The 72089-nt window shown below is 43.5% G+C and overlaps 1 protein-coding gene across 1 annotated transcript; it reads left to right on the forward strand.

Annotated features, from left to right (window-relative positions):
- The first annotated feature begins 5752 nt into the window (after positions 1–5752).
- On the forward strand, positions 5753–46893 carry CCDC117 (coiled-coil domain containing 117). The gene is made up of 6 exons (XM_073625392.1): positions 5753–5919; positions 11153–11481; positions 15362–15412; positions 15979–16233; positions 25250–25396; positions 43721–46893. Exons 2-6 carry the CDS (start codon positions 11165–11167, stop codon positions 43953–43955), a joined length of 1005 nt encoding a protein of 334 aa, XP_073481493.1. The 5' UTR covers positions 5753–5919; positions 11153–11164; the 3' UTR covers positions 43956–46893.
- Positions 46894–72089: the final 25196 nt, after the last annotated feature.

Genomic DNA, 72089 nt, shown 5'->3' on the forward strand with positions numbered 1-72089 from the left:
CTAGCCAGTGTCCCCTTTAGCTCACACCCAGCAGCTGACTTCTAGCACCCAGAGGGGGATCTAACAGCACCAGTCCCCAGGATCCTCTGTGGGGGTTTGTACTCACAAGGCTCCTGAAGCACTCACGGCAGCCTTCCTCAGTAGTACCAGTCAGGATCCACGGACATCCTCCCACAGTCAGCTCTCACAAGAACCATGGGTTGCAGCTTTAATGTTTCAGGCCCTCAGGTCGACCACCTCAGCCACATGGCAGCCTGCGTGGAGGAGGGGCAACAGCCTCCCCCTCCTTACCTGGACCTCTCTCTCTGCAGAAGACCCAAAGCCCACATGCTCCTCAGATATAGTCACCCAGCATGCCTTGGGGCACATCCCCTTCTAATTGTCCAGGGCTTTATAGACATTCATGCTCTAATCTGCCAGGTTTCCTTCCACTGTCAAGTATACTCCATAGCTATTGGATCAGTGTGGAACTTTCAAGACAGCATGAGCAGTACAGAACACACTGAGCAGACTCTATCAATCAATCACCTCTCTGTTAAGCAGACAGCATATAAATTTGCTTAGCTGTCTTCCTATTAAGCAGGGAAACCTCAAACTATAAACACTCACTCTAGCACCTACCCAGGAGGGCGCTACATCCACCCCTGCCAAAAATAATGTCCTTAGTGGCTTGGGCAGCCACCCCTAAAAAATGTACAAAAATCTAGTGGAGTATCCCACAAACTTGCAAAAGGGGAAAAGGTAAGTAACAAATGAACAGGACCATGGGGCATACCCCATATGTGGCCAGTTTGTACAATAAGTTAAAGTGAAAAAATATAGAGCACCTGCTGTACAATATATGCACAGTTAAGGTAGAACTCTACCAAGTGCACTTTTGTTTGTGCACTCCCGCCACACAAAGAGTGGTTGGTAGGGTGAAATAGCCAAACCCAACCTGACTAACTATGCTACACAATATAGTACAGTCACATATTTACAGCATATCGCTATGGGATGCCTCCGCCGAGGAAGGAAGTAGGAACTCCTTGCAGTCCTGCAAAGGAAAATAGAAAAGTACACATATATATATATCATCTCTACACATCCTGAGCAACTTAAGCCTCATACACGCGCTTAGATTTTCGAATGTCTGTTTTTTGTGGCATGCTAGTCTCATGTCGAAAGTGAAGAGGTTACTCACAATACTAAAAGTATGACAGAGTACAACGTCAGAAGTGATGTAATGTATTGAATAGTTTTGCATGTATTCTTTCGTTTCTGAGTCTTGCTCCTACGATTTTTTTTGTACGAAAACCGCACTAATGAAATGAAAATCGGACGCTAAAAAAATGTTATAGCCTGCGCATCAAGCTTTTATCTGATGAAAATGCAAAATCGACTGTCGAAAACACCATACCAATGATCCGAAAATTGGCAGACAGAATTTTTCCATGGTGGTGGAAGGCTAGTGACAGGCTGTATCTGGTGGTTGTGGTGGCAGGCTAATGACACTCTGCATCTGGTGGTTGCAGTGGCAGGCTAGTGACAAGCTGTACCTGATGGCGGTGGCAGGCTAGTGACAAGCTATATCTGGTGGCTGCCATGGCAGGCTAATGACACTCTGCATCTGATGGCAGGCTTTAGTGGCAAGTGGCACACTGGATCTGCTGGCAGGCTAAAGTGACTAGTGACACGCTGCATCTGGTGCCAGGCTACAGTGGCAAGTGACAAAGCTGCATCCGGTGGCAGGCTACAATAACTAGTGGCATACTGTATCTGGTGGCAGGCTACAGTAACTAGTGGTAAGCTGTATCTGGTGGCAGGCTAGTAACAGGCTGCATCTGGTGCTGTGGTGGCAGGCTAGTGACACTCTGCATCTGGTGGCTGCAGTGGCAGGCTAGTGACAGACTGCATCTGGAAACTCTGGGGATAGAACAAAGGCGCCACTCCACCTCGGATGGTGGCAGCTCTGATGATGTAAAAATGAGTTTCCGGCTGTAGGTTTTGTGTAATTTTTAGCCAAAAATTTGCCTTCTTGATGGAATAATGTTAGATCTAAAAAAGCAAGTTGTGAGGGATCATATTCCGAGGTGAATGCGAGACCATAAGCATTGTTGTTGCAACGTTTCAAAACGAGGAAATAGAGGTGAGTAGCCTAATCTGACTGCTCTCCTCTTTATTAGCTTATGCTAACACTGTTCCACTATTTCCCAAGTTTTACCAACCCCCCCCCCCCCCCCCCTTTTTTCATTCAGGACTCTTCCCCAAGTCTACATCCATGTATTTTATATATTATATATTATATTTTTTACAAGACCCCAAGGGTCTTTTCTTTTTGTCGGCAGAAGCAAGCAATGCCATTTGAAGGTATACGTGTGCAGTACATACATTAAATTTCATTTAACATCATTTCAACTCCTTTTCACCTTTTTTACCTTTTTTCCTTCCTTGCCCTCCATATTTCCAACCGGATAGTGCCAAATCATCAGGCCCACTTGTCACCCCAAGTATTTGTCATATAAGGTGGTGTGGATCCCCAATTTAATTTCCTATCATTATTAATTTTATTTTATTAATTTTATTTTTACTTCATTTTTTTCATTTTTACTTCAAATTACATATTATTTTTTTTTTTTTTATTATTATCCTTTATTACCAGTACAATGTGCATTTTTCTGTTTTTTGTCCAGTTCATTGGTCCACACAACATCATTGGTTCATTGGTCCACACAGCTTCCAATATGCCCCCTAATCGGTTTCCCATTGGTTTTATCTATATATATATATATATATACATATTCTTTTGATCCCACTTGTTTTTAATGTAATTGTAATTTTAATGTATTATGGATTTTACAATTTGGTATCTGATGCATTTAAATCAGTCATCGTTTTTAATTGTAACGCTATGTTATGAGCGATCGCAGCGTCATCCAATGTATTGAGCGCCATTAGAACCTATCAGCGCTGCCCACTGGCTGTATAAGCTCTGTCCTATCACAGCCAGCACTAGGCCCGAGGAAGGAGCGTATCTCCGCAAACGCGTTGTCTATTTGCTCCAGATTCCGAAAGTGACCTCATCCCCCTGGTTGTCAGCCTGCGTTCCAACGACAGGAAGTGTCGGTGTCCATCGGCACAGCCTGATCACCGGAGACCACCGTCATCCAGTACCTGGATCTGACACACTTCTAGGATATCTGGCAAAATGACCCGTAGGCCGAGGCCGCTTCTTCGGAGAACATAGGTGCACCTATTTGGACGGCTGTCCATCCATCTCAGCAGTGCCTTTTGGAACACAGTGACCCTGCAAGTAATACTGCACGTTATCTTCTGCAGTCTGTGGAAGCAGATTACAGCATTGGTAACACTACACCTCGGTAATATCTGTTGATTTGTATACAGGACCCGGAAGTGGTAACGTACTTGACCACCTTTATTTTCTGTTTCTATTCACCAACTAGATGCAAGGTATTGCTCTATTCGACTGCATTAGTTTCCATCAAGATACATGTACAGAATCATCATGCATACTGAAGTACCTTGCCATATACACTGTTGGACTCTGTGCTCCCAGTAGGACTTCCAGCACTGTTCACGGTCTTATTAACCACAGGTTGTGGTGATCCGCCATTGTTCCATCTAGTGCCCTTCTCCACGGCCCCCATCCCTCTTCTTCCCTACCCCTTCCCCTTTTCCCTTCCCGGGCCCCCCTCCCCCCTTTCCCCTTCCCTGCCACCCCTGGCTCGAGCCGCCCCCTGGGGGATTGATGTCAGCTCATAACCTTACTCAGCATTGCTGAATACTTTACATTGCATCAGGTTGAGCAGACATCAATTGCCTTGACGTCCGGACGTTTGTTTGTTCGTCCTTGTCTACATGTTGTAGTGTCCCCCCAGTCCGTGTTTGTATTGGTCGACCCCATGTGACCGACCAATTTTTTACCCAGGGCAGTATAGCCACCGGTCTATACTCTTTTATCCACATGTATTATTATTTTTTGTACCACAATAAATACTTTTTGATACCATTTTCATATATATATTGTGTTGCCCTTTAATTGAGCCCCATCTTTTCTTGGTCCCCTCTCTGTCTGGGACAATTGTTGGTTTGATTACATCTCCTAGCAGAGGAGCCTGGGCACATCCCCCATTATAAATGATTCCCCAACAGCAGTCTCAGCCTAGAGAGCCAGACCAATAACAACTGGCTAAGCCCCCCTGGGGCCATGCTGTATATCCACTACAGTAAAGCCATCTTAGCATTGTGTAGAAAGGTAAAGTGGTCCCGGAACCCCCCATTATAGATGAGCTTCCCACGCATCAGCCCCCCTATGCCACACCTCTCATAACCGTTTGTCCTCTATAGCGGGTATCGAACATTCTCCACTTGCTCTCCTGACCCTCTGAGAGTGCCAGGGGAGGAAGGCGAGCCGCATGCTCTACCCACCTCCCCCTCCGTCTTCACCAAGATGGATGCTCCAAGACGTGAGGCGGTCTGGTTCTTCCCTTCCTCACTCACCTCTGCCCTGGTCAGCCACAGAAATAGGCCTGGTCTTGAAGTGGTGTCCAGCAACAAATTTGCTCAAAAGAAAAAAAAAAAAAAGAAAAAAAATGCAAAACGCAAAAAGCACTGCAGAAACTCTCAAAAGCAAACTGCATAGGTGTGAATGGAGCCTTAGGGGGTAATTTTTATCTGGTAAATCTACATCTTATCTATCATTCCTGGTAATGGTTGACACTAGTGATATTTGGCTATTTGGGGAAGAAGAGCTCCATTCGTTTGAAATATTTAAAGGGGACTTGTTTTAGGTTTATTTATTTTTTCACTAAGCACTATATTTTTGGGATTGTATTTGTGGTCACTATATCTGTCATTATTTTATATTGATTATTTATTAGTGCAACACTTATTATCTATAGCACTTTATTAGATCCTTTTTGTGTTTGCAGCCCACTGTTATTTTACTTTATGCACAATTTTGCACGGTTTCCAGTCTATATTAGGTGCATTTTATTGCATGTCTCTTCTGCAATATAAAGCCTTCTTGCTTGCTATTTGTGACAGAGGAACTTTAAGGCTTGATTCTCACCTATGCATTATTAGTGCTTTTTGCATTTTGCAGATTTGCACTACAGTACTTGTTCCATAGGAAACCATGTTAAATGGACTGTAGTGCAAACCTGAAAAATGCAAAAAGTACTAAAAATGCATAGGTGTGAATCATCCCTTATTCCTAATGGTAGCCAAACGTTTGGCAATACAAAAAAATAGCGCCTGCACTTTTTTTTGGGGGGGGGCGGGGGGGGGGGGGCATTAGGCAGCACATCCAAATGAACAGGATGCATGATAATGCTTGTTTGAGCAGAAAATGTATTAAATATTACACTGGCCTGCACACAATACACCTATACAATCTTTTTTTTTTATTTTCTTAATTAACAAACTAAATGACATCAGGGCCCATATTACTGGGTATAAATGAATTAGTCGGTGCTTCCCACCATAGAGCTGCTGGTCATTGAACAGATATTGTACATAGTTTATACATATGTGCCGATTTAGACTAAAACTAAGGTAACCAACAATATGTCAGCGCGCTGCTCGGAGACCTAGCTGTCAGTCTCCAGGCCCCGCCCCCTGCCCTTGCTGGCTGTCTCCTCTATGGAGGATATAGAAGCTCCCCGAGCCACGCCCCCACCATCCCTCGTCATCCCCCCCGTGGCCCTATCAGGAGCCTCCTCTATGGTGGCCGATTGGAAGGGTCCAGAGCGTTCTAGAAAAGCACAAGCTCCGCCCAGTAATGGATATGTACGTCTGAGGGAAGCAGTGCACGCCGTGGTGTGTACGGGAGAAGTGAGTTGAGCGCGCTCTGTGGGCCCCGGACCGGTTCGGACATGTGGTGACCTCTGAATGAGCAGGGGTGACGACTGGTGACGGGTGAGTGTCGCTGTGTGCACACACGTGGCCTCTTGTTATTGTTCTGTCATAGTAAACACAAACCTGACAGCAGGAGAGTGTCCCCGCTTCACCCTGCAGGGGAGACCACCTGTAGAGTCTCTGACATGGACCATGTGTCCATTCTACACACATATGCTCATTCCTAGAGGGATGGGGGATCTTCATATACACCACAACGTTATGGCCACCTACCTACTATTCAGTAGGTCCCACTGTGCTACCAGAACAGCCCTGGCCAGTCCTATAAAGAAGACCTACTGTACCCCCATTACCTGGAAGACTGGGGAGCGATAATCCTCAAATATAATGAGTCTGGCTACTCTGTAACATCCAATGAATCCGGTCTTTATTGGCTACTGGGCAGGATACAACCGTAACACGCTAACGCATTTCAGCCAAAGCGCTACTGATAATATTGTAGCATGTGATGAGTAAGACTTGGGCTGAAATGTGTTACTGTTCTATCCTGATCTGTAGCCAATAAAGAACCGATTCATTGGATGTTACTGAGTAGCTGGAAATATTAATGGACTCCACTGGAGCGCTGGCACCAAGCCATCAGATCATTTCACTTCAGGAAGTTGGGAGGTGGGGCCTCCATGGATTGGGCTTCGTCCACCACATCCCACACATGCTTTATGGCTTGAGATCTGGAGAATTTTTTCGGCCAAGTCAACGCCTCAAACTCATTGTGTTCCTCAAACTGTTCTTAAATGCATCAGTCCTGGTCGCTTTCTCCTTTGCTCTCTGGTCCAGTTCTGTTGCTCACATTACCATTGTAGATGCTTTTGGCTGTGGACATGGGTCATCATGGCTAGCTACACAGCCCCATACACAACAAACTGCGATGCACTGTGTGTTCTGACACCTTTCTATCTGAACCAGTGTGAACTTTTTCAGCAATTTGAACAGGTCTTCTATTGGATAGGACTGCACAGCTCAGTCATCGCTCCCCACATGCATCAACCTTGGCCATCCATGACTCTGTCGCTGGTTCACCTGTTTTCCTTAGGCCACTTTCGATTAGACCTGATCACTGCCGACCAGGACCATAAGGCTCCATGCACACCTAAGCGGTTTGGATCGCTGGCGTAATTGCGTTTCCAGAATTGTGACGGAATGCATTTGTGATGCCGTTACAATGGAACCTTGGTTAACAAGTAACGCGGTTAACGAGCGTTTTGAAAGATGAGCAACTTTTTTTTTTTTTTTTAAATTCTGACTCTGTTTGCGAGTGTTGTCTCGCAAAACGAGCAGAATTCAAGCTAATGGGGTGTGCGGTACCGCATTTGGCCAGAGGTGCGGGGATGCCGGTGACAGTCGGAGCCGTTCGGAAATACTACGTTCCCGAGTGTTTCCGAGTTCAGCCAAGCTGTCCCCGAGTATTTTCAAGACCACATGTGGTATTGCATGCAATAGAAGTCAATGCAGAATTAATTATCTTGGTTTCCATTGACTTCTATGGGGAAACTCTTTGATATGCCAGTGCTTTGGATTACAAGCATTCTCCTGAAACGGATTATGCTCATAATCCAAAGTTCCACTGTTTTTCTTAATGGCACCTCAAACAAGGGGGGATTTTGCTGCGACTGTCATGCTACATTCGCAGCAACAATTGCAAACACTCCTAGCTCTGTGCCAAGATTTAGTAGATGAGCTAATTGGAGCTATTTTGGAGCGGAGGGAGGCTCATTCAAATCAATGGTGCTGCTCTACCAAAAAAAAAAAAGACCTGTTGCTGCACTGAGCTACACTCAGGTGTGAATAGATCCTAGAGTTGCAGTTTCATAGTTGCTCTGACCAAGTCTTGTCATTACTATTTTGCCTTTGTCAAAGTCACTCAAATACTTATGCTTGCTCATTTTTTTTTTTTTTTTCTACTTTCAACACCAACTTCAGGGACAAAATGTTCACTTGCTTGCTAATATATCCTACCCACTTTCAGGTGCCATTGTAACAAGATGCTCAATTATTCGTGTTACCTGGCAGTGGTCATAATGTTAAGGCTGATTGGTGTACACTCCTGCATAGCACATCTGCGCTGTTTAGGAGTGCCCAGATTTCCCCGAGGGTGGCGTTGGGGCGCGGTGGCATTATTGGCAGGAAGTGGGTGAGAGCCAAGGATGAGTCAGTTGTGTGTTTTTATTTTTCATATACGAAAGCTGGCATCTTGTATCAGGGTTGGAGCATGTTAGTAAAGCGTACCTAGAATTTTGATGTGCAGTTTGCTTTAGGCTCACCACACGCTATACAATTTTTGATTGTACAATCTCCTTTTAGATCTGCCAACAATCATGTAGTCCAAGGGCAGTAGACAAGTGTAACAAAACTGTTAGCATTGATAGCATTTTCTATAATGTGCAGGTATGCTGGAGATGCTTGCACATTATGACGCCCTTACCTTTTGGGTGTGCTTTCCTTCAGTAATGTGAAGTCCAAGCATCCCACATCAACTTCATTCCTGCTGGCGCTGTCATCTTTTCAGCCATTGGGCTGACAATGGTTATGTAATTCCAACATGGATGCCTGAGCGTTCTATTATATCAGCACTTTCCTCCATATAGAGGATTGTGGGCTGTTCTGCACATGTGCCAGTCAATATACTAGTGGTGCACCGAAATGAAAATTTTGGAATGGAACCGTAAATTCAGGATGCACTTGGCTGAAAACCCAAATGGACAGTTTTTAACTTTTTAATCATTTTTGAAGTGCTTTTGCATTAAAAAAAGAACAAGAAAAGCTCAAGGAAAAATGCATCCCTTTAAATTCTATGTACAGTATCTCACAAAAGTGAGTACACCCCTCACATTTTTGTAAATATATTATATCTTTTCATGTGACAACACTGAAGAAATGACACTTTTCTACAATGTACAGTAGTGAGTGTACAGCTTGTATAACAGTGTAAATTTGCTGCCCCTCAAAATAACTCAACACACAGCCATTAATGTCTAAACTGCTGGCAATAAAAGTGAGTACACCCCTAAGTGAAAATGTCCAAATTGGGCCCAATTAGCCATTTTCCCTCCCCGGTGTCATGTGACTCGTTAGTGTTACAAGGTCTCAGGTGTGAATGGGGATCAGGTGTGTTAAATTTGGTGTTATCACTCTCACTTCTCTCATACTGGTTACTGGAAGTTCAACATGGCACCTCATGGCAAAGAACTCTCTGAGGATCTGAAAAAAAGAATTGTTGCTCTACATAAAGATGGTCTAGGCTATAAGAAGATTGCTAAGACCCTGAAACTGAGCTGCAGCATGGTGGCCAAGACCATACAGCGGTTTAACAGGACAGGTTCCACTGAAACGGAGCCAAAGACGCACAGCGTTTGTGTGCAGTGTGCTCCGCAGCCGCCCCGGAGATATGTGAACTGGCTCCATTGGGAGCCAGTCACATTCTCCTGCTATGCGAATTAGATGCAGGGAAACGCACATCTAATTCGCATAGGTATGAACGGGGCCTCAGAACAGGCCTCGCCATGGTCGACCAAAGAAGTTGAGTGCATGCGCTCAGCGTCATATCCAGAGGTTGTCTTTAGGAAATAGAGGTATGAGTGCTGCCAGCATTGCTGCAGAGGTTCTAGGGGTGTGGGGGGTCAGCCTGCATCAAATTGGTCTGCGTGGCTGTCATTCCAGAAGGAAGCCTCTTCTAAAGATGATGCACAAGAAAGCCTGCAAATAGTTTGCTGCAGACTAAGGACATGCCTTACTAGAACCATGTCCTGTGGTCTGTTGAGACCAAGATAAACTTATTTGTGCTGGAAAATGGTAACCACACAATTTTGACACTTTGGAGCCCCATTTGGACATTTTTACCTAGGGGTGTACTCACTTTTGTTGCAGTTTAGACATTAATGGCTGTGTGTTATTTTGAGGGGACAGCAAATTTTACACTTTTATACAAGCTGTACACTCACTACTTTACATTGTAGCAAAGTGTCATTTCTTCAGTGTCACATGAAAAGTTTTTATAATAAAATATTTACATAAATGATACTGTATGTCTTCACACTGGTCAGTTGCACTTCCATTGCAAAGCACCTCTCCATTGAAATGCACTGAAAACGCACCAAAAAATTCTTCAAAAACACACCTGTGTTGCATTTTTAATGCAGGTTTTTAAGTCCCTTAACCTATGCAAATCGTGTGCATTTTTCGGTGACCATTATCGCATATATATTTTTTTTTTTTTTCTATTGGTAAAACAGATAACCCTGTTCTCAGCCGATCATTTTTGTCAGGCCGATATATCTGTGCATCTCTACAATATGCTGTTAACTTCCGCTTTAAGGCCTAATAGACATTTTTAACATGGCTGCTAGGGGCGTCTGGTGTGTGAAATCGTGCAAGTTCAGCTGAACTTGCACGATTTCAAACCCACATTTCAGTGCGAGTTCAGGGGCGATTTGAAAGACATCTGTGCCAATTCATGCAAAGATGTCTATTGAAGTGGCCCCCGAAGTCGCCAAAAGTAGGGCAGGAACTACCTTTGGAAATCAGTGCGGCACCGCAAAGTCTGCATCGCACCGATTGGGACAGTGCCATTGCCGGCAATAGGCTTGCGATTTGGCATGCAATTTGACATGTTAAATCACGCAGATGTGAACGGAGGCTAAGGCCTGGTTCAAACCTGTGTTCAGTGTGAACGAGGGCTTTGAGGAGTTTAGAGGCAGAAAAAAACCCACAGCCAATGCGTGCAGGGGTGTTTTGGCAGGAAAATAATGCTTTACAGTTAAATGCTGGGGTTATAGCTGTAGCTAGATGTCACAACTATATATTATGTTATATTTTTTCTTCAGGCAGTCTGCTTTCTGATAAGTGATCCCAGTGGAGGATTTTCCACAGGATTAATTTTATAGGCAGAAGGACAGGTGGCCCCCCCTCCCCCCAGATCTCTCAATAAAGAGGACCTGACATGCTTATTTCTATAATAAGGGATGTTTACATTCCTTGTAATAGGAATAAAAGATTAATTTGTTTTTTTTAAAGGGACAGTGTAAAAATTAAAATAAATAATAAAAAAAAGAGAGCACCCCATCCCTCCCTGCTCATGCGCATTCGTAAGTCACGCCTGCAATAGTAAACCGTGTTCAAATCACACATATGAGATTTTACATCATCTTGAGCAACTGTTTTTTTCTTTTTGATGACAGATATTTAGTGCTTATCTTTGGAATGGATTTTGTTTGTAACATTTGTGTTTCTCTCACAGGGGAGAGTTGGAATGGCTGTCATTAACAGAGCTTTTAGTGCAATACCATTGTGCATGATGGAATACCACCAGCCAGACTCATTCCTTCAGAGGACCAACGCATCAGGGATTGTAGACTCTCCTTTCCATGATACATCTGGCAATGAACATAACCAAATGAACAGTATTCCCATTGGTAGTGGCCTCAGCAATAATGGTTCTTGCTTCAATATGTACAATCCTTTTACTGCAAACCCAACTGGAGGAGAAAATATGGGTGTGTTTTTGGGAAATGCATTATCTGTGCAGAATCCTGGGAGGACAAATCTTGTATCTCAGGCTTGTACCGGGTAAGTGTAAGGTGTATGTAAACCATAACAATATAGAATAGGGCGGAGTTTGGGACATTAAATGAAGCACACGGTGTGTGCCTCCATCCCTGATTCAGGTATCAGAAAAAGGAAGGTGGGACTTCAAATGAAGCTATTGATTTGTGGGGGTGAGATAATTAAAAAGTATATTTATTTGGCACATTGAGTCTGACGATGCATAACAATGATGCACATAGTACAAAAGGTTTAATATGTATACACACACTTACATGGTGTTGACCTCCATGAATACGTTACATATTCACATCAAAGGGACGACATATAAAATTGACAAGAGATTTAATATGGATAAAATTAATTCTTGCAGATTCATATATGTACACATCATCTAAATGGCACTATGCAGTGTAATCAATGGTAAGAAACACCGTATGATCATTTGGTTGTAGATAATGAGTCTTAAGCCCCATACACACTATCAGATTTTCTGCTGATTTTTTTTTTTTTTTTTTCCTTCAGATTTACCAAAACCATATAATATGAGGTCAAACCTTAGGAGTTTCAATTTGTATGCAATCAGGCAGGCCCTTGCACTACATGGTTTTGGTAAATCTGAAGACAAAAATCAGCAGAAAATCTGATAGTGTGTATGGGGCTTAAGTAGGCATGAGAATGCATCCCAATAGCCCACCGCGTTTCATGGATAATACCACTCTTCAGGGGCAAATGCATGCAACTCTATAAAAACCAACAAAACATGAGTAGACCAGTATGATCAAACGTTATACCCCTCAACGGGGAGGATGTGTACAAGAGAAAAGGGAGACAGTTACTTATCCTTCTCAGTATTTACAACATAAGTCTGGAAAATGGGGGACGAGGAATCGGAGGCTGTCCAAATTGTCTGTAATGGGAGCTGTGGAAGGAGCCCGCAGAAGAGGGACCAGGTGCACAAAACATCCCCAGGAAAAACGAAAGGTGGAAATCCAGGTAGTGGTATGAGTTGGTTTCATGTCTAAAAAGATATAGATATTGTACTATAATTACTCTACATTGTGGGAAGTAGCTAGAGCCCAATGCCAAAGTGCAGGTGGACAAGTGAATGTGAAAGAAGTGTTTGTGAAGAGAGAGAAAAAAAAACAGATTTGGTGGGGGGGGGGGGGGGGGGTGTGTATTTGGACAGCCTCTGATTCCTCGTCCCCCATTTTCCAGATTTTATCATGATGTAAGTACTCAGAGGGATAAGTAACTCTTTCCCTTTTCTCCTTTTCTCTTGTACACATCCTCCCTGTTGAGGGGTATAACATTTGATCATACTGGTCTACTCATGCTTTGTTAGTTTTTATAGCGTTGCATGCATCTGCCCCTGAAGAGTGGTATTAGCCATGAAACACGTCGGGCTTTTAGGATGCATTGTCATGCCTACTGATAGGAACCTACTTTAGACTCATTATCTCCAACCAAGTGATCATACTGTTTCTTACCATTGATTACACTGCATAGTTCTATTTACTGTAGATGACGTGTACATATATGAATCTGCAATAATTGATTTTATCCATATTAAATATCTTTATATATACTTTTTAATCATCTCACCCCCACAAATCAATAGCCTCATTTAAAGTCCCATCCTTTTTTTTTTTTTTTTTTTTTTTTTAAATTTATTAATAATTTTTTTTTCCATACGAAACCATAACAATGATCGTCTCTTATGTGTTCTTTTGCTCTCCAAAATATACATTGAAAGCATTTTGTTATATCTGATGATAAAAAAACTAAAACTTACTGTGTTCTCCTAACCACTTCAGCCCTGGAAGAATTTACTCCCTTCCTGACCAGGCCATTTTTTTTGCGATATGGCACTGTCACTTTAACTGACAATTGCACGACCCTGTACCCAAACAAAATTTACATTTTCCCCCCCACAAATAGAGTTTTCTTTTGGTGGTATTTGATCACCTCTGCAGTTTTTTAAATTTTTTTTGCGCTATAAACAAAAGAGCAACAATTTTGAAAAAAACACAATTTTTTACTTTTTGGTATAATAAATATCCCAAATTTGAAAAAAAAAAAAAAAAAAAATTGCCTCAGTTTAGGCTGATATGTATTCTTATATTGGGTGGTTTGCACAAAAGTTAGAGCGTCTACAAAATAGGGGATGGATTTATGGCATTTTCATTATACTTTTTTTTTTTTTTTTTGACCTTTTTATACAGCGATCAGAGCTAAAAATAGCCACTGATTACTGTGTAAGTGTCAGGAAAGGGGTTAACACTAGGGGGGGCGATAAAGGAGTTAAGTGTGTTCTAACTGAGGGGATTGGACTGACTGGGAGTGAAGACAGATCGTGTGCTTTTACAACTATCTGTTTCTCCTCCCCTGACAGGATAGGGATTTGTGTATTTACACACACAAATCCCCATTCCTGCTCTCGTGCCCGCTATCGCGATTCGCGCAGCAGAGCAATTCTGCCACTGTATATATAAAGCAGTCGGTCGGGAAGCGGTTAAAGTGGGGGTCCACCTATCTATCGTTTTTTTTTTTTTTGAGTTCATTCACAAACTTTTCTTCTCAGCATTACATACTCACATATTGTGTGTAATATGTCCGCCTGTGTCAGATTTCGTCGGAAAGAATAACTTATATTATTCACTGCAGGCGGTTTCCATCTTCATTGTGGGCATTTGAAGCCCACAAGCATTTATTTCCTGGATGTGGTGAATGCTGTGCTCCCAGCATTCACCGCTTGTTCCCGCACATGCTCAGTGGCATCCTGGGAAGCCTGAGACTAGCTCCCAGGAGTCTGGGAGAGGCTAGAAACACGCCTACTCCCACGGGAGGAGAACCAGGAAGTGCAAAGAAGAATAGAAAAATAAAAGGTAATTACGGTGATTTAAATTTTTTTTAAACAGCATGTCAATGCATCTAGGCAAGGAAGAGAATACATACAGATACTGTTCAAAATTTGGGTGGAACCCCGCTTTAAGGACCCTTTCCAGTTATGTTGAACTACAAAATAATTACTCTTTGTGAACAAGGAGAGGGATTGAGTAGTTTAAAAACAGTTGGGTGGGGCTGACACAATTTCTTCTGATTTCAGCCCAGAAAAAAGGCCTGTATTGAGCCAAATGAAGATAATTGGGATCTGAATTATTTGTGGAACTTTTGCAAATAGTTTCCTGTATTTGGAGGGTCTCCAAAGGGATAAATCATGGGGTATTGCAGAGGAGTACTGTATGGGGTTGGGGTGTTTTGTTTTTTTTGTTTTTTTTCCTGACCTGCAGGAGAGGTTGACTTCTTGAGATATGTAATCTGCAATCTAACATGCAAAATGTCACGTTTATCAGAGTAAATATAAAATCAAAACATTTTGAATTATTTTATTTTTTCCTGAACATAATAAACTGTATGCAAAGACGCCATACCTGGCAATGAAACTAACACTAATTTGCATGGTTTTAGGCTCCGTTCACATCTTGGCGTTTGGGATCATGGGCAGAATTGCCGCAATTCTGCCTGCAATCCCAAAGCGCTCTACGAAACTGCAAATCGTACCACACGTGTTCAGGTGCCATTTATTTTCAATGGCACATAAACCCAGGAGCTGTTCTGCTGCGAAAAGCTTGTTGCTCAAAAAGAAGCAGGAGCTTCCTTTGGGCGATGAGCTTCGCATGATGTGGTTTGCCATTATTGCTGCTCAAATCGCACCCGTGTTTTTGAAAATGAATGGTACCTGAAGAAGCGTGGTGCGACTTGTCAGTTTTGCAGAGCATTTTGGGTTAACGGGCAAAATTGCGGCAATTCTGCCCAATCGCAAACTCCCAGGTGTGAAAGGGGCCTTAGTGCTATTTTGTGATGGTGTTTATTTAAGTTTACTTTTTTCTTTGACATTTAGGCCCAGTAGCCGGATAAAGAAAAAGCACAGACAAGACCAAGATGGCTTTGAGTAAGTAACAGTTCATTGTTTCTAAAGTTGTGCATTTTAATTTTAAAAGTAATAGCTTATGCAGAACACACGCCCATTGTACCCCTCCTTTATTTATTTTCTCTTCGCCCTTTTGTTAGGTCTGTATTAGTAGGTGATCCTTCCAGAAATACATGCCGTACCTACCTTTTTCTACCATGCTGTACTGAGGGCTATGTAGCATATGAGCGAGCTGGTGCTAGGCTTTGTTGGTGATGGAAGTATATGGTGGCTTGACTCGAGCGCTCAAATTGTGGGTTCCTTCAAGTATATGGGGATTGTGGAGAAGGTTCATGAGTGCTATGCATAAATAGAATGTCTTAAACTCCAGCCAGTTTAGGGAATTGTGGCTCTCCCATTCTCCAAGACTTGGGTAGTGTTAGGCATAACAAGAAGGTTATCTGATAGTGTCGGCAATGGCAGCCCCTGGATTGCTCTGACAGGTTTATTTTAAACATTAGGACATCCATGAGCTCTTTTTTTTTTTTTTAAATCTAATAGGGTTTATTTGTTGATCGCTTTTTTTTTTTTTTTTTTTTTTCTTTTAGCTATCCATCGAAGAGAAGAAAGCTATGTGCATCCCCTGTTCTTGAAGGATGTCAAGCTCTAACCACTTATACTGAGGATGCATCACAGCCTTGCTGGAGACCTAGCCATTCACAAGTCATGCCAGCAGCTGTAGCTCCATCACTATGTATACCACCATCTGAGATGCAGACAGCTCCTTCTGAGGGCATGGATGAAACCACTGTAGAATCCCAATCTGATACTGCTCTTAGAAGAATTCAGGATATTGAAAACAGGTAACTGCATATTCTATAATTTCTGACATCTAGTTTCTTTACTGAAGAGCAAATCTTATATTGCCACTTACCAGTTCTTAGATGTGGTGGCGGCAGATTAACCAAGTGGGGGGAAAAAAAAAAAAAAATTAAAAATTTTGCAGTTAAGTTTGAGAAAATGCAACTAACAGAAAAAAGGTTGACCAACTAATTTAGGACAAAGAAGGCCGTGCCACGTCCAATAATCTGAAGACACAAAACAACGGGGTTCCCCTGGGTGGACTTTCCTGGCACTTACAACAAGTAAAAAGTATAGAGGTGTGTAGGAAATCAAGGGCAATATAAAACAAGTACAAATTTTATTCGTATTCACAAGTACATATGGATAAAAACAAGCAGTAAGTAATTTTGACTAACATAGTGCATAGTATATGATAGCCATGATAAGCAAATAAACAAAACCAATGATGATGAAAAAACTCTTCTCAAGCCCGACGCGTTTCGGGGTACTTAATAACTGTACAATCCTTCTTCAGGGGCATGATCTGAGAGAGAGGGGTTCATCTGAGTAGAAAGGGAAAGAGATGAGAGAAAGAGAGGGTAAGGTAAAGGATAAAGCTATGGGCAATATTTAATAGGGGGTATAGGGTGGTGAATTCATCACCTACCTGACCATGTGTGATTATTCACTTGTGAAAGTTAGTTTTTTCTCTAAAAACAAGGAGAACCATGGAGGAAGGGCAGGATATAGGAAGAAATATACGTATTATAGCTGGTATAAACGAGGATACTTAGGTGGTGAGAGGTGCAGGTTGGTGGGCTGCAGTCACCATGGAAGGATATGGCAGAAACTCCCGTCCCGCCCGTCCCGGGCGCGCACACACCAGAGCGGCGTGCTGAGGTCACAAAAGGCGTCCCTAGAAATAACAGAATATAGAAAGGACCTTAAGATAGGGTCCAACGTAGATGGATAGAAAGTACTAACCCAATGTGTAGATAAGTAGTTTGGTTCAAATAGGGTAATTAGTAAAGGGAAAATGTAAGGGATAGTGAGTGAATATTGGAGTACATCAAAGGCCGGTTGCATCAAAAAGAGCGGTAACAAGAAAGTGCGGCTCATAATATATCCTAGTGGCAGCATATACATGTATATAAATAAATTTGGGTTTGGAGTTTAAACAAAGTATAAAGAGTAAGTACATAGTTGTGCACATAGCGGGTAGTTGTGCTAAACATGTGTACTGGGGGTACCCATAATACATAATATGTAGCTAGTATATGGAATTTGAAAAGGATAAATTGATGCCAAGCCTATGTGGAAATGCTTGCAAAAATTTTTTTGCAGGGGCCAAAGTGAAAGATGACTCAGAACTAATAATGTATAATCAGTATGGAAAGTGTATGGAAGCAAACATATTGGAGTAGGAAAAAGCGACAAGCAATAATGAAGAGACATACCTTAAAAAAGCAAGTTAGCAGACTCAGCCAAGCGTCCGGTATGTGCAGCGGCTTGGTGTAGAGTGAGTGAGACTGGTATAAGTATTGTGGCTGTCACAATCAGCTGGCGTCAGTGATGAGGCACAGCTGTGTTGTGAACAGCGTACGCCGGGACGCACTGTATTGACCCCCTGAGGCGAGCGTGCGCGGCGCCGCCCCAACCGCACGTGCGCGAACGTCACGGCGTTTGGAGCAGCGTCACGCACACCCGCCCCACCGGCACGGAAGTGACACTCCGGCGAGAGCGCATGCTCGCCTGGAGTGCCAACATGGAGGCAGTGGGCGTGTGCTGGAAAAACGCCCAAATACCTCACTAGGCGCCGCCCAGGATTTCCTGTGGCGGCTTACCGTGCCGGGCAGCCGCTCCGGCCGGACGCGTCCCGAGGGAGGGGCGGGGAGAAGGAGAAACTGTCACAATAGGTGGCACAAAGGAGAGTATCAACAATACCAATAAATAATTAAAGAGGAATGGCTACTGTCCAATCACAGAACCTAATTATAGTGTATGCCTCCAAGTATGGGGAAAACAAAGGAAGGGGGAAGGGGATGAAAGAAGGGAAAAAAAGGAAAGGGAACATCAGAGAGGAATAAGGGATTAAACTGGGGGTAGTGAATTGCTGCACGAAACAGTAAGCATACTGGATTAATGCACAATAGGACAACCATGAGCAATAACCAAAATATTTCAATACACATGGGCAATGTACATGTGCAAGCATGTGCAACAGATATAAGCATATAATGTCAGAAAGTAAATAACAGACATAAATACATTTTATACATTGCCAAAAATACTCTAAGAGATAGATGGTGGACATGAATATGACATATTGCTACTAGAGACCAAAAGAACAGGAAATGTTATATATATATATATATATATATATATATATATATATATATATATATATATATATATATAATAGGAAAACAGAAATCATAAAAGGGGAAATAACCGAGCTGGCTGTGCGTCTAGACACGTGGTCCCCCAAAGGTGGGAGGGGGGGAGAAGGGGAGAGGGGGGGGGGGGGGGGAGAGACACGTATCAGACACACATACAGCCCGGTATACGGAAGTTCAGGAAAAAACCCAAGAGCTGTAGCAAAACAGTGAGATATCCTATGGGATGGCCATGGCCCTATTTTTCCATACCTCCAGAGTTAAAGCCTTGTAAAAAGGGCTTAAAACAGACCGCTTCATTAAGGCCTGGGGGTATGGTGGCCTTGAGGAGATGAATCCATTTCAATTCTCTCTGGAGTAAAATTTTATTCCAATCGCCCCCTCTGGGGCTAGGGTGTATGCGGTCTAGAATTAGAAATTTAATGGAGGGAAATTTACCACCGTGCACCAAGATTACATGTCGTCCAAGGGGTAAATCAGGGTCGGCTGATTTCATGGACAGGATATGCCTATAGGCTCGTCGCCAAAATTCAAGTTTGGTCTTTCCTATATAGAAACAGCCACAGTTGCATTGGAGTAGATAAACTACTCCGATGGTTCTGCAGTTTGCGAAGTGTTTGGGAAAAAAGGGTTTTCCATTGGGGAGAATGGGGTTTTTTTGGGTGAGCATGTAGCCACAATAGTGGCATGAGCCACAGGCAAAAGTGCCCCTATATTTGCAGTGGATTGTAGATGGTCTAAACTCACTATTGGTGATGTGATCACCAATGGAGATAGCTCTTTTGAAAGTAAAGTTGGGTTTTGCTGGGACCAAATGGCCTAGGTTGGGGTCCAAGGCCAGTAAGTGCCAGTATTTTTCGATTATTCTTTTGGTTTGGCGGTGTTGCTGGTGATATGTTGTAATGATACTGAGTGGGTAAGAATCATTATGTTGTTTGGTAGGGTGGAAAAGTGTTTGTCTGGGTTTTTTGTTGGCTTTTTGGAACGCTCTTTTAAGAGATTTGTGGGAGTAGCCACGTCGTAATAGTCTATCTCGAAGAGCAGCAGCTTCTGTGAGAAAGTTCTTGTTGTCTGTACAATTGCGCTTAATCCTAATGTATTGGGAGTAAGGTATGGAATCAATTAAAGGTTTAGGGTGGAAACTGGCAGCATGCAGTATGGTATTGCCGGCAGTACTTTTTCTGAATAATTTGGTGGAGAGTCTGCCCTGTCCATCCTTAAAGATCTTAATGTCCAGGAAAGTTACATGAGTGTTATCAAAGGACATGGTGAACATCAGATTGAAATCATTCTTATTCATCCGAAGTACGAACTGCTCGAGTACATCCGCAGGGCCCTCCCATAAGACAAAAATGTTGTCTATGTATCGATGCCACGCTTGGATATAGTTGGTGTAATGAGTGAGGTTGCCATCTGAGAAGAGGGCTTTCTCCCACTCCCCCAGGTACAGGTTAGCGTACGACGGGGCACAACATGTCCCCATCGCCACTCCCTGCACCTGGAGGTAGTGGGAGCCGAGAAAGGTGAAAACATTATGAGTGAGGATGTACTCGAGCAGCTCGATGATGAATTCGTTATAGCTGGGATCAGAGTGCATATCCCTCTGAAGTATATGCCTAATTGCTGCCAGGCCCAATACATGTGGAATAGAGCTATAGAGTGTCTCCACGTCAATGGTGACAAGGAGGGCTTTCTCCGAGACAGGAAGATGGTCCAGAATTTGTAAAAAATGGCTAGTGTCCTTTACATAGGATGCTAGAGATAGCACGAAAGGTCTAAGGTGTTCATCAATGAGTTTGCTGGCGTTCTCGCTTATTGAGCCTACACCGGAGATAATCGGCCTGCCGGGCGGATCTACGAGATTTTTATGCACTTTGGGGAGTGCGTAGAACGTGGGGATCTTAGGAAAATTGTTTCTCACAAAAGTCCAGGTAGTCTTACTAATGGTGTGATTGAGGAAAGCAGAGTCGACCAATGCGTAAAATTCTTTATTGTACTTCTCAACAATGGAGGCTGGCATACGACGGTACCAGTCTGCATTGTTGAGAATTTTCCTACACATCGTGATGTATTGGTGATTGTCTAACACCACAACATTGCCCCCCTTGTCCGAGCTTAATGGTGATGGTGTCATTGGCCTTTAGGGAATGCAATGCCTCTAGTTCTTTAGGGTTTAGGTTAGAGGGTTCCTGCTGTTTAATTCTGAGCTTGTCCAAATCGTTATTGACCAGTTTAAGAAAAATAGATGCATTTGGACATGTGCTTGGTGGTGGACAAAGGTCCGATTTCTTCTTTAATTTTGAGGCCCCCGGATGTGGGTAGACATCTGAGTCATCTATTTGTTGGAGGATACGTGGGAGGTCAATCTGATCAATAAGATCAGATGTATCACTCTCCTCTAATAACGCAACAAGTTGGTCCAAAGCTCGGTTTTCCTGTGGGGTAAAGGTAGTTTTGGCGTCCTGTTTCTGGTATAATTTCCTGAGAATACGTTTACGGATAAAAAGTTGGAGATCTTTATAAAGTTCAAATTTGTCTAGTTTATGATCTGGACAGAAATTCAATCCTTTCCTCAGGATAGCAATTTCGTGGGTGGTGAGAGAATGGGAGGATAAGTTGATAATGCTCAAATCAGTATCCGAATGTGTGTCAGTGTTAGAAGAAGAACTTATAGTGTCAATTGTGTGTAGGTGTTCAGATTCGGTGGGGGTGGCTTGAGACCAGCCAATACTAGGTCTAAAAAAGAAGAAGAATCATTGCGGTTGGGCTCATGTGTATTGTTGGTGTTTTGAGGGGGAAGGGGTGGGTGTGCCTGTGTAGAGTGATTGGGCGTCGGGTCATTCTTGATGTTTTCAAGATGTGCCAGGGGAAGGGAATTGGATTTCTTTTCTGCGCTAGATTTTTTTGACTTGTGATCTGAAATAGGATCGCCAGAAAGCTGGCGTTTAGTGCCGAGGGAGGATTTGGCTTTGGGAATGATAAGTGGGGGAATGTGTAACGAAGATTTGTTGGAAGGGGGATTTTGGGATGTGTGGGAATTCCTAGTTGTCCTGTTGTTTTGGTTCCATTTGTAGGCCTTGCCGGCCTCAAATGCGTTTTTGTCCCTGTGAAATTTAGAATTTTTCTTAGTCAAAATATTTTTATTAAAAGATTCAAGGTGAATTTTGAGTTTGTTCTCTTTAATAGAGACTGAGGGATGTGCCTGGAATTTTTTAAGCTGTTCACAAATTTTAGTAATTTCAATATCTAGTATTGAGGATCTTTTAGTGTATTCATCTATGAGTATCTGCATGAGAGTACGTGAGCATGTCTGTAGAGCATTCTCCCATGTGGATTTGAAAGCTGCGTCCAGATCTTCCAACGTGGGGAAGATCTGGATGCGGAGACCCAACGGGTTCAGGTTACTCTTTATATAGTCTTGGAAGGACCTGACGTGCCAGAAAAATGAGGATTTTTTTCTCTAAGTTTTTGGCAAGTTTGAAGAACAGGGAGGAAATCTCCGCTTCGGTTCGGTCATTGTCACCAAATTTATCTAGGTATTGTTGCATTAGAGTTTCCCAGTCTTGACCCAAGAATATATTTTCAAAATGAGGAGTTTCCGTTTCCGGGGTCATTTTGTATGAAGAAAGTTTGTGTAAACGTGATGGGGGAATAGGGGGTAAAGTAAGAAGGAGAAAGTAACGGGGTTTGAACCTAGGAGGGGATGCAGGGAGCAAAAGAGTAAAAAGTAAACAAGGGAGGGAGGGGAGAGAAGTGCACTCCCCTAGAAATAGTATAAAGATGATATATACATATCGTATAGTGGTCTTAAAGTGGGTTGGTCGAGTGGGGAATGGTATCTACTACCAAAAACACATTCAACAGAAAAAAGGTTGACCAACTAATTTAGGACCAAGAAGGCCGTGCCACGTCCAATAATCTGAAGACACAAAACAACGGGGTTCCCCTGGGTGGACTTTCCTGGCACTTGCAACAAGTAAAAAGTATAGGTGTGTAGGAAATCAAGGGCAATATAAAACAAGTACAAATTTTATTCGTATTCACAAGTACATATGGATAAAAACAAGCAGTAAGTAATTTTGACTAACATAGTGCATAGTATATGATAGCCATGATAAGCAAATAAACAAAACCAATGATGATGAAAAAACTCTTCTCAAGCCCGACGCGTTTCGGGGTACTTAATAACTGTACAATCCTTCTTCAGGGGCATGATCTGAGAGAGAGGGGTTCATCTGAGTAGAAAGGGAAAGAGATGAGAGAAAGAGAGGGTAAGGTAAAGGATAAAGCTATGGGCAATATTTAATAGGGGGTATAGGGTGGTGAATTCATCACCTACCTGACCATGTGTGATTATTCACTTGTGAAAGTTAGTTTTTTCTCTAAAAACAAGGAGAACCATGGAGGAAGGGCAGGATATAGGAAGAAGTATACGTATTATAGCTGGTATAAACGAGGATACTTAGGTGGTGAGAGGTGCAGGTTGGTGGGCTGCAGTCACCATGGAAGGATATGGCAGAAACTCCCGTCCCGCCCGTCCCGGGCGCGCACACACCAGAGCGGCGTGCTGAGGTCACAAAAGGCGTCCCTAGAAATAACAGAATATAGAAAGGACCTTAAGATAGGGTCCAACGTAGATGGATAGAAAGTACTAACCCAATGTGTAGATAAGTAGTTTGGTTCAAATAGGGTAATTAGTAAAGGGAAAATGTAAGGGATAGTGAGTGAATATTGGAGTACATCAAAGGCCGGTCACATCAAAAAGAGCGGTAACAAGAAAGTGCGGCTCATAATATATCCTAGTGGCAGCATATACATGTATATAAATAAATTTGGGTTTGGAGTTTAAACAAAGTATAAAGAGTAAGTACATTCCATGGTGACTGCAGCCCACCAACCTGCACCTCTCACCACCTAAGTATCCTCGTTTATACCAGCTATAATACGTATACTTCTTCCTATATCCTGCCCTTCCTCCATGGTTCTCCTTGTTTTTAGAGAAAAAACTAACTTTCACAAGTGAATAATCACACATGGTCAGGTAGGTGATGAATTCACCACCCTATACCCCCTATTAAATATTGCCCATAGCTTTATCCTTTACCTTACCCTCTCTTTCTCTCATCTCTTTCCCTTTCTACTTAGATGAACCCCTCTCTCTCAGATCATGCCCCTGAAGAAGGATTGTACAGTTATTAAGTACCCCGAAACGCGTTGGGCTTGAGAAGAGTTTTTTCATCATCATTGGTTTTGTTTATTTGCTTATCATGGCTATCATATACTATGCACTATGTTAGTCAAAATTACTTACTGCTTGTTTTTATCCATATGTACTTGTGAATACGAATAAAATTTGTACTTGTTTTATATTGCCCTTGATTTCCTACACACCTCTATACTTTTTACTTGTTGCAAGTGCCAGGAAAGTCCACCCAGGGGAACCCCGTTATTTTGAGAAAATGCAACTAGGTTTTTGTTACCATTCACAGCATAGCTTAAACTTTTTTAAAATATTGACTACCTATTTAGGTCTCATTCATATGGGTGTACTTATCCATGCAGGCAGTCCCATTCATGTCTATTGGGATGCAGAGGTTGCACAGGTACAACTGCTGGCCCAATCTGACAACTAGTGGGTTTGGGGCTGGTCAGTCCCTATTAGGACACCACCTCCCTTTTGCCCGATGGACATGCAATTGCATATGCTGCTAGTGTATCTTGGTGTGTCTACAGATTGCCATGGGGTACCTGGGTGGTTGTATATGTGTGATGCATCATGCAAATAATTGTGTCCATATGTCAACGGGGGGACTGTAAATTTACCACCCTGGTCACATGTCTGAGCACTTTTCCTGCTGAGGACTGGTCTTATGTGGCTCCTCCTCTGAGCCTTCAAAGGCTGTTTTGCTGCCTCATTCTGTTAAAGGTTTTTCTCACCTTGTGGTTTTGCTTGCAAGTTCGGGGCCTCATGGAATCCACCTTCAAGGTGGTCTCGTATGCACAGTTCTGATGATGATGATCATCGTTTACCCACACCCCTCCTATTATGATCTTTCCTTTTTGTACTTTTTTTTTTTTTTATGCTATATGAATGGACACACAGAAATATTAAGGAAGATGTTATTGCAATTTGCCTGCAAAAGTGGAAATTATGCCATCACTACCTCCTAAGGACTGCAATATTACATTTTTTTTTTTTTTTAGATATCAGTTTAGGAATTAAGTTTTTAGCAGTGTGCTTATTCTATGAACAGACAGTTTACAATGGTCTGGGTTACTTAATGGTACCAAAGTAACGTTGCATGGTATCTTATATCCTTTTTCAGAGTAACCAGTGTTTCCAAGGTCAACTTGTGATGTAAAATGTGATTGAGCTCTGGTTCTGCTCGTTCTACTGAAAACAAAAATGTACAGGTGAAAGGTGGCTTGTGATGCATGATTTATCTCCATTGTAAAAGGTTTACTTCCAAAGTTGCATGTCACTGAGCTGAATAGGAAGTTCAATAGAAAACAGCTCACTTACAATTGGTGCTTCTAATATTTTTTTAGTGACTTGTGTGTTTTAGTATTATGAAATTTTAAAAACCTTTTTGTTAAAGTATCGCTGTAAATTTTTTTTTTTTTTTTTTTTTTTTTTCAGGCTGGTCATTGAAGATGATGATGATGATGAAGAAGAAAATGAAAATGAAAATGGTCGTTTACCCACACTTGTAATGTCTGATGTACTTCTTGAAAGCTTGAAAAAAGGCTTGGATGAATCACTGACCAGGAAGATTGTAGATTCCATGTGAGTCTTAAATATCGGTTTTAGTTAAATCTTTTGTATCTCAAAGCATTCCCCTTCTCCAGAAATCCTCCCTGCTTTTCTGAACAGAAAAAATCTGAAACCAGGAAAAAATGGCGGCACCCCTCCCCCGAGTGACAGGCTGTGCTGAAGACTAGACCAGCATGAGCCTCTGTGTAATACACTGCAAAAAGGAGTGTCCTCTCTCTCTGCTGTCACAAGAACCAGCTCCTGACAGCCTCCCTTAGAGCACTCCAGCACTTACAGCTGCCAACGCAGCACCATCACAAATCAGCCAGACTTCATTAACCACTTGACCTCCAGATTATTTAAAACCCCCCCCCCCCCCTTTCATGACTAGGACATTTTTCGTGTTATGGCACTGCGTTATTTTAACTGACAATTGCGCGGTCTTGTGACACTGTACCCAAAAAAAATAGGATTTTTATAACCGCTTACCTGTAAAATCCTTTTCTTGGAATACATCATGGGACACAGAGCCTTAAGTAATTACTTAATGGGTTATGGGCCACCAGGTGTTGACGCTGGTTAACCGAATCAAAGGAAGTTTACTGCATATATAACCCCTCCTCCTTCCAGGAGCACATCAGTTTTTGTAGCAAAGCCATATACTTAAATCCCAAAAAAGAGGGGAGGGACCTCTGTGTCCCATGATGTGCTCCAAGAAAAGGATTTTACAGGTAAGCTGTAATAAAAATCCTATTTTCTTTATCATGCATCACGGGACACAGAGCACCATAATAATGACTATGTGGGTTATACGCTTACCTTCAGGTGATTGGACACTGGCAACCAATAGTAAGACGGTTCCTCCCATATAACCCCTCCTATACAGGAAGTGCCTCCGTTTTTTCGCCAATGTGTCTTGAAGGTGATGGTCATGGCTGTTGAAGCTCTTCAGTTTCTTCAAAGAAATGTCCCACTGAGGACATTATAATCGGATCCATTCGGATGGCTTACTAAAGCTAAAGTGGATGGTACCCGAACCTCGGCTCAAGAACGAGGTATTGCTTGTAATGTGTCCTTTTTAGGCACTGGGCCCTTGTTAAAGTTGGTCTTCCTGGTCAACCTTGCCCAAGGAAACCACAAAGGGTTTCCTTAGAGGCGCTACCCGCCGTGATGGGGGAAGATTGGGCCTGGCAAGACAGGCCCTGCAGCTTGGGATGGTGAGTACTCCCCGTTGGGGCTTCATTATGTGTGTGTATGTGTGTATATGTATATGTATATGTATGTATGTATGTATATATATATATATATATATATATATATATATATATATATTATAAATAATTTCTATCCCCTGTTTATTAATCTGCCACAGTGGGCCTTGATCCGTTGTCCAGGGAAGCCGATTGGCGCGCTTTAAATTAAAAAAAAAAAAAAAAAAAAGTTTTAGGCGTGTGGTTCACGGGGCCGCGTGCGTCAGCGCATGCGCCGTGCGGGGGCCGCCGAGGTGCGCGCTCGATTCCATGCTAGTGTGTGTGTATATAGCATGGAGCTCCTGGCGTGCGCGGAACGAATGTGGGCACGTGAGTCGGACGGTCTTGGACAGCGGCGACAGGTTAAGGTCTGGGGTAGTTGTGGGGAGTACTCCTTGGTGTTCTCGTATGTAAGCTATGTCTTCCAGAAAACGAGCAACAGGGACTAAGGCAAGCCCAGGGGTAAAGGTCCCTCCACAAATAGCAGGAGACCAACCCCATACTGATGCGGCCTCAGTCTCTACTGAAGGACCTGCTGCTTCTGACCTGGTTGAGCCACTGCACTTGTCAGGCATAGTAGCCAATACTGATGCACCTGCCTCGGCTTATGTTACTAAGGATGATTTGGCATCTGCCCTAGCAGGCCCGGAAGGAAAGATAGCTGGCATGATTGCTTCTGTAACACAGGGGGGAAGGAAGCGTAATAGATCTCCCTCCCCTGAGCCTGGGCCAAGTGGTGAGTCACTAGAGCCCCAGGACTCTTATAGCCAGTTGGGTCCAGGTGACTTGGAACCAGAGTGGGCAGAGGATCTGGAGGAATTGGTCTTAAAGGATCGGGGGAGGCTGAGGATTCCTCAGATGAGGATTCTGGCTCTGAAGAGCCTATGTCAGCCTCCCATTCCCAAAAAAAGGTTTATCCAATCTCTAATGGAGATGGTACGAAATGGGTTTAAGTTACCTCCGGTTCAGGAGTCTGCGCTCTCTTGTTCTACTCTGGGATCTTTGCGACATAAGCAAACTTCCCAAGCATTTCCCTTGCATCCATTATTGGAGCAGGTAATTTATGCGGACTGGGAACATCCTGACATGATATACTTGCCTCCCAAAAGGTTTTCAGTATTATACCCTATGGAGGAAAAGTTTAGGAAGAAATGGAGCACACCCTTGGTAGACACTGCCATATCTTCTGTGAATAAAAATTGAACCTGTCCAGTGGATAACGCCCAGGTTTTCAAGGATCCGGCTGATAAAAAGATAGAATCCTTATTAAAGGCTTCCTTTTCAGTTGCCAGTGCAGCAGTTCAACCGGCTGTTGGGAAATGTCAATCCCGAAAAGATCGCTTTAGGAAGGTAGTAAAGAACATACCTTCCCAGGGGGAATCTGTTGAGGATTTATCAGAGATCCCTCATGCCTTTATGTTTTGCAGTTGACGCTTTAAAAGACTCAATTCAACAGATGTCTCGTTTTGCGTTATCAGTTCATATGCGCCGAGTATTGTGGCTAAAGAACTGGTCTGCTGAGACGCCATGTAAAAGGCTACTGGCTGCTTTTCCTTTTCATGGAGAGCGCCTGTTTGGTGATGATCTGGATAAATACATACAAAAGATCTCAGGAGGTAAGAGCGCTCTGCTTTCTATTAAAAAGAAGGGAAAGCAGCCCTCTTATAAAATTCCCAATCCCCCAGGGCCTGGTGCCTCTTCTCCTAAGCGGTATTGACGGCCTCAGCCGTCTGGGTTTAAAAGACCACAGAGTCAGAAAAAACCCTGGGCCCAAAAGCCACCCAAGCCCAGTTCCAAGTCTACCTTGTGAAGGGGCGCCCCCGCCCTCACGGGTGGAGGGCAGGCCTCGGCTGTTTGGGGAGGCCTGGGAGGAACTGGTTCAAGACAGATGGGTCATTTCCACTGTAAAGAACGGTTACAGAATAGAGTTCCGGGAAGTTCCCCCAAACAGTTTTCTACATTCAAGGGTCCCGGTGGATCCAGGGAAAAGATGCCTATTTCTAGCTTTATACCATCTGCTGATGCAAGGTGTAATCATAAAGGTCCCGCACGTAGAAAGATTCAAGGGGTTTTACTCAAACCTATTTACCGTGCCGAATTTAAATGGGGAAATAAGGCCCATTTTGAACCTCAAGGCTCTGAACTTATTTGTAGACGTCCGCTCCTTCCGCATGGGGTCGGTTCGCCTAGTCATAAGGTCCCTGAGAAAGGGAGACTTTTTAGCATCCATAGATATCAAGGATGCTTACCTTCATGTGCCGATCTTCGGGCCACACCACAGGTTTTTACGCTTCGCGGTAGAGGGCAGTCATTTCCAGTTTGTGGCGTTACCTTTCGGTCTAGCCACGGCCCCCAGGGTCTTCACAAAGGTCCTAGCCCCATAGTTGGCTTCCCTAAGATCTCAAGGAGTTTCCATAATAGGATATCTGGGCTCTCGCCCTGCACTAATTCTAAAGGTGTCAACTACAGTGAGCGTCTTACAACGCCTAGGTTGGGTACTAAATTTGGACAAATCAGCTCTTTGCCCGACCCAAGCCTTGATGTATTTGGGTCTAGTCTTGGACACCGTCCAAGAAAAGGTGTTCCTTCCACCCCTAAGGGTCGCCTCTATAGTGGAACTGGTACAGAAGGTGATAAAAGAACTAGCCCCTTCTATTTGGCTGTGCTTGAGATTACTGGGCAAAATGGTGTCATCTTTCACCACAGTGCCATATGCACAGTTCCACTCCAGAGTGTTCCAGAACAGTATTCCAAAAGCCTGGGACTAGTCAGTTAGAACCATAGGCTGATCCAGGGTTCGATCTCCACAGGTTCTTTATATTTGGAAAAAAAAAAAAAAAAAAAAAAAAAAAAGTTTATTACACTCCAAGCACGGGCGGGGAGCCCACCAATACAGACTGTTACATTTGAGGAAAAACCATGGTACAGTTGTAATTCGTAGGGGAATGGTATACAGTATAGACTTGCGGATATAAAGATCACATACATATGCATTATCTACCATTAAGGTATATTCTATGGCAGTCCTCAGTTCGTATCAGAAGTTTCTAATAATGGTGGTCCCCACCTAACTTTTCACTTTCCTCGATCTCCACAGGTTCTATGGAACCTCTCTCTTGGTGGTTAAGAACCAGCAACTTGAAAAGGGGGAAGTCTTTCCCACCTGTAGCTTGGAAGGTGGTAACCACGGATGCCAGTCTTCTCGGCTGGGGAGCAGTCCTAGAGGAAGCATCTGTTCAGGGAGTATGGTCCCAGACAGAGAGGACTCTGCCCATCAACCTATTAGAGATTCGGGCAGCACGTCTGACCCTGCGATTCTGGACGTCCAGGTTGCGGGGGCTTCCTGTCGGAGTCCAGTCCGACAACTCCACAGTAGTGGCATATATCAACCACGAGGGAGGTACCAGGAGTCGGCAGCCCAAAGAGAGGTAGATCATATTCTAACCTGGGCAGAAAAACACGTGCCTTTTCTGTCGGCAGTGTTTATCCCGGGGGTGGACAATTGGCAGGCGGACTTCCTGAGTCGCCAGAAATTGTTACCAGGAGAATGGTCCCTGCATCCTGAGGTGTTTCTACAGATCTGCCAATACTGGGGGACCCCAGATGTGGATCTGTTGGCATCCAGATTCAATGCCAAACTGGACAGGTTTGTATCCAGGACCAAGGACTGCTGGCTGTCGGGATAGACGCATTAGTGGTTCCTTGGGATCAGTATTCTTTGATATATGCCTTTCCTCCAATCCAGATTCTGCCGCACTTACTACGCAGAATACGGGAGGAAGAGAAGCCAGTGATCTTAGTGGCCCAAGAGATCATGGTTCTCGGAAATTGTGAAATTGGCAGTAGGGGAACCATTGGTCCTCCCTTGTCGCCCAGACCTGTTGTCTCAAGGGCCCATATTCCATCCTTCTTTACGGTCGCTGAATTTGATGGCCTGGCTATTAAGACCAGAATATTGAAAGACCGTGGTATTATGGGTTCGGTCTTGTCCACTTTGATAAATGCTAGAAAATCAGTTTCTAGAGCTATCTATTACAGAGTATGGAAGTCATGCATTGCTTGGTGTGAGAAAAGGAAATGGAACCCTCGTAAGTATACGATTGGAAGAGTCCTCGCCTTTCTCCAAACAGGACTAGACTTGCAGCGCGCTTTAGGGACAATTAAGGGACAGATTTCGGCCTTATCTGTTTTCTTCCAGAGAACAATTGCATCTGATTCTTTGGTGCGGACCTTTGTTAAAGGAGTAATGCACCTGAGGCCACCACTTAAACCGCCTTTATGTCCATGGGACCTAAATTTGGTACTGTCAGCCCTTTGAACCTATTAGGCATATTCCATTTGTCCTATTGACCAGGAAATTGGTTTTCCTAGTGGCTATAACATCGGCTAGAAGTGTCAGAATTGGCCGCCCTTTCTTGCAAGGAACCTTTTTATGGTTCTTCATCAGGACAGGGTGGTCATGCGCCCTCGTCCGGATTTTTTACCGAAGGTAGTGTCCAAATTTCATCTGAATCAGGATATCCTTTTACCTTCCTTTTTCCCAAACCCTAAGACTAGGGAGGAAAAGTCGCTTCACTCACTGGATGTGGTGAGAGCGATAAAGGTTTACTTGGAAATGTCAGCTCCTTTTCGGAAAACTGACTGCTTTTTTGTCTTGCCTGAGGGTCCTAGAAAAGGACAGCCGGCAACAAGTTCTTCTATATCCAGGTGGATTCGCCAGACTATTGTCCAGGCGTATGGATTAAAGCGTAGGGTTCCACCCCGCGATTTAAGAGCACACTCCACTAGAGGAGTTAGTGCATCATGGGCAGTACGCCAGCATGTGTTCATGGCTCAGGTTTGCAAAGCAGCCGTTTGGTCTTCAGTTCATACGTTCACCAGGTTTTAACAAGTGGATGTGAGATCTCAAAGTGAGACTGTGTGTTTGGCCACAGTGTGTTGCAGGCTGCTTTATAATCTCAGGCCCGTCGGGCTTAGGGATAATGTGTCGTTCCCAACCAACACCCCCCCCCCCCCCCCCCTCAGTTGCATTGCTTTAGGACATCCCACATAGTCATTATTATGGTGCTCTGTGTCCCGTGATGTATGATAAAGAAAAACGGATTTTTAAAACCGATTACCTGTAAAATCCTTTTCTTTGAGTACATCACGGGACACAGAGGTCCCTCCCCTCTTTCTGGGATCGTCATTGCTTGCTACAAAACTGAGGCACTTCCTGTATAGGAGGGGGTTATATGGGAGGAACTGTCTTACTATTGGTTGCCAGTGTCCAATCACCTGAAGGTAAGCGTATAACCCACATAGTCATTATTATGGTGCTCTGTGTCCCGTGATGTACTCAAAGAAAAGGATTTTACAGGTAAGCTGTTTTAAAAATCCGTTTTTCTTGTACATCATGGGACACAAAGCCTTAAGTAATTACTTAATGGGATGTCCTATAGCAATGCCACTTGAGGGGTGGGAGAAACAACCTGCAGGGTACACTCAGACTTTAGGATCTATACTGCTGCTTGCAGCACACTGTGCCTAAAGGCGATATCCTCATACCTCCTTGCATCCACCTGATAAAATTTGGTGAATGTATGTACTGAAGACCAATTTGCGGCCTTACAGATCTCAGCCATGGAGGCCTGATGACGCACTGCCCAAGAAGCACTAACCGACTTGGTAGAGTGCGTCTTAACTTGAAACGGGGGAATCTTACCCCTTAAATCATAAGTTTGACTTATCACTTGCCGAATCCACTTAGCCACAGTGGATTTTAACGCTGCCTGTCCCTCCTTAGGACCCTCTGGCAGAATAACTAAGACTTACAAATCTGAGCCGTTTTCTTTTGATTTTCAGTGCTCTCACCACATCAAGACAATGTAGTGACCTTTCTTCCCTGGAACATGGTTTTGGAAAAAACGATGGCAGGACAATATCTTGGTTCAGGTGAAAACCTGAAATCACTTTTGGCAAAAAGCCTGGACGAGTGTGTAACATCACTCTGTCCTCATGAAAAATCAAATATGGCTCTTTACAAGAAAGAGCAGCCAATTCTGAAACCCTGCTTGCTAAGGATATAGCAACCAAAAATACTAACTTCCTTGTCAGAAGGACTAGGGGAATCTGTTGTATCGATTCAATTGGCTGTTTTTGTAACACAGACAAAACTAAGTTCAAGTCCCAAGGGTTCAAGGGAGGTTTGATGGGCGGATTAAGCCGCGTCACCCCTTGTATAAAGCCCCGGACTAAAGAGTGAGTAGCAAGTGGTCTTTGAAATTAGACCGATAAAGCTGAGACTTGGCCTTTTAATAGTACTTTAAAGTGGATGTAAACCCGAAAATTTTTTTTTTTTTTTTTTTATATCATCATACTGTAGAGTATAAGATGTGCTATCATTTGAGCCCAGTCTTGCCACACAGAGTTAATCCATCTCTGAGCAATCCCCTTTTATTGTTCAGTGAGACAATTCTTGACAAAATGAGAAAAACTTTGTCAAATACTCCCCCTTGCTGTGAGTGACAGGTTATTTGCATCTCGTGCTTCAGCCTAAGAGACATGCAGTATTTTTAAATTCCTTCCCCCACTCCTTTCTTCAGCAGCTCTGCAGGGATTAGCTATTCCACACCTCAGCATGATTTGGCATGCTGAAGTCATGTGGTTACTTTCCTGTCTTTTCACTGGATGTTAGAGATCATAGCAGAAGTTCAGTGTTAGAAATACACATATTGACAAGGGGAGTGTAGAGGTGGGCGGGGAGTCTACTGACATCACGACTCCACCCATCAAGCTCCAGACAACAGACCCACCCACAGAATCTGCAGTTTTTCAGCTCTCATAACAGAGAGAGGGGAGACATTTGACAGGTAAAGATACACGCAGGAGGCATGTATATCCTTATAGATAACCCCCCTATGGCAGTAGTTTAGAAAGGATGACATTGGGTTTACATCCACTTTAAGGCCAATTTAATTTCTACCCCAAATTGTAGAAAGGAAAGAATTCTGCCTATGATATATCTCAGAGGGTGCCAACCCTTGGATTCACACCAGGAAACGTAAGCCCTCCAGACTCTATCATATATAGTTCTGGAAGTTGGCTTCCTTGCATTAATCAGGGTAGAGATAACTGACCCAGAAAGCTCACCTTTCTTTAGAATGTTGGTTTCAATAGCCAAGCCGTTTAAATTTAGAGACCTTAAGGAAGGATGGAATATCGGTCCCTGAGAGAACAGATCTGGCCGTAGTGTGAGGGACCATGGGCCCTCCACTGCCATCTTTACGATTTCTGCGTACCATTTTTTTTTCCTTTTTTTTTTTTTTTTTTTACCACATCAGAGAATAGTGTCTGGAAACGTATTCAGCTTGACGTTCATTTACAGACCTCCTTAAATTCACATCATTGTGGCAAAGTTTTCTTATCCCCCCCCCTTCCCCTCTACATGTTTCCTGAGCTTTGAGCTGAAATTACACAGGGTCATAAATTAGACATTAGTTCACTACCAATTGATATGGACTTATAGAGTCGCGATGCAGGTACCATATAACAAGTCCAAGGTCAATAATAACAGACTAAAGGACTTCCTGCGCCCGCTCCTCCAGCCCTTTTCAATATTATTATCCAGATTAATATATATTTCCATCACTCTTTCCCCTTGCCCCCTCATCCCTCCCTCCCAACATCCCACTCCCCTATATAGAGTATTCAGGGTTAGACTTTCAACACATTTAGTTAACAAACACAGCTTTTATTAACTATTATTTGTCAGAGACAAGCACCCAACAAGTTATGTACTGGTAGACCAGATCCCTGGCTGCCTAGGGCTTTTATTATTAAATCCCACTCTGTTATATTCTTCACTTCCTATTAAGAGCCTCCTACCTTCTCCAGACATGGTCTCCACATTTTATCAAATTCCTTAAGATTGCCTCTCTTAATATACTCTGTTCTTTCCCTACAAAGGGTTTCCTTTAATATAACAATCCAATCTCTTACTGTGGGGGGTTCCTTTGATTGCCATCTTAATGTGATTGTTTTCCTTGCTTGGAATAGACCTCTCAGAATTGCCACTGTAGTACTCTTCCTCTCCCCCTGTATCCGTCTATACCCCAAGATGCATTCTTTAGCCTCTTTCTCCAGTACGATCCCAAATACATTTCTCAAAGTATCAATCACCCCCTCCCAGTAGCGAAACAACTTGGGACATCTCCACATCATGTGAATGAGGTCCCCTGTTCCCCGGCATCTAGGACATCTATTATCAGATCTTCTTCCAAACTTAGACGTTTTAGGTGTGTAATAAGCTCTGTTTAACAACATCAAGTGTGATATCTTCTGTGGGGGGGAGACTAATATCAACGATCCCATCTCTAAGATTCTCTTCCACTGAGCCTGTGTTATAACTCCCACATCCTCTTCCCACCTGACTTTTTCATCATTGAGTAGGTCTTCACTATTGGCTTCTTTACTCAGTTGATTATAAATCTTGGATATTAACCCCTTAGTCGGGCCTACCTGCAATATACTATGAAGTAGGGGCGTTTCATTCCATACTAAACTATAGTTCCTAAATTGAGCTTTAAGAGCGTGTTCTAGCTGAAGGTACGTATAAAAGGAGCCCGGCGACAGGTTGAATTCACTTTCCAACTCTGAAAATTTCTTCAGAGTATTACCATTATAAAATTGTCTCAACTTTTTAATACCTTGATCTTCCCACTCTCTTACTTTTCCTATCTTATGGATTTCTTGCAAATTTTGATTATTCCAAATGGGAGTATATTCATTACACCCATTGTATCTCATCTGGTTCTTGACTGTTTTCCATACTTTAGTTAACATTATAATTGTTGGATAGGTGTTGTGAAACGAGTTTGCTTCTATTAATGTATTATGTGAGGCGCCCATTAGTACAATTCTACCATTTGGGGTACCCCCTTCCGGGGCTCCGCACCCCATTAACTGCTGCAGTTGGGAAGATAAAAAGTACTGCTGAGGATGAGGGAGAGCATAACCACCCTCCCGTAGTGGGAGTTGAAGTACCCGTAGACGTATTCTGGCTAGTTTCCCTTTCCATATCAGTTCCCTGAACAGGCTCTCGATTTTGTTGAACCACTTCTTGCATATCTACACAGGAGAATTATGCAAAACATACAGCAAATGTGGCAGCCAAATAATTTTTATCAAACTGCATCTTCCTGCCACTGATAAAGGAAAACGTTTCCATATCCCTATCTTTTGTTTGAATTTTGACAAGAGTGGGAGAAGGTGCAATGAAAAATCTGGACTGCCGCACTCCGAATTGGAATAATAAAGGTAAAATCTTCTTTATTGAAAAAATGACATGGTATAAAATGCGTACATTGCTCTGTTGAAGTGATACAGCATAACCCCTGACGCGTTTCACGCTCCCATAGAGCGCTTACTCATAGCTAGAAAGTGGGAGAAGGTTTTTACTAATGTATTGGTTAGGATCCCTAGTCATGACGATTCCCAGGTATTTCAATGCGTCCACTATTACCAATTCTTGCACTGTTATCAAATCGATGGGGTCTATGGGTAATATCTCGGACTTTTCCCAATTTATCTCGAGTCCTGAAAAGCTGCCGAACAACTCCACCATTCTCATTGCCTTTAACAGCGATTTGCTCGTATCCCCCAAAAAAAGCAAGATATCGTACGCGTACAGCGCAATTTTATCCTCACCCGTCCTTCTCTGGAAACCGACTATCTCCGAACTCGCTCTTATAGAAATAGCCAGGGGTTCCATCACCAAGGCAAAGAGCAGGGGGGATAGTGGGCACCCCTGTCTGGTTCCCCTCTAGTTCAAACCAATCTGATAGGTCGTTATTAACTTTTAGTCTTGCCTTGGGTCTATCATAAAGCATTTTAATCCATGCAATAAAAACGGGGCCAAAGCCAAATTTCTCCAACACTCTCCAGATGTAAACCCATTCCACACTATCGAATGTTTTAGTCACGTCTAACGTCAATATCGCTCTTGAGCCTTCATTATCTATTGGGGACTGTAAGTTTAATATTCAAGCTTGTGGGTCTGTTGGCAATAAAACCCGCTTGATCTATATGGACCAGCTTAGAAATAACTTTATTTAGTCTAGATGCCAAAACCTTAGCTAAGATCTTGGCATCAGAGCACAAAAGAGAAATTGGCCTATAGGCGGACACATCAAGGGGATCCTTTCCCTCTTTCTGAATTACAATGATAGTTGCCTCCAACATTGACGCTGGCAAGTGGCCCCCCCCTAATCGCCCCTCCCAGGGCTTTTAATAGCTCTGGAATTAATACTTTGCCATACTCTTTATAGGCCTCAATTGGGAGCCCATCAGGGCCAGGAGATTTTTTATTTGCCATACTGGCTATTGCTTGCTGGAGTTCTACAAGTGTAATTGGCATTTCCAATAAGTCCCTTTCTGCTTGCGAAATGATCGGTATTGCCAGGCCCTCCAAAAACTTCTCCTCCATCACCCGTCCATACTGGAATAAAGATTTTTATAGTAGTCCCTGAATACTTGCAATATCTTTGAAGTCTCTGCTAATATATCTCCACCTGGGGACCTAACAGCAAGAACAGTCGGGGCAGAATTGGACTTTACCAACTGCGCCAGCAGCTTTCCCACTCTTTCTCCCTCAACCCAAGAGACCTGTTGCTGTAGGAGGCACTTGGTCTCCGCTTTCTGCATGACAACTACCTTGTAGTCATGCGGTTTGTCTAGCCATGTTTTTTCCCTCTTAGGAGTCGGATCCATTATATAATTGCTTTCTGCCTCAACCACCTCTTTCTGAATTTTTTCTTCCCCGTTCATAGCCTCTTTATTAAATTTGGCCACCTGCTGAATTAATACCCCCCTAAGGAAGGCCTTCAGGGCGTCCCACAGCACTATAGGTACCATGACCATCTGGGCCATGCTGGAGCCACCAGAATTACTGGCTTTCTTTCTAGCTTGTTCCTGCAAAGAAGTCGAGGCAGCAACTGAATAGGGGGAAAGCGTAGGTCAGTGAGAACTGATCCCATGAGGTTACCAATGCATCCTTTCCGCATGCGAATAGATCCCTTGTTCTGGCCACAAAGTTGATCAACTTTATGTTGAACCTGGATGCTAGAAGATCCACATCTGGAGTCACCCTTCTTAGGCAAACAACCCATAATATGTCGGGGTGAAGAGACCATTCCCCTGGGAATAACTTCTGGCGACTTAAGTAGTCCGACTGCCAATTCTCTACTCCTGGAATGAATACTGCCGAAAGGCATGGAACATTCCTTTCTGCCCAAGTTAGAATATGGTTCACCTCTCTTTGTGCTGAGAGACTTTTGGTGCCCCTTTGGTGATTGAGATAGGCCACAGCTGTGGCATTGTTGGATTGAATCCTGACAGGACAATCCCGTAACCTGAAAGTCTAGGCCTTTAGAGCCAGACGTACTGCTTGAATCTCTAGGATATTGATGGGCAAGATTCTTTCGGTTCTTGACCACTGTCTTTGGACAGTTTTTTTTTTTTTAGTACTTCTCCCCAGCCTGAACTCGCTGGATGACTGGTCTAAAGGATCTTCCTTTCAGCAGATTCTGGGTCAGTAACCACCAAGAGACTAGACTAAAGCTTGAATTGTTCCAAGCAGACAGGCTACTGTTTTGCAACAGTCTTGAATGGAACTGGGCATAGGGAACTGCTTCGAATGAAGCCACCATGGTTCCTAGCAACCTCATGCAGAGGCGAATGGAGGGATTGCCATTTGACCTGACCTGCCGTACCAGCTCTTATGGAGTTGATTTTTGCCTGAGGCAAGAACACCCTTTCCTGGGCTGTGTCTATGATCAGACCCAAGTACTCCATCTTTTTTTAGCGGTATTAAGGAAGATTTCTCTAGGTTGAGAATCCAACTCAAACTTTTTAGATAGTTGGTTGTAGTGCGTACGCTTTGCTCCAAATGAGCCACCGATTGATCTATAAGCAATAGATCGTCTAGGTACGCTACGACTGTTATGCCCTGTGCCTTTAATCTGGCTAGAGGTGAGGCCAACACTTTGAACACCTGTGGTGCTGTGGCTAGCCCGAAGGGCAGGGCTACAAACTGGAAATGCTGCTGTTCTAACTCGAACCACAGAAACTTTTGACGGGAAATATATGGACATGCAGATGTACATCCCTGATGTCGATTGACGCCAGAAGTTCTCCTCCTAGAAGGATAGAAACTACTGATCTGAATGTCTCCATGCGAAAGGAGCGGATCTTCAGGAACTGATTTAGCATTCTTAGTTCTAGAATGGGTCTGACATCTCCATTTGGTTTTGGTGCAAGTCTCCCTCCACACGCTGTGCAACCAGACATGGACTGAGCTAACAGTGAAGACAACCGAGTAAGGTATGTGTATGTGTCTCTAGTGGAGATTTTAAGGCATGACAACATTTTTTCCTTTAATGGAAGAAATAGATGTTTTTAACCACTTCCCGACCGCCGCACGACTATGTACGTCCTAAGTTTGAACGGGGATATCGTTGTTATGGCAGCAGCTAGCTGCCATAACCCCGGTATCCAAGTTTTCGTGCGGCGGCCGGCTTTCAGATAAAAGTGGTCCCTGCGGCGGATTCGCCGCGAGATCACTTTTATCGGTGGCGGGAGAGGGCCCCCCCCCTCCCACCGCGATCCGGTGCCCTCCGCCGCTTACCGGAGCCGTCGGTAGCAGCGGAGGCGATCGCGTCCTGTGCCGTGGTGTGTCTGGAGACGAGTGAGGCCAAGATGGCGCTCACTCGTCTCCATGACACTGCTGGGCGGAAGCGACGTCAAAACGTCACTTCCGTCCACACCTCTTAAAGGCATATTTTTTTCAAATGTCATTTTTCTAAATGACTTTTTTTTTTTTTTTTTTTTTTTTTTTTTATTGCATTTTAGTGTAAATATGAGATCTGTGGTCTTTTTGACCCCAGATCTCATATTTAAAAGGTCCTGCCATGCTTTTTTCTATTACAGGGGATGTTTACATTCCTTGTAATAGGAATAAAAGTGACACAATTTTTTATTTTTTTTTAAACAGTGTAAAAATAAAATATTGTAAAATAATAAAAATAAAAAAAAAAAATTTTTAAACCCCCCTGTCCCGACGAGCTCGCGCGCAGAAGCGAACGCATATGTGAGTAGCGCCCGCATATGAAAACGGTGGTCAAACCACACGTGAGGTATCGCCACGACCGGTAGAGCGAGAGCAATAATTCTAGCCCTAGACCTCCTCTGTAGCGCAAAATATGCAACCTGTAGAATTTTTTAAACGTCGCCTATGGAGATTTTTGAGGGTAAAAGTTTGACGTCATTCCACGAGCGGGCGTAATTTTCAAGCATGACATGTTGGGTATCAATTTACTTGGCGTAACATTATATTTCACAATATAAAAAAAAATTGGGATAACTTTACTGTTTTATTTTTTTATTCAAAAAAGTGAATTTTTTCCAAAAAAAGTGCGCTTATAAGACCGCTGCGCAAATACGGTGCAAAAAAAAGTATTGCAATGACCGCCATTGTATTCTCTAGGGTGTTAGAAGAAAAACCATATATAATGTTTGGGGGTTCTAAGTAATTTTCTAGCAGAAAAACCTGTTTTAAACATGTAAACACCTAAAATCCAAAACGAGGCTGGTCCTTAAGTGGTTAATACCTAAGTTTCTTCCCTTACTTTATCCTCGCAGGATTTCGCTGAATCAACAGAAAATCCAACCTTCACCCATCACGGTGGGCTGCGTTTTAGCAAACCTTCAAGGACCGGGTCCCTAAAAAGGGGTTCCACTCCCTTGGGCTCTGTACAATGCACCCCATCAGGATGCTTTAGGTAATGTTGCAAGACCTAAGCCCTGGGTTCCAGTCCTACAAAGGGAGGCGTTGCAGGCAAAACCTTGTGCTTCGGATACGAGGTACCATCCATTTTCGGCCTCAGTGGCACTTTTGGATGGATCTGGTTTCTTTCTATGGAGGCTATTTAAATCCAGCATGGATCCCTCCTGGAGCTCCTCAGGGCACTTCTTCACTCGTGACCAACACCTTAGACACTGGCGAATAAACTGCTGTGCTCCTGGAAAGAGGAGGGGTTATATAGGGAGTAAATTCCTTTTGATTGGGTTTACCAGTGTCAACACCTGAAGGTGGCCTATAACCCATTAGGTAATTACTTAAGGCTGTGTGTCCCATGATGTACGATAAAGAAATTCTTCGTTTTTGTTATTTTTTATTCTTTGCGCTATAAACAAAGGCCGGCAATTTTAAAAAAAATCATATATATTTTTCACTTTCTGCTGTAAAACATATCCAATAGAAAAAATGTAAAAAATCACATTTCTTAAACTTGGGCCAATATGTATTTTTCTACATATTTTTTGTAAAAAATTTTTAAAAAATCGCAATAAGCGTATGTTGATTGGTTTGCGCGAAATTTATGGTGTCTGCACACTATGGGATTTTTATTTATACTAGTAATGGCGGCGATCAGCGACTTATATCAGGCCTGCGATATTGCAGTGGACATTCTGACACTGACACTTTTTGGGGACCAGTGACACTAATACAGTGATCAGTGCTAAAAATATGCATGGTCCATGTACGAATGACACTGGCTGGGAAGGGGTTATCAGGGGCAATCGAAGAGTTAAATACATGGGGGGTGCTTTTCCTAGTGGGAAGGCATGGATCCATGTTCCTGCTTTGCAGAGATGCAGAATCCATGCCTTTCCCTCCTGTCAGAACGGCGATCTGCCTTGTTGACCTGGACAGACTGCCGTTCTGCCTCTGCTGGATCATCTGCGGGTGCTATATATTATAAGTGTGTGTGTGTTTATTGCCTGCACCCACAGGAATTATCCTGGTAAGAAATTTTCCAGTCGGCAATTTCGTTTGTAGCAGAACTGATTTGAGACTAGCCACTCAATCGCTTCAGTGAGTGGCGGCACAGGGTCCCATTCCTGGGCTCTGCTGTCTGATCGCGGAGCCCGGGAGCAATGCGGCGACGGCAGCACGGAACTAAGAAAGGAATTGACGTTGTTTCTCTTCTCTTCCCTTCCCTTCGTCTCTTCCGGTTCCGCCTCTTTGTTTACCTCGCCATTACCGGCCAGGAAAGCAGCCGTTCAGACCGATTTGTGTCTTATCGGTTGCATTGGGGTCTAATAAACCCCAGATTTCTCCATAAAGAGTTCATGACCCATGCTGTCACAAGCAATGTTCATCCCTTGTAAAAGCAATAAGTTAATCCAAAAAAAATGTATAAAATGTAATAAAAATTTAAAGCACCCCGTGCTTACACGCAAATGTGAATGCTTATGTTATTCCCGCATTCATATGCAAACAGTGGGTTCACCACACGTGAGGTATTGTCGTGAACGTCGGAGCGAAAGCAATAATTCTAGCACCAGACCTCCTGTTTGTCTCTAAACTGGTAAAGAGGTTTAAAGTGACGTCTCTAGAGAATTGTAAGCACCGTAGTTCGCCATTTCACAGGCAGATGCAATTTTAAAGCGTGACATGTTGGGTATCCATTTACTCGGCGTAGCATCATCTTTCACATTCTACAGAAAAATTGGGTAAATATTGTGTAGTAGTGGGTTTTTTATTTATTTTCATTAAAGTATTTTTTTTTTTTTTTTCAAAAATCGCTGCACAAATATTGTAACACCCACTTTTTTGTCCTATGGGGCCTCTGCTAAAAATATGTACGTATGTGCTTTGGAGGTTTTAATTTTCTAGCAAAAAATAGATTTTTACATGTAGGATCAAAGTGTCAGAATTGGCCCGGATACGAAGTGGTTAATATTCAAAGTAAAATCCCCCTCCATCCATATGCTGTATTTTGCTGAAAAAAACACCCCGCTAGCATTTCTTCAGTAAGGGCAGGTAAATCGTGTAGCATTTACTTCCAGGAATCAGTCTGCCCTTAGCTTAGGCATGCAAGCAGGGTTGTGTTCTTAGCTGAGAGCCCCTCCTCCACTCTTGAAGACTCCTGGGATGTATGACATTTGTTTGTCTTGGTGATAGGAGTACTATGACTATCGTTTTGGCAAAACACTCACCATTGTCATGTGCAGATCACGTGCTGTAAGCACAGCAGAGCTAACACAGCCACTGATGCCTGTGTATTCCTCTGAATGTACTCGAGACCTGACCACAGGCATACAGATGTCAGGTAGCTGTGCTGTGCACGCGCCTGAGCTGAGACTGGAGGATTGTGTGATGTCTCCGTCTCCTAATCTCTGGTCCTAAGCAATGCTCAGAGACCAACAGTTTTAGGAGGGCGAGACAAGCTATGGGAGCATTTTTCTTAAGTACAGTCACAGAAGTATGTGTGATTACACAATGCAATAATGAGGTTTTTTTTTTTTTGTTTTTTGTTTTTTTTTTGCGTTTACAGCCACTATGGCCAAAGCTATTTTGGCTATTCTCCTGTAGGTCACAGGAATGCAGTTTGTTCTGTGAAAGAAGAAAGATCCCGACTTCACAGTTCGGTTCCACCCAGATGCATGGACTGGCAGCTGGATTGGCCTCTCAGCGGGCTGCTGGGAGACTGAACCAGCCCCTCCACAGCCCTGGCGCTCCAGTGAGCACTGGAGGGGTAGAGCAGAGAGCCAGTGACTGCCAGTCACTGGCTCTCTGCTCAGTGAAGGCTAAGAACTGAGCAATCAGCAGTCTTTGATCACAAAGTTCTCAGGCTTAGAAGTGGCGGGGGAAATATGCAGCGTTGGATCGATGCTGCATCCACCTAGGAGTATCTATGCAATTCATAGACAAAAGATGTAATGGTTTTTCTACTTTGAATGAAAATAGAAGTGTTCCTTTTTAGATAAAAAGTATCATTTCATTGTTTGTCCCATTTTTAAAATAAAGCTAACCTGCTATGTACTAAGTACATGTCTTGCTTACTACTCTTTAAATAAAGTGTAAAAATTTAACTTTTTTTTTTTTTCACAATTTATTTTTTCCTTTTTATAATGCAGCTAACTGAGCTAACACTTGTTAATATAATTGAATACAAAAATTTGGAACAGAATAGTTGCTCTGAACAATTTTACAATCTTTACATTTTTAATTTTATTGCAGTACCAAAATATAAAAGAATACGCTTGTATTTTTATGTTGTAGGAATCGTCCATCCATGGAGCTCGTCCTTTGGAAACCCCAACCAGAATTTACTGTTCATAAACTCCAGAACTTTACCAGTTGTCATAAGAAGGAAAGAGCAGCATCCAGACATACTCCTAAAACACCATTCCTCAGGCAAGTAGATCCACTGGAAGAAGACAAATCGTACATTTTGAATTTAGACACTGATAATGACCCCTTGTGGGGCAGGGAAGAGGAGGAAATGGAACTTTAAGAAGAATTTTATTTTTATTTTTTTCCAGATAGAAATTTGAGCAGAAGTCGTTTTTTATGAACATTGCCAGCCATAAATTTTTGGCCTGATATGTTGATTTCTGTGGAATTCCAATTTATTATTTTTTTTTTCTTTTTCTGAATACGTGAGGTTTTCTAGAGAACGACTGAAATGGGGAAATTTTCCTCATGTAGGCTGGGATTTCCAGCCTTCACTGCGTTGACACAATTTTAAAACTGTGCTGATTCACATGGGACTTTAAGGACTACAAGTTTAGTGTCAACTAGTCAGCATTCCCCTTATTGCAGAGTGAGAACTTTCTGTTACTTGATCGGCTCTAAACTTATGGTGAAAACAGTTTTTTAAACTGAGATGTTTTGCTTGAAGAAAAAAGGTTATAGAATATATACTTTGGGGCAGTTTTTAAATTGGCACTCAAGTTTTATTCAGTTAATTTGAATATCCTTTAATTTTGTCTTAAAGTGCACCCTTTGGCCAGACTACAGACTTTTAAAATATTTTTTACATATTCCCAACAAACAGTAACAAAGCTTTAAAACAAATTCCTGACCTCTATGTGTAACTCTTACTCAAGCATCACAAGAAAGACCTTTTGATGTCCACTTTCAGTAAGTTTCTAACAGCTTAAAGTGACACTAATTCTAGTTTAAAAAAAATTGTTTTCAGGTACAGTGTGGACGGAAAGTATTCAGACCCCCTTAAATTTTTCACTCTTTGTTATATTGCAGCCATTTGCTAAAATCATTTCATTTTTTTCCTCGATGTACACACAGCACCCCATGTTGACAGAAAAACACAGAATTGTTGACATTTTTGCAGATTAATTAAAATAGAAAAACTTAAATATCACATGGTCCTAAGTATTCAGACCCTTTGCTCAGTATTTAGTAGAAGCACCCTTTTGATCTAATACAGCCATGAGTCTTTTAGGGAAAGATGCAACAAGGTTTTTCACACCTGGATTTGGGGATCCTCTGCCATTCCTCCTTGCAGATCCTCTCCAGTTCTGTCAGGTTGGATTGTAAATGTTGGTGGACAGCCATTTTTAAGTCTCTCCAGAGATGCTCAATTGGGTTTAAGTCAGGGCTCTGGCTGGGCCATTCAAGAACAGTCACGGAGTTGTTGTGAAGCCACTCCTTCGTTATTTTAGCTGTGTGCTTAGGGTCATTGTCTTGTTGGAAGGTAAACCTTCGGCCCAGTCTGAGGTCCTGAGCACTCTGGAGAAGGTTTTCGTCCAGGATATCCCTATAATTGGCTGCATTCATCTTTCCCTCGATTGCAACCAGTCGTCCTGTCCCTGCAGCTGAAAAACACCCCCACAGCATGATGCTGCCATCACCATGCTTCACTGTTGGGACTGTATTGGACAGGTGATGAGCAGTGCCTGGTTTTCTCCACACAGACCGCTTAGAATTAAGGCCAAAAAGTTCTATCTTGGTCTCATCAGACCAGAGAATCTTATTTCTCACCATCTTGGAGTCCTTCAGGTGTTTTTTTTAGCAAACTCCATGCAGGCTTTCATGTGTCTTGCACTGAGGAGAGGCTTCCGTCGGGCCACTCTGCCTTAAAGCCCCGACTGGTGGAGGGCTGCAGTGATAGTTGACTTTCTACAACTTTCTCCCATCTCCCGACTTCATCTCTGGAGCTCAGCCACAGTGATCTTTGGGTTCTTCTTTACCTCTCTCACCAAGGCTCTTCTTCTCCCTCGATAGCTCAGTTTTGGCCGGACGGCCAGCTCTAGGAAGGGTTCTGGTCGTCCCAAACGTCTTCCATTTAGGGATTATGGAGGCCACTGTGCTCCTAGGAACCTTAAGTGCAGCAGAAATTTTTTTTTGTAACCTTGGCCAGATCTGTGCCTTGCCACAATTCTGTCTCTGAGCTCTTCAGGCAGTTCCTTTTGACCTCATGATTCTCATTTGCTCTGACATGCACTGTGAGCTGTAAGGTCTTAAATAGACAGGTGTGTGGCTTTCCTAATCAAGTCCAATCAGTATAATCAAACACAGCTGGACTCAAATGAAGGTGTAGAACCATCTCAAGGATGATCAGAAGAATATGAGTGTCACAGCAAAGGGTCTGAATACTTAGGACCATGTGATATTTCAATTTTTCTTCTTTAATCTGCAAAAATGTCAACAATTCTGTGTTTTTCTGTCAATATGGGTTGCTGTGTGTACATTTAATAAGGAGTAATAAGAGTGAAAAATTTAAGGGGGTCTGAATACTTTCCGTCCCCACTGTATATTCTTACTTCGAAAATTTAAATAAAAATTCCTTTTTATTTTCTTCCGTGGGCAGACTTGTTGCTATAGGGTAGCTTTCTGTGCTCCCATTCCTTTTCTGTGTTTTTCACCAGTGTGCACATGACTGCAATAATGAGCACTGACCATTATGGCAGTGAGGGAGGGGGGGTTTGGGCATGCACGGAGAATGTTACAAGAAGGCTTACAAATGTTAAAATGATTTCATGAAAAATAGATTACATGATCATTAAGTGGATGTGTATTTTGTTTTGAGAATAAAGAGACTGTTTAGTGTCACTTTGAAGCTTCTGCTATGTGTTTTACATTAGAAGCCTGCTGAGAATATTTGCTCGCCATTTAAAAAAAAAAAAGAAAGTGGGGGGGGGGGGGGGTTGGCTGCGGAGGGGATGGGAAGCTGTGATTTCAGTGTCTCTAAGGATTTCTCCAGGGTTTATAGCAACAATGATGAAAGAGGCTTGTTTCAAAGTCCTTTTATTGTGTTTATTCTGGGTGCACTTTATTATGATGGAATGTGTTCGGTATTTCACTAAATGACTACATTAAGGTTTTTTTTTTGTTTTGTTTTTTTTTGGTTTTTGTATGCATAATGTCATGTATAATGTAAATATTTTTCACTCTGCTCTTTTTTTTTAAATAAATTTCTTAAAATATTGGCAAGTTGTTTTTTTTATTTCATCTGTCATGATACCTATGTAATACCCGGAGCATTGGGTTGGTAAAGCCATGGGACATGGAAAAGCTTAGGTATAGAAAACAAGTGTAAATATGGCGCTGTTCTAGTGGAGTAGTTTATTAATGGTAAACCGTCGTTTTTATACCTTTATGTAGTCTCCTAGGCTAGTTATGGAAGCTAGATAGTTTAAATTATATATACTATAAATTAATGACAAGTGCCTAAAACATTGTGTGTGTGCATATATATCACAATGTGGTGCTACAGATTTGTATTGTCCTTTTGGCAAATAAACTGATTCAAACACAAAGTGAGTGGATGAATAAAATAAATATAAAATATAAGAACCAACATGTGTTACAACCTCTATAGCCCAGTTTGCAGTGGTTTTTGGATTGTGCTACAGCCTCTGGCGGCTGCTGGACAATGGGGTTTCAATAGTCCTAGAATGTGTTTCAAATGTGTGGTGTTAAACCAAAAGTGGTGTGGGTTACACTCCGTTGATCACAAATATTTTATATACTAATTTGCAATTATAAAGATAGAATCACATTAAATATACCCAATATTACAAAAATTCATCAATGTAATTGTTTTAAAGTGCAAAAAGTGCTTGTGATTAAAAATGTGTGCTAATTTTGCACCTATTAGCAAAGTGACTAGTGCTCAAAAGATTAATTGACAAAGTGACTTGTGCTCCAAAAGAAAAAACAGTACTTGCTGGAAAGACAGTTTTTTTTGTTTTTTTAAAAAGTCTTTTTATATGGCTCAAAAAGGGCGAGTCCTCATTGAGAGACAATATGATTAAAAAATCTTAACCAGGTGCTGGCTTGATGATAGTGCTTCTTAATCATGCTCCCACTCACCGGATAGCCTCACCCCTGCAGGGGTATATGCGGTCACAGTATCTGCCACTGTGTAGCATCCCTGGATGGCTCCAGTCCGTGCTTTAATTGTCTAGCGACTGCTCAGACATAGATGGGGGTGATGACTCCCCTGGTCCCATAGGGGGTAGTGGAAGGGATCGGAGCTCTCACCCTCGTTGAAAAAGCTTACCACAAATAGGAAAGAACAAGCTATATGACGAGTTTATTTTTTATCTCTGATTTAACCACTTCAAGACCAGACACTCACTTCCACTCCAGTCCAGGCCAGGCCAGGCCAATTTGTAGCTTTCAGTGCTGCCACACCTTGAATGACAATTAGTCATGCAACACTAAACGCAAAACTTTTTTTTCTTTATCGTACATAATAGGACACAGAGCCTCAAGTAATTACTTGGTGGGTTATGGGCCTACCTTCAGGTGTTGACACTGGTATAACCAATACAGGAAGTTGACTCCCCTATATAACCCCCTCTTCCTTCCAGGAGTCCTCAGTTTTTTCGCCAGTGTCTAAGGTGTTGGTCACAAGTGAAGATGTGCTCTGAGGAGCTCCAGGGAGGGATCCATGCTGGATTTAAAAAACCTCCACAACCGGATCCATCCTCGCCACTGAGGCCATAGGATGGTACCTGGGCCTCGCATTGAAGAACGAGGTTTTGCCTGTAAGCTTCTCTTTGAGAGCTGGACCCTAGGAACCAGGACTCTTTTTGGTTTTTCATATTACCTAAAGTTGTTCCTGAGGGGTGCTATACAGGTCCAAAGGAGCGGAACCCCTTTAAAAAGGGCCCCAGTCTTTAAAGGTTTAACTATGCTTCCCGCCGTGATGGGTGAAGGTTGGATCTGTCTGTTAAATCAGCAGTATCCTGCAGCGAGGGTAAGGTGAACTAGGAACTGTAAAAAGTCCACCTATGCCTTTTTCTCCAAAAAATAAGTGTGTGTGTGTGTGTATCTATCCTATCTATCTATCCTATCTATCTATCCTATCTATCTATCCTATCTATCTATCTATCTCTCACTGTATGCCTTAAAATGTCTCCCCTAGAGGGAGTATTTTACACTTGCATTCTCCTCTGCCCTGTTGGGCTTAGAAGGAAGATTAGCGGCTTTTAATCGCATTCTCCATCCAAGAGGATAGGAAGCATGCTAGATCCCCCACCCCTTTTTCCAAGGGAACAGTGGGCACAGGATGAGGTGTTATCCTCAGGTGATCACGGGGAAAAACGAGCCAAATTTTCCTCTGCGGAGGAAACAGTTGATGAACCTTATGCAACCTCACAATCTGACAGATTGATAGTACAAACTCTTACAGAGATGGTTCATTCCACTTTTTATACTATTCCTAACAGAGTAAGCTGAAAGTCCAGGTCCCTTCTTTTTTTTTAAAAAAAAAAAAAACAAAAAAACCTTTTTTACAGCGCTTATTTATGCTGAATGGGATCATCTGGATAAGCATTTTTTCCCTCCAAAGAGTTTCTCAGTTCTCGATCATGGAGGAAAAGTTCACAAAGGTTGGAAAGTACCAGCAGTAGACGCTGCAATTTCCAGCATCAAGATGCATAATTGCTTAAGCATCCAACAGATAAGGAGTTGGAATTCTTTTGTTAAAATCCTCCTACCAATGGCGCTATGTTTTGCCATAGATGCCATAAAAGACCTTATCCACCAGGCGTCTCGCCTGTGGTTAAAAGGGTTGGTCAGCCGAAGCATCTTGCTGACTAGTTTCCCTTTTCATTGGGGAAGGTTTGGTGAAATACATCCAAATGATTTCTAGCAGTAAAGCTCTTTTGTCCAGTAGAAGGTTTAAATGTCCTTTTTTATTTAAAGTGAAGCCACAACAGCTCACAGGTTATGTACTCTTGACAGCCAGTGCAGCCATGGGAGACTTCCTGACAGACATGGGTTCAGATCCACATGTCGGCGTTCACTAGTGAAGGAGCCACTCCTCACAGGTTAACTACTCTGACGGCCAGCGTAGCCATGGTAGGCTTCCTGAAAGACGTGGGACCTCATCCTCACGTTGGCTCCTTGTGACCTTGGACAAGTCACTTAAACAGATTCCTTCCCCTGCGCAGGGGCAGCTGCCTCTAGGCAGCGGTGACGGCCTCCACCATCAGACTCTAGGGCATGAATTCCAAGAAATACTGTTCAGATCTGTGCGACTTCAAGGTAGTCCCTGCACTACTTTGGTACCACTTTGATGCATCTTGAGGTCTATAAACCTCTAGAATACACAGGCATGGTTTCCTGTCGCATCAAAATCGCGCCCCGACGTATTCTCGGCGGCAAAGGATCACTGTAAAATCACGCAACTTTGGGGTTGCAATAGTGGAAACTGAGCCTAAGAGGAGAAAATATTCAGCCCCTGTATACATGATTGAAGATGCGTTTTTCCTTCACCCTGCAGGGCCTAGAAGGAAAATTAGCGACTTTAATCGCATCCGCTATCCAAGGATGGGAAGCGTGTTAGATCCCCTCCCCCACCTGAGATCCCTTATCAAGGTAACAGTGGGTAGAGGATGAAGGATTACCCTCAGGTAATCGGGAAGAAAGGCAAACCGAGTACTCCTCTGCAGAGGAGACAACTAGAGTTGAACTTTTTTTCAGCCTCGCAATCTGAGAAATTGCTGGTACAAACATCTTACAGAGATGATTTGTGCCTCTTTCAAGCTACCTCTAGTTTAGTCAGCTGATGGTTCTGTTTTTTCTTAGGTTACTTGGAACCTTCACTGCCTTTTTAATGCGTTTCCTGTACATGTACAGAGCCACGCAGAAATTCAACCTTTCTAGATCTAAAAGAATCTAAATCAGTTCCTGAAGATCTGCTCCTTTCTATGGAGTCGATCAAGTCAGTAGTTTCTATCCTGCAAGGAGGAAAACTTCTAGCGCCTATCGGCATCAGGGACGCATATCTGCATGTCCATATATTTCCTGCTCACCAAAGGTTTCTGCAGTTCGAAGTAGAACAGCAGCATTTCAGTTTATAGCCTTGCTCTTCGGGCTAGCTACAGCACCTCGAGTGTTCACAAAGATGTTAGCCCCACCTGTAGCCAGGTCAAGGGCACAGGGCTTAAACAGACTTGGCATATCTAGACGATCTATTGCTAATAGACCAATCGCTGTTCGGAGTAAGGTGTACGCATTACAACCAGTTACCTGAAAAGGTCTGGGTTGCATTCTCAACCTAGTAAAGTCTCCATTAAAATCGCTAAAAAGGGCTTCAGTATTTGGGTCTGATCATAGATGCAGCCCAGAAAAGGTCTTCTTGCCCAGAAAAACAAAAAACAAAAAAAAACACCACTCTATAAAAAGGGTTGGTGCGGATGGTCAGGTCCAAAGGAGGTCCCTCCATTCACCTTTTGCATGAGGTTGTTAGAAAGGATGGTGGCTTCATTCGAAGCGGTTCCCTTTGCCCAGTTCCATTCGAGACCTCTTCCATTGCAAAACAGTATTCTATTTTCTTGGAACAAAACGATCCAAGCTTTGGACTTGCCAATGCGGCTGTCCCCAAGGGTGTCCCAAAGCCTCAATTGGTGGTTACTAAAGAATGTCCTAAAGGGTAAATCCTTCAGATTACTTATCTGGAAAGTGGTAATGACAGAGAAGACAACTGTCCAAGGACAGTGTTCAAGAACCAAAAGAGCCTTGCCCATCAACATCCTAGAGATTCGGGCAGTGCGTCTGGCTCTAAAAGCCTGGACTTCCAGGTTAAGGGATTGTCCCAACAGGATCCAATCTGTCAATGCCGCGGCTGTGGCCTATATCAATCGCTAAAAGGGGCACCAAGAATCTCTCAGTGCAGAGAGAGTGACCCATATTCTAACTTGGGCAGAAAGAAATATTCCGTGCCCATCGGCAGTCTTCATTCCGGGAATAGAGAATTGGCACGCACACTACATGTGCCGCCAGCAGATTATTCCCAGGGGAATGGTCTATTCACCCCGACATGTTTCGGGCTGTTTGTCAAGGACGGGGGACTCCGGATGTAGATCTTCTAGCATCCAGTGCAACATAAAGTTAGTCAACTTTGTGTCCACAACAAAGGAGCCATTCGCATGCAGAACAGATGCGTTGATAATACTGTGGGATCAGCTTTTACTGATCTAAGCATTTCCCCCTATTCAGTTGCTGCCTTGACTTCTTTGCAGGATCAAGCTGGAAAGAAAACCGGTAATTCTGGCAGCACCAGCATGGCCCAGAAGGTCATGGTATGCAGAGGTCGTAAAGATGGCAGTGGAGGATCTGTGGTCCCTTCCACTAAGGCCAGACCTGCTCTCACAGGGGCCAATATTCCATCCTACTTTACGAATGCTAAATTTAATGGCCTGGCTATTGAGACCCACAATCTGAAAAGTCGTGGGCTTTCCAGGGCAGTTATTTCTACTTTAATGCTAGGAAGCCAGCTTCTAGAGCTATATATTATAGAGTCTGGAAAGCTTATGTTTCCTGGTGTGAATGCAAAGGTTGGCACCCTCAGAGATATAGGCAGAATTCTTGCCTTTCTACAAGTAGGCGTAGAGATGAAGTTGATATAGACAAAGAAAAAAGTGGGGTGGTTGGTGCTACCTCCAAAAAACCCTAGATGCTACTGTATCATAGGGAAAAATGACAATATATAATGTACAACTATTTTCACAGCTATACCCTTGGTGTCTACATAAGGCTATATAATGTAAATGCTACCTGCCACAATAGGCCAAAATTGATGTGTCGTATAGGCCTAAATATCCAGCCTGTGGCTACAGGTGATGGATGGGTATATGATGAGAGTACGAAACTGGTATGGAGAAAGAAGTATCGGAAATAAACCAGGATAATATGAACATGCACAACAGCTACATCCACATATAACACAGTCACATCTGTATGGAAATTACAAAACAGCCAGATGGAATCCTGCAATAAAAGTTCAAAAGTCAGTATAGTGGTTCCTTGGTATTATAGCTGTTATCAAAAGAAGCAGAAAGTCTATACAATGCAGGACATGGTGATATATAAATGTCCCATATTCATAATGGTGTCTGCATGGGTTCTAGACAGCATCAAGGTGACTTAGTGTTTACATATATTTCCAGGTGACTTCTGTGCCCCCCCTTCAAAATTCCTACTCACCGAATCCAGACACCCCTACAGGGGTAATAGGCATGTAGTGATTTTTATGGAGGTCACCGCTCCCTGAAGTCTCCAGTAGGTGTCTCAGGTGTATCCTTGTAGGTTAGTGGATTCTCTCACTCCTCAGACCCTTTATTGGTTATGTCATTTCTGTACGAGTCCCTCCCAGAGACCAGAAAAGATACCTGCATCTACAGCTCGCCAGCTCCGTGTTTCATGGAAACTACCCACAAATGCCAAGATTCATTCCGAGGGCCAGTGACTCCGTAGAGATGAAGTTGGCCCTGAGTACTATTAAGGGCCAAGTCTCAGCCTTATCAATTTTATTTCAAAGACCACTTGCTGCGCATTCTTTAGTCCGGGGTTTCATGCGAGGAGTGATGCGGATTAATCCGCCAGTTAAATCACCCTTAAGCCCTTGGGATTGAATTTAGTTTTGTCAGTGTTACAAAAACCGCCATTCGAACCATTACAGCATGTTCCCTTAGTCCTTCTGACTAGGAAGCTGATATTTTTGGTTGCTATATCCTCAGCAAGGAGAGTTTCAAAATTGGCTGCTCTTTCCTGTAAAGAGCCATATTTGGTTATTCATGAGGACAGAGTGGTGGTGGGCCCTCGTCCAGGTTTTTTACCAAAAGTGGTCTCGGGTTTCTACCTGAAACAAGATATTGTCCTGCCGTTTATTTCCAAAACCATGTTGGTTATTCATGAGGACAGAGTGGTGTTACGCCCTCGCCCAGGCTTTTTGCCAAAAGTGGTTTTGGGCTTTCATCTGAATGAAGATATTGTCCTGACATAGTTTTTTCCAAAACCATGTTCCAAAGAAGAAAAGTCACTACATTGTCTTGATGTGGTGAGAGCAGTGAAGATCTATTTAAAGAAAACTGCTCAGATTCGTAAGACTGATGTCTTATTTATTCTGCCAGAGGGTCCTAAAAAAGGACAGGCAGCGGCAAAATCCACTGTGGCTAAGTGGATTCGGCAGGTTATAATTCAAACTTATGATTTAAAGGGAAAGATTCCCCCTTTGCAAGTTAAGGCGCACTTTGCCAGAGCGGTTGGTGCTTCTTGGGCAGTGCGTCATCAGGCCTCCATGTCTCAGATCTGCAAGGCCGTGACTTGGCCTTCAGTGCATACATTTACAAAATTTTATCAAGTAGATGTAAGATGGAATAAGGAATATCGCCTTCGTGCACAGTGTGCTGCAGGCAGCAGTATAATTCCTCAAGGTCTGGGGGTGCCCTACGGGTTGTGTCTCCCTCCCCTCCAAGTAACATTGCTATGGGACATCCCACCAAGTAATTACTTGAGGCTCTGTGTCCTATGATGTACGATAAAGAAAATAGGATTTTTAAAACAGCTTACCTGTAAAATCCTTTTCTTGGAGTACATCATAGGACACAGCGCTCCCGCCCCTCTGTTTTATGGGGTGAGAGTATATTGCTTGGCTACAAAAACTGAGGACTCCTGGAAGGAGGAGGGGTTATATAGGGGAGTCAACTTCCTGTATTGGTTATACCAGTGTCAACACCTGAAGGTAGGCCCATAACCCACCAAGTAATTACTTGAGGCTCTGTGTCCTATGATGTACTCCAAGAAAAGGATTTTACAGGTAAGCTGTTTTAAAATCCTATTTTTTTTTTTTTTTTTTTTTTGCTATATAAATGAAAAAATTCTGAAAATGTTTGTATGCATTTCTGTTAAAATTTTAGTATATACAGTGGGGACGGAAAGTATTCAGACTCCCTTAAATTTTTCACTCTTTGTTATATTGCAGCCATTTGCTAAAATCATTTAAGTTCATTTTTTTCTTCATTAATGTACACACAGCACCCCATATTGACAGAAAAACACAGAATTGTTGATATTTTTGCAGCTTTATTAAAAAAGAAAAAAAAAACTGAAATATCACATGGTCCTAAGTATTCAGACCCTTTGCTGTGATACTCATATATTTAACTCAGGTGCTGTCCATTTCTTCTGATGATCCTTGACATGGTTCTACACCTTTATTTGAGTCCAACTGTGTTTGATTATACTGATTGGACTTGATTAGGAAAGCCACACACCTGTCTATATAAGACCTTACAGCTCACAGTGCATGTCAGAGCAAATGAGAATCATGAGGTCAAAGGAACTGCCTGAAGAGCTCAGAGACAGAATTGTGTTAAGGCACAGATCTGGCCAAGGTTACAAAAAAAATTTCTGCTGCACTTAAGGTTCCTAAGAGCACAGTGGCCTCCATAATCCCTAAATGGAAGACATTTGGGATGACCAGAACCCTTCCTAGATCTGGCCGTCCGGCCAAACTGAACTATCGTGGGAGAAGAGCCTTGGTGAGAAAGGTAAAGAAGAACCCAAAGATCACTGTGGCTGAGCTCCAGAGATGAAGTCGGGAGATGGGAGAAAGTTGTAGAAAGTCAACCATCACTGCAGCCCTCCAACAGTCGGGGCTTTATGGCAGAGTGGCCTGACGGAAGCCTCTCCTCAGTGCAAGACACATGAGAGCCCGCATGGAGTTTACTAAAAAACACCTGAAGGACTCCAAGATGGTGAGAAATAAGATTCTCTGGTCTGATGTGACCAAGATAGAACTTTTTGGCCTTAATTCTAAGCGGTATGTGTGGAGAAAACCAGCCACTGCTCATCACCTGTCCAATACAGTCCCAACAGTGAAGCATGGTGGTGGAAGCATCATGCTGTGGGGTGTTTTTCAGCTGCAGGGACAGGACGACTGGTTGCAATCGAGGGAAAGATGAATGCGGCCAAGTACAGGGATATCCTGGACGAAAACCTTGTCCAGAGTGCTCAGGACCTCAGACTGGGCCGAAGGTTTACCTTCCAACAAGACAATGACCCTAAGCACACAGCTAAAATAACGAAGCAGTGACTTCACAACAACTCCGTGACTGTTCTTGGATGGCCCAGCCAGAGCCCTGACTTAAACCCAATTGAGCATCTCTGGAGAGACCTAAAAATGGCTGTCCACCGTTTACCATCCAACCTGACATAACTGGAGAGGATCTGCAAGGAGGAATGGATGGAGAATCCCCCAATTCACGTATGAAAAACTTGTTGCATCTTTCCCAAAAAGACTCATGGCTGTATTGGATCAAAAGGGTGCTTCTACTAAATACTGAGCAAAGGGTCTGAATACTTGGGACCATGTGATATTTCAGTTTTTCTTTTTTAATTAATCTGCAAAAATGTCAACAATTCTGTGTTTTTCTGTCAACATGGGATGCTTTGTGTACATTAATGAGGAAAAAAAATGAACTCAAATGATTTTAGCAAATGGCTGCAATATAACAAAGTGAAAAATTTAAGGAGGTCTGAATACTTTCCGTCCCCACTGTATATGTGTGTGTATGTATAAGCCTGAGTTCACACTTGTATGACAACTGCTCCGACATTGAGAGCTCATGTTGCACGATGTGTGAAAATGAATGTTTCCCTATGAGAGCCGTCTTAACTGGCCGGACTTTGAAAATGCTCCCTGGACTTCTTTGGTCCGACTTTGATCCTACTTCAGCCCATTGAAGTCGGATCAAAGTAGGATAGTTGTCCTAACCATCCAACTTGTGACATCCAACATGGTGATTGCAGCAGCAGTAAAAGGAATTTATGTCATACTGGGATTGTTTTGATTGGTCAAAGGACAAGTCAGACTATCACAAAGTCAGATCAAAGTAGTATCCTGTTCATTCAAGTCGGATGGATGTAGGACTGATGTCGCAGAGCAAAGTAGGATGACCGTCTTATGACTGTTGTGTAGAATCAGCGTGAACCCAGCCTAAAAGGTCAATGAGTTTCTGTACTTCTGACAGACCCTTGCATCTTTCATCCAGTGCTGCACTGACATTTCTGGATTCTGAGTCCTGGGGAAAGCAAAAGAATTGCCAAAGGATCTGCGGGAAAAGGTAGTTAAACTGTATAAAACAGGAAGGGGATATAAAAAGATATCCAAGGAATTGAGAATGCCAGTCGGCAGTGTTCAAACTCTAAACAAGTGGAAAATGAGGGGTTCTGTTGAAACCAAACCACGGTTAGGTAGATCAACTAAAATTTCAGCCACAATTGCCAGGAAAATTGTTTGGGATGCAAAGAAAAACCCACAACTAACTTCAGGTGAAATAGTGAAATATAGGACTCTCTGAAAACATGTGGTATGGCTGTTTCAAGATGCACAATAAGGAGGCACTTGAAGAAAGATAGGCTGCATGGTCGAGTCACCAGAAGAAAGCCATTACTACGCAAATGCCACAAAGTATCCAACTTACAATACACCAAACAGCACAGAGACGAGCCTCAAACCTTCTGGCCTAAAGTCATTTGGAGTGATGAAACCAAAATTTTTAGCTTTTTGACCACAACCATAAATGCTACATTTGGAGAGGAGTCAACAAGGCCTATGATGAAAGGTACGGAGGTGGATCGCTGATGTTTTGGGGATGTGTGAGCTACAAAGGCACGGGAAATTTGGTCAAAATTGTTGGCAAGATGAATGCAGTATGTTATCAAAAAATACTGGAGGAACATTTGCATTCATCAGCCAGGAAGCTGCGAATGGGATGTACTTGGACATTCCAACAATGATCCAAAACACAAGGCCAAGTCGACCTGTCATTGATTACAGCAGAATAAAAGGAGGGTTCTGGAGTGGCCATCTCAGTATCCTGCCCTCAATATCATTGAGCCACTCTGGGGAGATCTCAGACGTGCAGTTCATGCAAGATAGCCCAAGAATTTACAGGAACTGGAGGCTTTTTGCCAAGAGGAACGGGCAGCTTTACCATCTGAGAAGATAAAGAGCCACATCCACAAATACCACAAAAGACTTCAAGCTGTCATTGATGTCAAAGTGGGCAATGCACGGTACTGGGAACTGGGGTATGTAAACTTTTGATCAGGGTCACTTGGGTCGTTTCTGTTGCTATTATGATTTAAAAAGAGTAAACCCAGTTGATTGATAATAAATGGCTTCAGCCAAACACTAAGAGCCCTTTCACACTGGGGCGGTTTGCAGGCGCTATTGCGCTAATAATAGCGCCTGCAAACCGACCCAAAAGTGCCGCTGCCTTAATTCCAGTGTGAAAGCCCCGAGGGCTTTCACACTGGAGCGATGCGCTGGCAGGACGGTAAAAAAAGTCCTGCTAGCAGCATCTTCGAAGCGGTGAAGGAGCGGTGTGTATACCGCTCCTTTACTGCTCCTGCCCATTGAAATCAAGAATCTGCAGAGGCACTTTGCGGTGGTTTTTAACCATTTCTCGGCCGCTAGTGGGGGGTAAAACCGCCCCGCTAGCGGCCGCATACTGACGGTAAAGCGCCGCTTACAATAGCGGCGCTTTACCGCCGACGCCCTCCCCAGTGTGAAAGGGCTCTAACCATGAGTGAAAGAGAAGTTTTTGTGTTATCATTCATATTCTCTGAAAAATGGCCAAGAAATCCTAAATTCTGCCAGGGTATGTAAACTTATGAGCACAAGTGTGTGTGTGTGTGTGTGTGTTTGTATATATATATCTATATATATATATAGATATATATATATATATCTATATATATAGATATATATAACTTTATTTATTTAAAAATTGATCAATTCTGTTGTATTGACTGCCTATTTCATTTCTTGGGGCCCTAAAATGCCAGGAGAGTTATAAATAACCCCAAATGACCCCGTATTGCAAAGTAGAAACATAGAAAAGTGATGGCAGAAAAAGACTGAGTAGTTCATTGAGTCTGTTCATTTTATTTATATTTTTTTTTTTTTTTGAACTTTCCTCCAGTTATTTTGAGGTCATGTCCCTGTGTTCTTGATTTATATTAAAAAAACTGCCCTCCTGAACCTTATTCACCCCCTTCATGTATTTAAAGGTTTCAATCAAGTCTCCCCTTTCTCTTCTTTCCTTCAGACTGTACATATTAAGTTCCTGAAGTCGCTCTTGATATATTTTATCCCCCAAACCTTTCACCATTTTCCCCGTCTCTGGACTCGTTCTATCTTATGAATATCTTTTTGTAAGTGAGGTCTCCAGAACTGGACACAGTATTCTGAATGAGGTCTCTCTAAAGATCTATATAGGGGAATTGGAACCTCCTTCCGTCAGAGGCTCTTTACCTAGATCAGAGATGTGGTGTGTCAGACTGACACACCACACCACCGATCGTCACGCACGATTGCAGCTTCTCCTGCTGGAAGTTATAATTCTCCTGCTGGACATAATTCTGCTATAGGCCAGGGGTGAGAAGTGGTTAAATAGAACAGGACCCAGTACAGAGCCTTGTGGAACCCCACTAGTGACTGGTCTCTGTTCTGACTGAACCCGATTTACAGCCACACTCTGGTAGCTATCCTTTTAGCCAACTACATATCCACTAAACCACCGAAGGGTTAAGTCCTAGCTTGTACAACTTTTGTATTATGCAGTTTAGGGTATTTAAGTTGATATTAAAGTCTTTGTTATTAAAGAAAAAAAAAAAGTTATACTTACCTGCTCTATGCAACGGGTTTGCACAGAGCAGTCCTGATTCTCCTCTTCTGGGGTCCTCTGCTGGCACCTCTGTGTCCTCCTGTCTTCGAGTACCTGCTTGCTGGGGGGGTACTCGTGCGGGCTCGCTCCTGAGCCACACTATGTGATATACAGTGAGCCTCGGCTCTGCCCCCCACTTTCACTGGATTTGATTTACAGCAGCAGGAGCCTATGAGTCCAGTGAAGAGATCAAAGCTCCTAAACTCGACTCCATAAAAGCCTATGTGTCCATGTACACATAGGTTTTTACCAGAGTTTGGGAGCTGCCGCGTTTAGGTGAGCTTCAACCTCCTTTTCCTGAATGCAGAAGAATCGTGTTCAGGATAAGAATGTTTTGGCTGCCGGAAAATGCAAATTGTGGTGTGATTTTGCTGTGTTTACTGGCGACTTCTTCAGGGGCGATTTGAATAGACATCTGTGCATTGCTGGTTTGAAATTGTGCGAGTTCAGCTGAACTCGTACGATTTCAAACCCACCCTCAGCCCAGGTTCACACTGAGCTGCAGGATTCCACTTTTGCCTGTCAGTCCTGATTTTGGCTGCAATTTCAGAGACATCTGTGAAGGTTTCTGCACAGGTGTCAATGTAAATTGCAGCCCAAAATCGCAAAAAGTAGTACAGAAACTACTTTTTGAAATTGGTGCAGTGCCGCATATTGAGAAGATTATCCGTTGGCGTTGCACCGATTAGGATGGTGCCATTGACGGCAATTGCCGCCGATTTGAAATGTCAAATCGCATGTCAAAATGCCCCAGTGTGAACCAGGGCTCAATGTGAACCTGGGCTAAAGCAGGTTTTGCTCCATTTAGAGTTTCAAATCAGATCCAGGTGCCCAGAATTTTCTCTAAACCCAGCTAAATGAACACCTAAACACTCTGTGTAATCAATACTTGCATTTTTGTGTCAAGAAATGTCCTCTAAACATACAAGCGCCATTCAGTGCCAGCGTGAATGATGCCTAAAATGTATCTGTAATTTAACAGCAAATGAAAAAATGGCAAGTGTCACTTTCTTTTAAATAAACCAAGTGCCATTTACAGCACCCACTAATGCTCTCTATTATAGTTCCATTATTGTTTATCCCATCTGACAGCCCAGAACACAGAGACAAACGTGCACTGGTTTGCATGGCTCCTGCCACTGTGGGATTGGCAAACAAAACAAGTTTCATATTTGCATTTCATGTTTTCTTAATAATGTCACATGACATTACTAAAAGAACGCACCAAAATTAACTTGGATATCATAAGCTATAACAGTCTAATCTTACCGGCAAATTCCCAGGAGTATATCCTGTTTAGTCTGGAAATCATCACAGACTTTCTATTGGGTCAATTACTTAGGTTCAAATAATGCAGTTTGCAAGCATGTGGGCAGTAGGGACACTGAGGAAAGTACAGATTTCTCAGCAACAGATAACATGAAGGATGATGCATATTTCTACACATTTAGGCCTAGGTCACACTGATGTGGTACAATTAGAATGAGCGATTTGGAGGATCACAGCCAGTACAGATTTCTCAGCAACAGATAACATGAAGGATGATGCATATTTCTACACATTTAGGCCTAGGTCACACTGATGTGGTACAATTAGAATGAGCGATTTGGAGGATCACAGCCAGTGCGACTTCACGTTTGTGTGCGATTCCAATGCGTTTGCAATGCGATTTGGATGCGGCTATGATTTTGATTTATGAGCTGTTCTCTCTTTGCACAGAGTCCTAGAAAAGGCATTGAAATTGCATTGTATTTGAACACCTATGCATCTTCCATGCAGTTTCCATTGAACTATTTGGGGCTAAAAATTGCACAAAACCCTTTTTAAAATCGCATCACGTTCCAACTGCTTGTATGTGAAGGATCGCCATAGGAACTCATTATTTCACTTGTCATGCGAATCATTGCATTGTGGAATGCATCTGAAATTGCATCAGTGTGGACCAGGGCTTCTAATATGAATCTTGTGGGTATTTATAAAAAGTAGTTGAAATGCCTTTCATGGAAAGCATTCTATTCTAGGTGGCCTCCAGTGTCGCGGGCTCTAAATTTGGATTTGTTGAATTATCCTTCTTGCCAAAAATCACATGAGCAAATGCCCAGGATTTTGGATATGGCAAAAGCATTTTGTTGTTTCTTCTCTTCAGTCAAGATTATTCTCCACATTGCTGCCAGAGCTGAACTTTATAATTGTAGCTATCTGGTGCTGCCTATTCTCAGCCTGACTTTTGGAGTGCAGTTACTGCCTGTTGCAGGGCTAGGCTGGAAGTGGTCTCCAGGCACTGGGTTCCACATGATTTCAGACCCTGTTCTTATAATATGTTAGCCGCAGAGAGCTTTCCAGGTCTAGAACTGTTGTGAATGCCTTAGCACTTTTCTTTCCTTTGAACACCCATTCCATGAGTAGATCAAAGGGGCAGAGCAGTGGTGGGACATGATCATCCAGTGCCCAGAGAGAAGATGCCAAATTGCGTAGGGAATGGAGTTCAGTTAATAGTGAAGCATGCAACACGCTGCACTGAACCATTTGTTACATGAGCGTGATAGCTGTACACCTTTTATTCCGCTGTAAAATATGGGGCTAATAGTGATATAGAAAGAATTGCCCTAGCAACAATGTGAGGAAAAAAAAAACCCATATTGGTGGCATCACTGGAAGGAAGAAATGCCCCCTGCATCACTAAAAAAAGAAAAGATGCTCCTAGGCCGGTTGTGTCATTGGAAAAAAAAAAAAGCCTGTTACACTAGGGGGAAAAAAGGCCCTGCACCTCTGGTGTCACTGGAAATAAAAAAAATGGCCTTAGGCTTGTGGTTTTACTAGAAGGAAAAATGCCCCCGTGTCAGTGGTGTCACATGAAAGGAAAATTGCCCTTGTGTAGGTGGAAATGTATAAAGAGGGAAGGGGAGCTGGGAGGGAGAGGGCTCTATAGGATGCATTTAACTAAGGGCCCTTAAGTGGTTCTGAGGGCTAGGTAACACTAGCGTTAGTCCCTCTAAAGTCTAGTACACATGGGCCGAATGTCGGACTGTGTGTACTGCAGCTGATCGGCATGACCGAAAAAGGTTTGTCAATCGACTCCTGATCAGCGCTTTCAGCCAATGGTAAGAGTGCTTACCTGAGTGTTCTGGTGGGGGGGGGGGTTGCCCCCCTGTCAGAACACAGTAGCACAGTGGGGGAGATTGCTGTACTAACATTGCATGGTTAGTACAGCGGCTCCTCCTGAGCTGTTTTCTTTTTTCGTTCAGCCCTGCTGGGTTGAACAAACAAAAACTAGTAGTGTGTACTAGGCTTTAAGAGTGATCCACTGTGGATTGCGTTTCAGAGGGTTTGTCATCTACTCAGTTTTACCCCTAAAAGCCCACACCACTACTGGCACAGTCCCATTGAGTTGAATGGGTTGCGTTTGGCAGGTGGTACTGCCCAACAAACGCAACAGGGAGATAAATTCTTGCCATGACATGTTTACATCTGTCTGCTGCTTTTGCAGCTTAAGCCTTACCCACCCAAGTGTCTATTTAAAAAGTACTGAACACCAGGAACTGGAAACATTAGGTGATCAGATGACCACTGTGATTGGCTGCCACATGATTTGTTTTGATAAAACTACTGACTGTTGCTTCATATACTGACCCATTGTTGGATCTAGGGAGTCAGGAGCCTCTTTAAACCGGCGACTCTTCAAGGCTGCAGGATAGGCAGGGTTTTACAGCAGCATATCCCTTAGGATATCATCTCAGGGTGTTTTCCCATTTTGGTATATGAGTTTGGCCTTCAGTTCTATCAAGCTGGCAATTCTACTGAACATCGTTAAAGTCTATGGGACACGAACGTGAAAAAATCAAAAGTGCTATTTTTAAAGGCTTATATGCAAGTTATTGCCATAAAAATTGTTTGGGGACCTGGGTCCTGCCCCAGGGGACATATATCAATGCAAAAAAACGTTTTTTCAGGAGCAGTGATTTTAAGAATGCTTAAAGTGAAACAATAAAAATGAAATATTCCTTTAAATATCGTGCCTAGGGGGTCTCCTTAGTCTGCCTGTAAAGTAGTGCATTTTCCCCATGTTTAGAACAGTACCGCAGCAAAATGACATTTCTAAAGGAAAAAATGTCATTTAAAATGGTTCACGGCTGTAATGTATTGCCAGATCCCGGCAATATACATAAAAAATCATTGAACAAAAACAGTGTGGTTCCCCCCCCCCCCAGTCATACCAGGCCCTTCAGGTCTGGTATGGATATTAAGAGGAACTCTGCGCCAATTTTTTTTTTTTTTAAATGGCGTGGGGGTCCTCCCTAAAATCCATACCAGACCCAAAGGGCCTGGTATGGACAGGGGAACCCATGCCGTTTTTTTTCTTAATTCTGTCATAGGTCTCCCCTTAACCAATTCAATACACTACACTATATTATATTATATTGTACACTGCACTATATACCCTGCACTGTATTATATATACTACACTGACTGCACTATATACTATACGGACTGCAGTATAAATACTATACGGACTGCACTATATACTCTGCTGAAAAACTGGGCCTTAGGTGTTGGTGGTGGCAGAACACGGTAACCCCTCACAGTTACTCTTTTTGGGCACAGGAACGGGCCCTGCTGTTAAATATTATTTCAAAAATTGTAATAAAACGCCCCTGTTAACCACTTCTTGACCGGCGCACGCCGATGTACGTCGGCAGAATGGCACGGCTGGGCAAATGGGCGTACAGGTACATCCCTTTGAATTTCCCGCCGGCCTGGGAGCTCCCTAAGTCGGGTCGCGGGTCCCACGGACTCGATCGCCATGGGGATACCCGCGATCGCCTCATGGAGAGGATGAACGGGGAGATGCTGATGTAAACAGCATCTCCCTGTTCTGCCTAGTGACAGTGTCACTGATCTCTGCTCCCTGTCATCGGGAGCAGAGATCAGTGAGGTGTCACAGCTAGCCCATCCCCCCTACAGTTAGAAAACACTCCCTAGTACTGACTTAACCCCTCCCCGCCCCCTAGTGGTTAACCCCTTCACTGCCAGTGTCATTTACACAGGAATCAGTGCATTTTTATAGCACTGATTGCTGTATAAATGGCAATGGTCCCAAAAATGTGTCAAAAATGTCCGATGTGTCTGCCATAATGCTGCAGTCACAATAAAAATCGCTGATCGCTGCCATTACTAGTAAAAAAAAAATATTAATAAAAATGCCATAAAACTATCCCCTATTTTGTAAACTCTATAACTTGTGCGCAAACCAATCAATAAACGCTTATTGGGACCAAAAATATGTATAAGAATACATATCAGTCTAAACTGAGGAAAAAATGAGTTTTTTTTATATATTTCTTGGGGATATTTATTATAGCAAAAAGTAAAAAATATTGCTTTTTTTTCAAAATTGTCGCTCTTTTTTTGTTTATAGCGCAAAAAATAAAAACCGCAGAGGTTATCAAATACCACCAAAAGAAAGCTCTATTTGTGGGAAAAAAAGGACGTCAATTTTGTTTGGGTGTAACGGCGCACGACCGCGCAATTGTCAGTTAAAACGACGCAGTGCCGTATCGCAAAAAGAGCTCTGGTCAGGAAGGGGGTAAATTCTTCCGGGGCTGAAGTGGTTAAACAGCGGCAGAAACATTGGGCCTAATGACGCGTACGCACAATCGGATATTCGGCCAGCAAAAGACCGATGAGAGCTTTTGGTCGGAAAATGCGACCGTGTGTATGCTCCATCGGACTTTTGCTGGCGGAATTCCCACCAGCAAAAGATTGAAAGCAGGTTTCAAAAAAAGTTCCTATCCGAAAAATGCGATCGTATGTACAAATTCCGACGCACAAAATTCCTACGCATGCTCGGAAACAATTCGACGCATGCTCGGAAGCATTGAACTTCATATTCTTGGCTCATCATAGTGTTGTTCGTCACTGCATTCTTGATGGTCCAAAGTTCAGAGAACTTTTGTGTGACCGTGTGTATGCAAGGCAAGCTTGAGCGGAATTCCGACGGAAAATCCGCTCATGTGTACATGGCATTAGGTGTTGGTGGTGCCAGAACATGGTAACCCCTCACAGTTACTCTTGTTGGACACAGGATTGGTCCCTGCTGTTAAATATTATTTCAAAAAAATTTAATTACATGCCCCAGTTAAATAGGGGCAGAAACATTGGGCCTTAGGTGTTGGTGTTACCAGAACACTGTAACCCCTCACAGTTACTCTTGTTGGGTGCAGGAACGGGCCCTGCTGTTAAATATCATTTAAAAAAATGTAATTGCATGCTCCTGTTAAACAGGGGCAGAAAAATTGGGCCTATAGTGGTGGTGGTGCCCTAAACCAAAAATATTTTTGGAAGCTAGCATCACCATGATTGAAGAGGAATAGGATAGGCAGCATAGGCAGTCTTCAAGGGATCCCAGATCCATAGCAAATTCAATCAGTTACATCAGCATCAGGTGCTTGATAGCTGCTGATCCAGGACTGATTCATTTTTATAAATGTGAGCCTATCAACGGAGTCTGTGGACAGGCGCACTCTTTGATCCATTGCAAACCCTCCAGCAGCACTGAATGTGCGTTCAGAAAGCACTCTGGATGCAGGACCGGCCAATAGCTCAATTGCATATTGAGCAAGTTCTGGCCAGTGGTCCAACCTCAAGACCCAGTAACTCAGTGGATGCTCTGTTGGAAAGGTCTCCAAGTCTGCTCTTACCCCTGGATATTCCTGCACCATATACAGTAATGCAAATGCTGGCGATGGTTGCTGGAACCTATCAGACCTTGGCGTTGAGGACTGAAAAATTGTTTAAAGGCATCGGTCAGCCGGCCCCCTTCTCCACCGCTCTTCCTCTGACCGAACGAAGCCTCAAAAACACATTGTCCAGCACCAGGAAATGGTAACCTCCCAGGGTCTGGAAATGCATCACACACAATTTTCTTCAAGGGCTCCTGAAGATGTTTCATCCTCTGCTCCCTCTGCGAAGGCAGGATGAGTTCTGCAACCTTACCTTTGTAACGTGGATTAAGAAGGGTTGCCAGCCAGTAATGATCCCTCTCCTTAGTACCACAAATCCTAGGGTCCTTTTTTAAGCTTTGCAGAATCAGGGAGGCCATGCAGCCTAAGTTTTCAGAGGCATTGGATTCTGAGCCCTCTGGGTCACTAAGGACCACATTATCTGTCACTACCTCCTCCCAGCCATGTACAACTCCTTGGGTTTCTGGGGACTGAAAATCATCCCTTGAAGACTGCTGGGTGTTACCCTTGACATCCATACTGACACAATCCTCCTCCTCTTCTTCCTGTGTGTTTGGCGGACCCGCAGGAATGCTATCTGGATAAAGGGGGCCTTGAGAGGAAAGGAAGACCTCCTCTTCCTCCCGCTGTTCTGTACCCTGTCCATGATTCCACGAAGCGTGTGCTCCAGCAGGAAGACTAGAGGGACAGTGTCACTGATGAATGCATTGTTGCTGTTCACCATCCTTGTGGCCTCCTCAAATGGTGACAGGACTGTGCATGCATCCTTGACCAGAAGCCAAGCTCCCCTGACCCTGTCCTGGTGCCATACTCACACAGGTGCTCATTGATAGCCCTCTGCTGTGTTTAAAGCCGCTGCAGCATTGCCAACATTGAGTTCCACCTGGTGGGCATGTCACAAATGAGGAGGTTGATGGGCAGGTTGCATTCCCTTTGAATGTCAGCCAGCCGAGCACTGGCATTGTATGACCGGCGGAAATGACCACAGACTTTTCTGGCCTTCCTCAGGAGATCTTGTAAGCCTGGGTACCTGGTCAAGAAACGCTGCATCACCAAATTCAGGAAGTGTGCCAAACATGGAAGATGGGTCAAATATCACTGTCGGGCGGCGGAGAGGTGGCATGGTGTCAACCACCTCTGAGGTTGCCCCTGCAGAGCTGACAGAATCTCTGCCCCAGTGTGACTCCTGTCCCCTAGGCAAACCAACTCAAGCACCGCATGACATCTTTTTTTCCTGACTGCTTGCATAGCCCCTTGAGCGTTTAGGGAGCACTGCTGGTTCAGAGGACAATTCTGCAGAAGAGGCCATAGAGGAAAAAGAGGAAGGAGGGGAGCATACAGATGTTGTGGCAGAATCACCACTAGCTTTTTGTAGGCGTTTGGCGAAACAAGCTTCAACACTGAACCCTGTCCTGCATCCTTCCCAGCTGCCAGCAGAGTTACCCAGTGCACTGTGAAGGAAAGGCAATGTCCCTTCCCATGCCTGCTGGACCATGAGTCAGCGGTAATATGAACCTTACTGCTCACCGCCCTGTCCAACGAGGCCAAAACATTGCCTTTCACATGGCAGTAGAGAGCCGGAATGGCCTTACGTGAAAAGAAATGGCATTTTGGAACCTGGCACTGTGGTACAGAACATTCCACAAATTCATGAAAGGGGGCTGAGTCTACCAGCTAAAAAGGCAGCAGTTGCAGTGCTATCAATTTGGCCAAGCTAGCATTTAAACACTGAGCTTGTGGATGGCTGGGACCGAATTTCATTTTACAGTTCAGCATCTGGTGTAGGGAAATTTGCCTGCTGAACTCAACTGATGGTGTATAATGCTAGCAGATTGGCTACAAGTACTTGTGACACCTATTGCTATACCTTCATTCCTCTCAGTGCAGGTTTTTGAGAGGACTGGAGGTATAGTAGGGTTTGAGATTCCAGATGAGGAGCAAGGAGAAGTCTTCCTTTTTCTATGATGTGGGTCTTTTAGGTGCTGCTGCCAACAAACTGCATGGCGTGTCGTCATATGTCTGGTCAAGCATGTGGTGCCCAAGTGGCTGCTGTTCTGGCCACGCTTGATCCGCTTCAGACATAGGTTGCAAACAGCAACGGTGCGATCTGCTGCACACGTGCCGAAAAAGGCCTACACCAAGGAACTTTTAAAAGTCAGCGGGGAGTCAGCAGCGCCCTGCTCCTGCAGAGCTCTGTGGTGTGATGCAATAGGGTGGCTGCCCTTAAGCCGACCCCTGGATGACATCCGGCCTTGTTGGAGTTGTGCCTCCTCCTCCTCACTTTCCTCCTCTCTTCTCTCAGGCACCCAAGTACGGTCAGTGACCTCATCATCCCCTCCCTCCTCGTCACTGGAGCAAACTTGGCAGTATGCTGCAGCTTTGGGAACATGACTGCCAGTTTCTTGTCCTTCTGTGGCACCCCCTCTCTCTAGGCTCACGTTACTCCCTTCCTCCACCTGGGAACCAACATCGGAGTCTTCAAATTGCTGCGCATCCTCCAGCAGCATGTAACCGACACTGTGATTGAATAATTCTAGGGACTCCTCCATGCATGATGGTGGGGCTACGGAAGGAGTAACTGTGGACAAGGAGCCGGTGGAATAGGCCGCTTTGGCAGCTGCGTTGGATGGCAAACTACTATGAGCCTGGGTGACAGAGGATGAGGACGGCTTTGTTATCCACTCCACCAACTCTTCTGCATGTTGTGGCTCAATAACACGGCCAGCAGCAGAAAAAGACAAGTGTGCCCCACGGCCACCTGCAAAGGATGCACCATGTCCACGACCACCACTGTTGACTGTAGACACAGAGGCTGCTTGCCCTCTTTTAGTTTTAGTGGCCTGTGAGCATCTGCCTCTCCTAGGTGGCCTTCCGGACATGATGGGGATTTTTTCTTTTCACAGCACACTACACTATTATATACTGTGTACACCGCCTACACTGTATTAGAAATGGTGCACTGGCTGCACTGTGTTATATACTGTGTACACCGCCTGAAGTGTATTAGAAACTGTAGACCACCTAATGCACTGCATATATAGGCTGCACTGAATGCAGAGTGTATATATATATATATATATATATATATATATGTGTTCCTTACTCCATTTGGCTTTGATCACTCTGTGGAACTGAACTTTGGTTATCTATGCAGTTCTCGGAAACTGCCGTTACACTCCTTGGAGATAATCCTACACTAAATCTATCTAGAGGGCTCCTCTCTGGTATTGTCACCATGTCCCACCCATCTGTGTTTATGGCCATGCTCCTGGTACTTCTCGCTACAAAACTTCCACCATCTATGAATGTAGGGGTTGGACCTATCACTCATCTGCCTGCCCTCCATTCAGAGATCCTGTTTTATTCATGGAAGCTGTAGTAATGGCTGATATGAATGGATACATTGGGTGGAAAGAGCGGGCATAGTCTGGCACTGTTGATGAATGCCTGTCAGAGGCCCTTAGTTCTATTAACCCCGCTGCACTGGACGGTGTTGGGGGTGGAGGGAGATTTTTTTTTTTTTACCTTAAAGCAGAGGAGAGGGTAACAGGTACCTGTTTTTGACAGGTACTGTTCCCCAATTCCAGGAGACGGGGCCGCGTCGGAAGTTAGGCCCCCTCCTCCTTCCTCCGCCGCCGGACCAATTACAAAGCTCAATGCGCTTTGCACATGCGGAGTAGGGAACCAGCTGTGAAGCTGAAAGGCTTCACTGCCGGGTTCCCTTACCAGGAATGGCGGTGGCTGCACCAGGCAGCCGATCCGAAGATCCAGGCTCCCTGAACAGGTAAGTGTCTATATATTAAAAGTCAGCAGCTGCGGCCATCTTGGCACACCTACCTGATCCACCTGTGTTGCGAATACAGCCTGCAGCTCTGATATTCCCATCTAAACGCTACCTACTCAGCTCCCTACAGCTTGCAGGGCATAGCTCCAGACTGCCAGTATCCCAGAGAGAAGAGGGGCGACCCTCCAGGATACCTACAGTATGTCACCATCTAAAGCACAAAAAGCAGCGGCAGCAAAACTTGACCAATACCGCCGACATGAAAAGGAGGACACGGAGGAAGACGGAACTGCTGAGAGGGTTGGGGAGGAAGAACGCACTACGAGTGACACCGACAAACTCCTTGAAGCGATCAACTTTTGTAGAACTTCTCTCACGACGCAAATAGAGGAAGTCAAAACGGACATCTCCCTAATCAGACAAGACTTTCAAAAACTCAGAGAAAGAGTAAAAGAAACCGAGACCAGATTGAGCGAGGTGGAAGATGCTATTCCACCCCTACAAACATCCTCAGACCGTGTACAACGACAAATACAACAACTCCTTATAAAGCAAGACGATATGGAGAACAGGCTGCGCAGATGTAATATACGCCTGATAGGCTTGCCGGAGGGGTCTGAGGGTAAGGACACTACCACATTCTTGGAAAATCTTCTGATTGCCACTTATGGAAGAGAAGTCTTCTCCCCTATGTTTGCGGTGGAGCGGGCACATCGCATGCCAGCGAGACCCCCCCCGCAGGGTGCTCCCCCCCGCACGTTCATAGCTAAACTTCTTAACTATAAAGATCGAGACACTGCTTTACGAATGGCAAGGGAGAAAGGCAATATCCCAGTGGGAAACGTGAAGGTGGCCATCTTCCCCGATTTCTCCGCAGAGGTACAACGTCGCCGCCAAAGCTTTACAGAAGCCAAGCGTAAGCTAAGAAACCTCCAATATAAGTATTTAATGATCTTCCCAGCCCGTCTCAGAGTGGAGCATGACGGCCGTGCAGTCTTCTTTGAGGATCCAGAGGAGGTGATTGCTTGGCTGGAAAGACGAGCTAACCCTCAACAAGCTGACTGATTAATCCTGAATTCTTGAGATGGCCGCGGCCAGGAGCTGTTTCTAGCCAGCACAAATCTACAACATAAATCCCGGATACCCACAGTGCAAGAGTCAAAGTTCTTTCTGGAGCTCGGGAAAGACAAAGTCCTACAGTTAACATGCACCGTGCAGCGAGACTTTACCCCACATAGTTCTGGGAAGAAACATCATGAGCATTGGAACACTCCTTGGAACATAGCTGTCACAGCCAAACGGCAGCAGGAAGATCGAGAAATCATACTATCCATTATACGAGTGATATGGTTGATATTACTCATGCTATTTACCTTCCGAGGACTCAACCAACTGCTCTACATTCTAGTGCTCAATAAGAAATTAGCATGTTTCCCAGTTCATAATCAGTTAAGGGATTATGCCCACACAAGTTTGGGTCAGTGTAGGGCAGGGAGGGGGGTGGGAGTTCAAAGGTTTAAAGTTTGGTTATGCTCTGTTGTGCATATCTGTGATAGAAAACAGGTAACATCACATGTGTTGGATTTCTGGAAATGTACTTACTTGTTATATGCCATACAACTAGGTCAGACGGGTTTGAGAGTTAGAAACTTATGTGCCTTATATATGGATTACAAATTGCTTTATATAAATACTTTATTAATGATTAAGAAGTTTTCCCAATGGCATCTTTGAAATTTCTTACATGGAATGTGAGGGGCCTCCGTGAACAATTTAAGCGCGCGGCGGTCTTCACATTCCTTAAGAAACAACGTGCCGATATAGTGGCACTGGTGGAAACCCATATAGAGGGCAGGGTTCAGATGGCACTCCGAAGGCCATGGGTGGGGTGGGCGTATCACTCTACCCACACGTCCCACTCCAGGGGAGTTTCCATATTAATCGCCAAATCGGTACATTTTGAACTGTACGAGTTAATTACTGACCCACAAGGCCGTTATGTCTTTATCCATGCTAAAGTGTATGGTGAACCTTTGCTCTTGATAGCCTTTTACGTACCACCTCCATTTAATGTTGCCACAGTCCAGGAAGGTATATCATTTATGACCCGCCATCCGAATGTAGCAGCG

This window comes from Aquarana catesbeiana, linkage group LG01, assembly GCF_042186555.1.
Source record: "Aquarana catesbeiana isolate 2022-GZ linkage group LG01, ASM4218655v1, whole genome shotgun sequence".
Classification (NCBI taxonomy): Eukaryota; Metazoa; Chordata; class Amphibia; order Anura; family Ranidae; genus Aquarana; species Aquarana catesbeiana.

Coding starts and splice junctions, on each gene's coding strand:
- CCDC117 (XM_073625392.1), top strand. CDS start 11,165: ATGGCTGTCATTAACAGAGCTTTTAGTGCAATACCATTGTGCATGATG. Junction 16,234..25,249: donor ATTCAGGATATTGAAAACAG/GTAACTGCATAT, acceptor TTTTTTTTTCAG/GCTGGTCATTGAAGATGATG. Junction 25,397..43,720: donor AGGAAGATTGTAGATTCCAT/GTGAGTCTTAAA, acceptor TTTATGTTGTAG/GAATCGTCCATCCATGGAGC.